General features: G+C 33.1%; 2 long non-coding RNA genes and 1 other non-coding gene across 8 annotated transcripts; 2 read left to right on the top strand and 1 right to left on the bottom strand.

Moving 5' to 3' along the window:
* Window positions 1–14,931: 14,931 nt before the first annotated feature.
* On the bottom strand, window positions 14,932–25,168 carry LOC113001951 (golgin candidate 6). The gene is made up of 15 exons (XR_005891890.1): window positions 25,073–25,168; window positions 24,828–24,965; window positions 20,283–20,358; window positions 20,065–20,087; window positions 19,770–19,832; window positions 19,427–19,480; window positions 19,232–19,323; window positions 18,629–18,695; window positions 18,479–18,564; window positions 18,279–18,392; window positions 18,122–18,193; window positions 17,441–17,626; window positions 17,163–17,266; window positions 15,829–16,126; window positions 14,932–15,405 (listed from the first exon to the last, which is right to left on the bottom strand). It is a non-coding gene; the product is annotated as a golgin candidate 6 (long non-coding RNA).
* Window positions 25,169–26,746: 1,578 nt separating this feature from the next.
* On the top strand, window positions 26,747–27,180 carry LOC102662185 (uncharacterized). The gene is made up of 3 exons (XR_005891819.1): window positions 26,747–26,881; window positions 26,960–27,020; window positions 27,101–27,180. It is a non-coding gene; the product is annotated as an uncharacterized protein (transcript).
* A 1,054-nt stretch (window positions 27,181–28,234) lies between these two features.
* Window positions 28,235–52,866, top strand: LOC102668517 (uncharacterized). 6 transcript variants are annotated; one of them, XR_005891818.1, is made up of 8 exons: window positions 28,235–29,177; window positions 29,265–29,314; window positions 29,427–29,485; window positions 29,924–29,981; window positions 30,334–30,394; window positions 30,686–30,902; window positions 51,446–51,613; window positions 52,396–52,866. It is a non-coding gene; the product is annotated as an uncharacterized lncRNA (long non-coding RNA). The 6 variants fall into 6 exon arrangements; XR_005891816.1 differs by having other exon boundaries at window positions 28,235–29,314; window positions 30,699–30,741; window positions 30,828–30,902; XR_005891815.1 differs by having other exon boundaries at window positions 28,235–29,314; window positions 30,686–30,741; window positions 30,828–30,902.
* Window positions 52,867–72,089: the final 19,223 nt, after the last annotated feature.

The following is a 72,089-nucleotide window of genomic DNA, read 5'->3' as shown; positions in this document are numbered from 1 at the left end:
AAATATAATAAATAAATCAATAGTGATTTCAAATATAAAATATAATATTTGTGATTTTTGTACTTCATAATTACTTTTTTTATTTAATTTTTATCATTATAAATAATTGTTATAACTATAAACAAATATAATTTATTATCACTATGCTAATAATTTATATATAATATAACACTTAATTAAAAACTCAAAAGTATCTTTAAGATAAAAAAGTTAGTAAATGCTTAAGTTTGGAAACTAAAATGCCAACAAATTTTTAAGTTCAGATACCAAATTGAAAAGTCATTTTTTTTTACACATGACAATTGTCGGTTGCACTACTACAAAAAGGCACATAAAACAACAATTGTATAAGGAATGCTCCTGCATCCTTTTCATTAGAAAAGAAAATCAGTTTTTCCCTTGATATTGAAAGTAATTAAGGTGTTAATTATAAGGAAAGATGATAGTAATAAATAAGTAAAAGATGTACTATGGATAGATATAGATACACTACTTAGTGCACCGCCAAAGTTGGTTAGCTAAGTATTTTAATGAACAAAGAATCAATTCAAATCATGTAACTTTCATTAAACAATAGAAGAAATTGGGAAAACAGCGTAGGAACAAGTAGCTAGCCATTTTTCTGTAAACAATTTGTCCCAAAAGAAGCTCCTTTGGAAGCTAAAAAAATAGATATTATTCCCATAAGATAAGTTTTTTAATAAGATGAATATGAATAACGGTAAAAGATAAAAAAATAATAAATTGATATTAATTTCACCTACTTATCCTTTTAAATTTTACTATTTTTAATTTTTTATTATCATTTTTAATAAAGCTTATATAATTTTTGGTTAGAGAAAATATCAGACTATTTTTTGTCCCAAAAAAAAAAAAATATTTGAATCCTCCTCCACTTGTGTCAAACCAAAGAATCTCCTACTAATAACAAGTTTTAATCAGCTAAAATAGTTTGTTTGTGTTATAAGAAAACTACCAACACCTAAAACTAACTATTAAAATCACGCAAAATATAGCTAACATTACAATACTCTTAGAATACATGGCAACTTTCTATATGCCTTTGGATTTCAACTTAACAAGAACATAAGCAAACAATCAGTATGAAGTTTTGGATTTCAACTTAACAAGAACATAAGCAAACAATCAGTATGAAGTATAAAGGAAAATCCAAGAGAGAGAATGAGAGGATAGTAAAACCTAAGGCTTCACAGGAAGTCCATCAATAATCAAATAATTAAAAAAAATAAGGATAATTTTTAAGTGAAAAATGAAGGATAAATTTTTAAAAAAATTATAAATTATTAATAAATATAATATTATTAATTAAATAAACTATTTTTTCATATAAATTAATAAAAAAGATCTTATAAATTATAAAAAGATACAAAGGAAGGGAGCATATATTTAGATACTATTATAGAATTAGCACGTACAAGATTTGAGACTTAATTAACCCTACTCACCATAGACTTTTTATAGTGGTTGAGTAAGTGATTTCTGTAAAAGCTGGCAGCGTAGGTTTGGTGTCTTGGTTTTATTCAAGAGATTGACATAAGTAGTTAATTATCAAAACAAAGTGATTTAGTTTGTTTATGTATCTGCATAGTCTCAAACTTTCTCACAGAAGAAAAGAAAATCTAACAGTGATGTAGCTTCATTGGTCGATCTTCCGTTCCGACGATCTTAATTGTAAATTTAATAGTGATCCCAAAGTAAAGTAATTTGTAATTTTATAAAAAATATAAGAATTCTCTTTATGAACTTACCATTTCATCATGGTTAAGGATGTTTAGCTTCTATGATAAGGATATATATTTATTAATAATCCCTAGATTATTTAATTTTCAATTTTTCCTATCATTTTTAGGAGATTTTGAGGTAGTCGTTATAAAAGTTAACTAATTAATTTTGCCCTCAAATAAATGAATTTTACAATTTTTAGAGTGGAAGATGTTTTTTTTTTAATTTTCTAAACTTTAATTAGGATTATTATCTATTATTTTTATTTTCTTTGTAATTTTAGGAAATAAAAAGAAAACTAAAAAGAGCCAATGAATCATTTTCTGCAGTTTCAGGATTTTCTGGATTTCTTTTGTAATTTGTAATTAATTTGACTAGTTTTATCATACCTTATGTTAAAACTGGTATTCTTCTCTTTTTCAATAAAATGGTTTTTTGTTTTGCCTTTCAAAAATAAGATTATGTTTCGAAACTTGTGAATCACCTTTGATCATGCAGAACGATGCTAGGCTCTTACTTTTTAATTTATTACTTGTGAATCACCTAAAATCACAAAAAGCATGATGTAAGTGCATCAAGAGCATAAAAGCCAATTTTTAAGTGTCTTTGATTTTATCAACTTCCTCATAGATGCTAATTTTCTAGCACAGATCTTTGAGGCACTAAACTTTTACCAATTATCATTTCTTCTAACAAGTATCTCTATAAGAATTGCGATGGTGCAACTTCAGAGAATTGTCACTACTAGAAAAATGGTCTTTTACGACGGTTAATAAGTGCTTTTAACGACTGTTATCAAGTGTCGTTAAAATCAGATTGCCTTTTACGATGGTTCTTTAAATAACTGTCTTTGAAAGTTAGAACCATTCAAAGACGGTTACTTGTAATAATCGTCTTTGATTACTGTGTCTGCATCGACATTCAAAGACGGTTATTAGTTAATAATCGTCTTTGATTGCTGTGTCAGAATCGACATTCAAAGACGGTTATTAGCTAATAATCGTCTTTGTTTGCTTTGTCTGCTTCAACATTGATTGCTGTGTCAGAATCAACATTCAAAGATGTTTATTTTCTATTAACCGTCTTTGAAAGCAATTACAGAATTGAACCATTTTCACACCAAATATTTTATATCTTTTTTTACTCTCTTTCCAGGCATTATTAACTAACATTTTGTCCACAAATATTTGCAAGAACCCAAAGTCAATGTTCAAAAAAAAAAAAACCTCTATAATTTCAGAATTGAAGCAATGAGGCATGAACTAGCTTTTTGGCTAACGAAACAAATCTTAATCTGGCCATAAGTAAAACCTGTATAATCTCTTGCATATCAAAAGCTTCAATAAGATCTATATACATCATGTGCACACGGTCAAATTCAATAGCACACCATCACCGAAATGTATAATACACTTGACTATGGATATTTAGGAGTGCAATCAAGCTTTACACAAAGAACATATACATAAATACAGCTGCAGATTCAAATCACATAGAAAACACCTTTCCAGTAGACATAGTTAATTCTCCCAATTGCTGCTCGCTCCGCAATTCTATTGCAATACTCTGCATGGAAAAAGGAGGTATATTATTTGTGATATAAAATGACAAAGGAAACTGATTAAGAGAAATGAAGAAAATTAGATACCCAAGTTAACAACTTTCACAAATTAAACAATATCTCCTTGTAGACATATTACATGAGCATACCTTTGCAACATCTACTTTTCCAAGGTGTATTGCTAGATCAAATCTGTAGTCAGGGTCAGTAGCTACTTCAAGACCATCTTCTATCATACCTCATGATTCCAGAAGAACAACCACACTACCATAAAATCAAGTATTTTGTTTAGGATGCAGGTAATAAAAAGTCCTGTAATTACAAAACTTCAGATCTGAAGACTGAACTCTGAAATTTGAATAAACAAATATGGCTTATAGAACAAAATTTTAAATCAAGTATCAAGCAAATGAGCATGTAGTAGTTATTTGCGCAACATTAAGGCAGGACAAACTAGAATTTGAAAACAAAAAACTTTGAACCCATTGTAAGCTACAATAACAAGCTTGAGCAATTTCTTTTCTTGATGATAATGGTTACTTGACTTACTCTAAGGCTCTAGCTGCCCCAAGTGAGATTCGAATACGAGAATTCCATGAGAGTCTTGTTTTGAAGTCATCATCTGAGTGGAGTGCATCATACAATGATTACTGTAGTACTCATAGATTAGAAGCCTTTTGATCATGCTCTGAACAATATCCAACAAGCTCAACAACATTTGCATGCCGTATTCTGTCAATATTATTTATCAATTCAATAAATTCATCATCCTTCTGGTGTGCAGAGGCTCTCTTGCCCAACTTGTCTGCATAACAAATACCATCTTCAATAACTAAAGCTACAAAATAACTATATATTCTTCAAAATCAAATTTCTGATGTGATCAAAATCAGTAAATAACAACAATAGAAGAAACTTCAAACTAGGAATAAACACTTCAATTTTCTCAATAGTCACAGAAAAAAAGATAGCCATATAAGATAACCAAAAACTCAACCTGAACTCAGTCACATAAAATAATCCAAAACTCCACCTTAAGTCCTGCTATTGTGAACAGGATGATAGTATGATGACCACTTTTTTAAATGTACCTTGGCATTATCATTGTCCTATTGCTAACTGCTAAGTATTATTATCCTTTTTTAGTACAATTTAAACTACAAAGTTCACACCTTATGTCATTTAATAGGGCCAGAATCACTATTTTAAAGCACAATATACATCACACAAGCTAATATCCTCATCTCCAGTCGGGGTGCAAAAGAAGTGTGTCTTATCTAAATTGGAAATTGTGAGAAATGTTGACTCTTGAAACTTTTCATAAATAATGTGTTTCTTTTTCCAGGAAAATTAATTGAAGGCAACATGTAATTGGTTATTTAATAGAGTTGCCATGCTTCTGAAATTCTGCCAAATGCCCTACATCAAAGTATTATTTATTATTTATTCTCTTTTAGCCTTATATGTTCCTATTTTTGCTTAATTGCAACATTGGAGAGCTATGAAATTAACAAGGATCAGATAAAATTTCAAGCTTTGATTTTCCATATCCATTTTCACATTTTCTAATTCAAGATATTGTCCCATTTAAGCATAAAGAAGAAAAAGACATAAAGTCCTTGATTTTGTAAGACTTTCACCTGAAGGCAGGGATGCTTAGCAACTTTGGAGGTATTGGGCCAGCAAACTGGTTGTTCTCAACATTCCTGCTTAAACAGGACATAATAATCACAAATTTAAAAGAGAATCAAGAAACACTAGCATTTAAATAGACAACATCTAATCCTATACGCATTCTAAAAGCTATCCAATCCATAACGAAAACAACTTCATAAACTAATACATAATGAAATATGGTTTAAGAGAATTACAAATATTTCAGAGGAAGGTCTTGCAAAATATCAAGTGTCCCAAAAAGTTGATTGTTCTATAAGCGTTTGCCAACAAGGAAATAATGAGTTTGCTTGATACAGAAAATAGGTCATAATTTCATCTTGCCAAGAAAAAATACTAACAGGGTGGTCAGAGGCGACAAGTTATCCATAGAAGGAGGCAATTCCCCACTCAAATTATTATGAGATAAATGTCTGCACAACAGTTAATGCCTCCATCAAATGTTATAATGTATAATGAAGCAAAGAATCTTCATTCAAATTGTCTAAATTAAAATGAGGCCATACAGATTGATCAATTATGTAAGTGACTGAAAAGCATCTGGTATTTCTCCAGTTAAAAAGTTCTCATTAAAAGACCTAAAAGGAGATAATTCAATATAATTTGGATGAACTTGCATAATGTTTAACATCATTCAAATTTTAATATAAAACAGAAGAAGAAACAAACTCACATGTCTGTCAGTCCAATCAAAGTGGATAAAGAGGTCGGAATACTTCTAGTGAACTGGTTAGCTGCAAGAAAACTGCAAATAGAATCCATCATGTATTTTTGCACAAATTGTTGGAAATAGCTAATATCACAGAGTTAGGTTATTACGTACAAGTTTTCTCAAGGCAACTGGCAAACTGGATGGAATATTTCCTCCAATGTTGTTGTTGCTTAGATCACTAACTCCAAAATACATAGCAAATAGTAAAGAGGTTGCAAAAGCAATTTATGTTTACTATGAGAAGAATGACCACTGACATTCATGAACTGAGGAAAATGCTATAAATACACAAACATACACATGTTCATGCATATGCACACGGATAAATGCAGAGAGAGAGAGAATTCTATTTACATTACTGAGATTGAAACAAAAGTTGACAGTTTATCTCCCAGTTCTCCTCCCAAATTTGCACCGTTTAGAACTTTGTCATAAATAAGATGATAAGAAAATTCATCATCATCTATATGAGATATGTCAATAAATAAATCAACATGAAGAGTTAAGTCAAAGGGATAAAAATATAACATACATTTTTTGTATGAATGATCCATTGCACAGAATGCCTTGCCACCCTTCTCCACATGGATCTCCGCCACTAGCAACCCATCTAGGAAGAACAGGGGATCGTAGTGCAATATATAAGCTATTAATTGCAGCAACTGATACAATTAGAAAATTTTAGAACTCCTAGACTTCAGATATATGACAAAACAAATCAAGAATATGTTAAAAACAGTAATTCATAAATTTTCTGTTCTAGTTCACAACCACACAATTTAGTTACCCTCCACACATCAATCAAGACAAGGCAGAACATTCTAACATAGCACAATCAGCATTCAATATCAGACCAATTGAACAAACAAAACAAACAACAAAAGTCTTTTCCCACCAAGTGAGGTTGGTTACATGGATCACATGTTGCCATTCAGACCAGTTAAATAGCAACAAACCAAATTGACATTAAAGCAAAAGGAAAATAGTAAAATTATAATACCAAATATTAAATCAAGGACATTTCAACATAACCATTAACTAAAGACTGAATAGGCACAAGAACACAAATTGTAACAGTTCAGTTTAAAAGGGGAAGTACGTTATCGACCCAAAAACATCATCATAGAACACATGAAATCATATTTGATTGCCGGTAGATATGAGAGAAGAAGACAAACTTCAACCACCATTGAAAAACAGTGAAATGCACACACACAAAAACTATAATATTAAAAAAAAAAGACCCAGAAGAATGCACTATCAGCTAACCACTACACCTGTGTGGCCACAAAATCTTGTATCATTCACTATGGAGACCACACAAAATGCCAAAGGCCAAAAGAGTAAGAATCCTTACCATCAGTGGAATCAGTGACTGCACTTGAAGTCTGAATTGTGCAGATATACATAAATCCCAATAGAACTTGTCCATAGATATTCACTCTCTCCCACTCGAAACCAGATCTCTTCCAACCCATTGATCTTCACCTCAAGCTTAATCTTCAACACACAACTCTCAGTGAACCCAATCACAAAAGCATCCTTCAAACAGAAGAAGAACTAGGTCAACTCCCTTGAAGCTATTTTCCACCACCTCAATAAATCCAAACTACCAAATAAAAAACACCCCATGATTCCATTCACAGCATAAATATGCAAAACACACCCCCAAGATCAAAAACAATAAAATAAAATGCACACTTTTATTTCAAGCATTAACCATGACCATAAAAAGATAAAATTTGAAAAATTAAATAAAATAATGAAACGAACTTACTTGTAGAAAAATTAAGTGAAGAGCAAAACAAGGTTGGCAAATGTTGAGAATTTGTTCTGAGATTCTACTAAGAAGAAGTAGTTACAATTGCTGGAGGAGTACTTTCATGACAACTAGGACTTGCAACAAGAGCAGTTGCAGAGGATAAAATAGAATCAAATGGTAATAAATTAAATAAAGAGAATGAAGAAGAATGAGATAATAGCTAAGACAACTTTGCCACTCATACTAATCCTACTCCGATAGAGTAAGAGTAGGCTTGCCTGTCGTAGAAGATACCTATGACCTCGTACTAAAAAATAATAGGTAAGGCAAGTATCTTAGATAAGAGTGAGAAATTGAGAATGAATAATGACCTTCAAGCGCATCACTAGAATTATCCTCCAGGTCTTGCAAAACTGATGAATTAGCTGGCAAAGATTTGCCATCTAAAATTGTACTATTATGATTGGAGGCATTGTGAGGGAACATTCCAGCCAAGGCATAGAGAGTCTCCGCAACCTCTTCCTCATCTTTTGTGATGAATGTTTATTAGCATTTTGTATTAGAAATAGTAAAAAATATATCATAATATGCAAGCAAAAAATTATCAAAATATTTTGACCAAGTTTGAAACCTCTGTTGTCTATTGTAGCAGCCGCTTCCATTCCCCATTTGAGTTGACTTTCCTAAACAACAAACACAAAATGGTTATAAAAGGTGAGAACAACATTTGTCCATCTAACATAAATATCAACTTACATGGGTCTCATTAGGCATGAAGCTTCACATCTTTTTCCATGTAACTTCAAATTTCCTGCAAAACCTTTTCAGGATTGGTCTCACAAAAAACAGTTTTACTGATAATGGAACTTTGTACACTGACAATACTATGGAATTTCTTAACACATTTAGGGTAGAGACAACGAAACACAAAATTTCATAAATATATTTCCAAAAAAATACAAGCCATTGTTTTTACATTTGTCTCTGTAATGTTCACAATAACCAAAAAATTTCCTATGTCAACTACGACTTTGTACATTGATTGCTTTGAACTTTAAGAAAATATGATGCCCATTTCTGGTGAATCGTTGTAATTGTTTCCTTGTCTAACGTCGTTCCATCAAGAAACCACTACAAAATATGAACAATACAAATGATGTATTTAATGAATATGTAAAATCAATCAAAATACTACTGAAATAGTAATTTCAAGTTGTTAAACCGAACATACCATGGTCCAATCATTCTTTAAACCCCCACTGATGATGTTCCACATCCAATGCATCACGTAATAGCCACACTCATACCCTCCGCTTTGAACATGACTCTACATTCAATATAAATAATAATTCGATCAAACAATTGTATTGAGGTTATCATTTGAAGATCAATACTGGAAAATAAGCATCAATTGCATCACTAACCTTGACTTCAATCCACTTAGGAGTTCCTTGATTATTTGTACCATTCGCAGTTGTGTTTGCTGTCTTCATTGCACTGCTTATAATAATAACATGATCAACGTCTATACGACGATAAAAATTGTTCACAAAAAATATTACACTGCATGATATGAGGGACAATTCAAAACTTTACTTGTTAATTGCAGTTTTGATATGAGTATCAGGCTTCTTACGTAACGAACAAAACCATGCAACAACATTGGTCACAGGACACACTACTAGCAGTTGCCAATGGCTCATTTGCAGCCTAGTAGCTGTTGTTCAGCAACAACTAATTTGTCACCTGTGTCTTCCCTACAACCAATATCAGGAAACATCAGACCAACATTAGGAACAAACATCAGCAGCAAAAGAACTTCCCTCACACTTAGTTATTTTCAACGCCATTCTTAAAGTTTTCCCATTTATTTATAATTTTGACGGCACTTATATGATTGATTTGTTTTCTATATTTTTATCTTTATCTTAAAACTCAAATGTTGGATGTTACTGGGTCTTTTTCCCAAACCTACAACTAAAGAAAGTAACTATGGAATTGTTAAAAGTGTGAACTTTATATAAATTACTGAAATTAGTGTATAGAATAACCACGAATGTTATTGACTGGGTTTGTTTGAAGCTTAACCTAATAAAAGCTTAAAAGATGGTTAACCTAACTAACTACAACCCTCACTAACCTGATTTCGGCAAAGAAACGGTGTTGTAAAAGGCCCTTTTTTTTAGTAGTGAATAACTTTTAGGTCGAATTCAAAGAATGAAAAACTAGCAAAGTGTGGGTGGCTTGACCTACAACCCTTTGACACCGTCAATTCCTTCTATGAAGGAGGCTCTGACGTGTGGAACACCAATTTTTATTCATTTTTTTTTCTTGTGATTGTGAGATATTTTGTGAGTTTCATAAAAGAAGGCATATGGCAGTTAAAACAAGACAAATGGTTTTAAACTTGGACATGCTGATATTAATTAATAGGAGTATATATAGTAAGAAAATAATTTTTATATGATATATATAGGTAAATTCAAGTCATTTCAGTTACTTATAACTATTATTAATAAAGATAATTATTCTTATTTAATGTATATATTTTCTTAAATTATTTTGTCCTCTAACTAATTTTGAAAAAAAACCTTTGAATCAATCAATTATTAAAAAAAAAAAACTCTGCCAATGTGTATATTTACACCTTCTAAATAAAACTAAAAAAAATAAAACAAATTGATAGTTGAGACAAGTAGTGCTTGTTTTCAACTACTATATAAATAATAAAGATTTAAGGTAGCATGCTTATTTAAAAAATTCATTTAATTACTTGTAAAAGACACACATATATAATTTGTATTTTCATCATTATGATGAAATTTAATATAATTATTTTAAAAGAATGGATTTAGTGTTATGTTTAGGAATTGTGAAAGCCCACTGGACTTGATCTCCTTGGGACCTTTGGCTATATAATGGTGTGGTTTCTGGAAATTTAAAAGCCAATTTCCTCTATAAATTCTCCAATCCAAATGGGAGAGAAGTTTCCATATTTATACCTTTTCTTGTTGGAGGGGTGACCCTCCGTTGAACTACCAAAGAAAAATGGGTAAACCAATGTGATGATGACATAGGTTTGGGTGGTAGTCTTCCCTTTTTTTTATCCATATCTTTCATATTCTTATCATGTTAGCTCATATTTAAATTAATTCTTATATTGTAATGGTATATGAAATATTTAGAAACTGAAATAGTTTTTATTAATTAAATCAAATTTATATTTATATTTTTAATTAATAAAATTTTGTTCTATTTATCAAAACTTGTGTAGTTTCTGAATGCATCAGAAAGTCTATGAGTACGACTTATCCTACTTTTTCTTAGTTTTTTTTATGTAAGTAACTTGTTGTAATTTATAACAGTAACCTTTTCATGAATGTCACAATTTATTTGTGTAAGATATAGACTTATATATATATATATATATATATATATATATATATATATATATATATACTTGTATTGATAATTTTACAAAAAATAAGTTTGATAATTTAAAAGAGAATAACTAAAAATGCCATCAGGAACATAATAAAGCAACAAACAAAGGAATTCACAGCAATGAAGACTTTATCTCGATTAACATAGCTCACAAGAAATAGAAAGCAGTCATGGGGTGCTGCTTCTGTGACTCCACAGCTATACCACCACCACCCATGGAAATGTTGTTTTTTAATTGCAGGACTAATTTTTTTAAATGTTGTTTCTTTAATTGGAGGACTAATTTTTCAGGTTTATTTAAAATTGAAATTTCTAATGTGATTTTACATTTGGATTCAAATATTCTAACTGTAGGAGGCAATGTTAAAGGATGACCTTCGCAATATGGAAAGATCAAAGAAAAGGGAAGGTGTTGATATGACATATTTCAAAAATGTTATCTTCAACCTGCTTGAGACTGGTATCAATTTCAATCTCCTAACATTTATTAACATTCATACAATATATAATATGAAAATCTCGATATTTTGTTTTTTTTATAATATCATCATTTCATTTTTAGATATAAAGCATTCAAATTGCAAGTGAAGACTATTAAACAAAACCTGAATCTAGTAAGGTAAAATAGAAATCATTAGCAATCACATCTTTTGCCAAATTCTGAATATACAACACAGGAGCAGGATTTCCAGTTGTATAGTTCTGCGCAACACAATCCATCAGTTCAAGAAAGCCTCAAAAGGATAAATTTCTGCACTATAGAAGCTCTAATAAATTATTTCTTGATAGACCTTTCATAAGTCATAACTAAGGTATACTGTAGGAGAAATAAGGTGAGAAGCAGAGAATCAAGCCTCAAAGGTTATGAGGAAATCACGAAGAATACAAACAATAGGAATGTGCAGCTTAATGAAATGAACAGATGGTAGAAAGAGAATGAGTCAGAGGAGAATTCTGTTGGAAGGGTAGTACAAGGGGTAGTGGAGTGTGAGAAAGGGGAAGAGAAAAAGCAAGGTTAGTTTTTGGGTGGGAGGAAGGAGGGCCCTCAAAGAGCCTGCAGTATTGTTTTTCTATCTTTGCCATATATATTTATTTTTCATGAATCTGTACATTGTCTCTGGACTTAAATTAGTTCCGGAGCTTATATACAGACAGTTATAAGAAAACAGGAACCATTAGACAACACAATGCATCAACGGCATTTAGAGAATAGTAGTAGCAAAGTTCCATTAGTTACATAACTTCATCATCCAAAACTCAGTAATCAATACCCATTGATGACAAATTTTTTTTATGAAAGGCCATGTATTGTGATGAGACTTATGGTTACATAAAAGGCTAACTTGCTACTTGCTAGCAGTAAGAGTTCCTCACTTGAAAGATGAAACTAATTCAAGTTTACTGCACAAAAAAACTTGTTAAGGGAGCTTCTAAAAGATCAATACAGGGAAATCCAAGCTACTCCTAAATTTATCTGTGCAAGCTCACAAAAATGGTATTCATGATAGAGACATGATGGTTTTCAAAGGTAAACAAAATCTAAATCTTGTTTCCCTTGCTCAACCATGCTAGTGCAAAAACTGGTTCAAAATTCATCCTCTTTACCTTTGCTTTCAGGTAATCATCTAATGGAAAATAATCCAATAAGATATTTTAGGACTTGTTCCATTTGGAGAAAACTTTTTCTATTTGTATTTCTTGTTTTCACATATAATAACAAAAATGTCACCTTATTATCATTTTGTTTCTTGTTTCCGAATATTTGTACTGGAAATGGTGGAAACAAAGAAAAAAAATGAAAATAAGATGGCTTTTTTTTTTTTTTATAACTGTTAGTGAAAACAGGAAAGTGGAAATGCAAGCAAAACATTTTTCCAATCCAAAGAAGCCGTACATTTAGCTTATAAGTTATAGAAATGACTACATCTAGCCTTCTATTAGACTAAATAACAGAAAGTTCTTGTGAAAATTTTGACTAATATTACTGCTCACCAAAGTTAAAGAAATACAACCTGTGTGCAGGATATGACATTGTGAATTTGTGATATAAATTACATCCAACAAAAGAACATTAATATCAATATCATATACAAAATAAAAACAATAGGCAAACTCCTTAAGCCAAGCGTATTGTGTTTTCTTATACCGTATTGAAGCAAATTGTTCTTATTTATAAACCAATGCAGAACAAGATAGTTACAACAGTGAAATGCCACAATTAGTCCTCAGCCACATATAATAAACCATGAATTTTTATGACATTGACAAAAAGTGTCTTTGAATCAACTAGTAGAGACTAAAACAAGTTTATATCGTACCCGCCACATCTCTTCAACACTACACGAAGATTATTTCGCCTAAAAAAAGCTTAACCTAACTAAGTAAGTAAGTGACTAACCTAGCTGTAAGGACCGTGGAGAAAGCCTTGCTCTTCACGAACTCCTTGATTCAGAGGAACTTCGAGCCGTAAGAAGAGTCGTCCACGTGCATCGTCGGGTTGATCGAATGGAAGAACAGCGAAGAGGATTATGTTGCTTCAATGTCAAAGTGTTCACTCACAGAACAAGCAAGAGGGGCTAGGATTCAGTTGTAACGAAGAGGGGCTAGATAAAAAAGAGAGTTGTCAAAGTGTTCACTCACAGAACAAGCAAGAGGGGCCAAGGTTCACGAAGAGGGGCTAGGAAAAAAAGAGAGGTAATGTGAAAGGTTTTCTGCGCGCTTTGTTTTTTTTTAACCCAATTATGACGGTTTTTTTTTACTAAAACCCGTCGTAAAGTTTATAACATATAACATTCTAAGGTGGTTTTTAATAACTGCCTTAGAATGTGTCGTAAAATGTATTTTTTTACAATAATTACAAAAATGCCACCGCACCACTTTCTAAATCGGTTTCCTATATGATCGTCGTAGCATAGGCGTCGTAAAAAGCAATATTTGTAGTAGTGTGTCTACATTGCAATTTTAGTCTTGAGGGTGTCTACAAGGAAAATGATAGCTTCAAATTCCAAAAAGCCATTCCAGGGGATGTGTGAGATCTAGGTAAAGAATATCATCAGTCAATTTACGTTTCCACATTGCATAATGGACACAATTTTTTTTTTTTACTTAAGTGAGGAATATGTAGAAAACCAAACTTACAAAAGCAATCAACATGTGTCACTCACACAATGCCTTCACTTAAAACCTATTATGGCACTTCAACCTCGTGTAAAATGAAAGTCCTAGTGACTTAGAAACATATTGGCATAATTAAACCTGATTCTAGGAATCTGTTTTGTTTTTAAAAAAGAATGCAAGGTCATCAAATAACAGGCACTAAGAATATGTTTCCTAAAAAAATGTAAATTATAAGCAGATAAATCACTTTCGTTTTGATCTAAAAATCAGGATTTCAGTATGAAATAAGCACCATCAACATTTATGGAATTCAATTCATATGGGCTATGTTTATTTCCATTACTTTTATTATAGAAAGAATATACTATATTTAATCTATTTAACAGAAAATCAAATTACAACAATATATTCACTACTACAAAAGGCACATACAACAACGGTTATATAAGACATTCAAAGATGGTTTTGAATCATCTTTGTAGCCAACATTGTTGAAAGTCAAGACTTTCGACGACGGTTTCAATGAAAATAGTCTTAGAAAAGAATACCCTTTTAAGATGATTTTTAGCTAAAAACCATCTTAGAAGACTATCTTTCTAGGACGGTTTCCTAAAAAATCATCTTAGAAAAATGTCATTCTAAGACGATTGTTATATGAGAACCGTCTTGAAAGGGTACCATTCTAAGACGATTCTTAGCTAAAAGCTGTCTTAGAATTATACCCTTCTAAGATGGTTTTACAAAGAACCGTCTTAGAAGGATATCATTCTAAGACGACTCTTAGCTAAGAACCATCTTAGAATGATACCTTTCTAAGACGGTTTGTAAAAGAATTTAAAAATCGTCTTAGAATATGTTTTAAAAAAATTAAAATAATGAAAATAATATCTTAGAGCTTTGTCAATATGCATTGTTTTTTATAATGCATATGCATTTACATATTTAAACTTGCTCAAATATGTAAACGGATTTACAACAATATCATGATTGTATTCAATTTCGTATTCAATTTATCTATGAATATCATATTCAATTTCCTTTCAAATCAAAACAATAAAAGAAAAAAAAGAACCTAGGAAGTAAAAAATTAAATAATTCCCAACACAAAAAAGAATTCAGCAAGCTACAATATAGGGTCAAGCAAATTTATGTTAAATTATAGAGCAAATAATTTATAAGGTTTATAATTTTCTCTACAATAAAAATTTAAAAGCAGAACAAATGCACAAGCAAACATACCATATTCAATCTTTGAGATGCTTCTTGGAGATCTCTACGGAGTGTGTCAATTGGGACTCTATCTAAGCCTCCACTCACTCTTTGCTCAGGCTGCAAAGTACTACTTGTCTTAGCCAGGTCCTCGGCCATAGAAGCATTTCGAAGAACAAGATCCTGAAATGATGACAAGAAAAATCACCAAATTAGATAGATATATCATGACAAGTGCACAACCACCTGCCTCCTACATACTTCCTATTGTAATGAAATCTTACTCACATTCATGGGATGAGCACACCAAAGTAATAATTATTAACATATTAAGGTACTATTAGTCCATAATGGATTAATGTGAAATCCATCAGAAACGAGCCTTACTTACCGAACAAATTGAAGATGTAAGTAAACAATAGTATATACTAGTAAACACATAACAAGAATATTTATGGTAATATTGTCATGTGCATACGATTTAAAACTAATTCCAGAATCTCACTTTAAGAAAATGGAATTTGAAGGTTTATTTTAGTACATTCAACAACACCTTCCTAGTTACAGTCAGTCAGAGTACCTAAAAGGAACAAATTCAAGACTCACCTGTATCTCAGAGCATTGTTTCTCAACAAAAACCTTCAGCTACTTTATATACTTAGCATCACTTTCACCACTCCTTTGCTCTAATTTTGCCGGCACTACTGCCACCTTCATTTTTGGACGACTATAAACATCCACAATTTGTTCTCTAATATCTGCCTCTAGACTTTTGACAAGGTTCATGAAGTTAGAATCCAAGATTGAAGATAGAATTGGATGGTCTAGATTTTTCTTTTCTGACAAATCATTCCCATGTACATCTTTTATATCTGCCATGCTAGCTGCTGAAGATCTAGTGATTTATTTACTATAAAAAAATTATGCAATGTATAAAGAAATGGATAAAGTCATTGTTTTTGCAATAAAGTATTAAAGAAAATGTGAATGTAATATTTTTCTCAAGAATACTGGAAAGGTACATCAGACAAGTCTTAATTTTTTAATTCCACAAGTCTCACCTGGTTTAACTTTTTAATAGACTGCATTTCTTGGCCTACTTTGTTTTTAATTGGTACATTTGGTAAGAGATAATCTTAATAGACAAGTAGAGCGAAAATAATAAAAATTAATAAAGAGAAAATAATAAATTTTATAATTGATATGATAGAAAAAAATCAAAAAATAAATTAAAAATAGAAATATTAATATAATCACTCACAATTAAGAATAAATAGCCTGTGAACATTACTTCTAAATGAATTATAATTTATCACTTTATTGTAAATTAGTTTCTACTTAGATTCCATTGTATCATTCCATTTGCCCAGTTTTGATAATATTAAAATCACAAAACATTATTATCTTTTTTCCCAATCATCACATGGATTATGGAACACAAAATTGTTTCCCCATTTGGGCCTCAAATGTTCATGGTACGGTTATATGCTATATGGCAAAGAATAAAAACGGTTAAATTCTCAATTTTTAATAAGATTGAATGTCAAATAGATCATCAAATTTGAATGCATATTATTTAGTTTATCTGTACATAATTCTTTTTATCTTTTTAGTCATTCTATCTTGTAGTATATAATGATCATTTTTCTCTTTAAATTTAATCCTAAATATAAAATAATTTATCAACAACAATATTTAAAATAATTAAAAAAAATGTTCCTTAGAACTAGGAAGTGGAGGCAAGAGCAGAGTCTTTGTGGTTTAGATAATTTCCCCTCCTCTCTTTTCACTTTAGAGTAAAAGCAATAATTTGGGGGTTTCAGGGAAGAAGAAATTGGATACCAAATACCCATGTGGTAATTTGCCTTTCTAAGTTATATACTTATAGTATATTATCAAAAGACAAGGACAGTCATTAAAGCACCACCAACAAAACAAACCTGCCAAAAGGCATATTGACATCCTCCTTGAGGAATACATGATTCATGGAATATGGTTGTGGAATTAGCGTAGACGCCAGTATTGATTGGCCATCATCATTTTTCTATTTTAGACAAGTTTAATCAAGAGGGGGAGCATAAATTAAATGTGTGTAATAAAAACTGAAGACCATAAACAAATACCAATCAAAATTTATTAACTCTTAAATTATGTTAATATATATGGTGACAAGGAATTATTTAAGCAATAAATCAAGAAAGAAGTATGCATAACCAACCTTACAAAAGCTTTTGAAAATATAATCAGCAACAATGAACTCTTGCATGCTAGAAGTTCTCAAAAGGATTCTAAGTATAGAGTTCAGAGTAGGTTCAACGTGTGGCTCCTCTCTTAGAACTTTGCTAGCAAGAAGATCACGATTCTTTGAATCTCCAACAATCAAATCACCAATGCATTGCATTGCCTAACAAAGATTGAATTTAATAGTATAAAACTGAGCACCCTTTTGTGCTTCTTCGCAACAGGAAATTTTCTCACAAACTAAGCATTTCAGAACAAAAAATAAAAATCAATGCTACAAGAGAAATGAAAATCGAACTACTACTATAATAAAAAAGAAAATGCTTTTTGAAATGTATGAGAATCAAAAGTGAGGTGGATGCATGGACCGTTTCATAACTGATGCATCAACTACATGACTAGTTTTTACTTAATTTTACCACAAAAAAGCATCTTGAACAACAATTACTATCGCCCAAATACAAGCATATCACTTTCTCATTACTTATAATAGAGCAACAATACACAACCATATCTATATGCACAAGTAATCTATGAAAGATAATGCCAGCAAGAAAATACTAGTTTGTGTTTGTGTGTGTGTGTAATTTTATTACATATTTTTATGTTGGAGATAATACATCAAAGCATGGTATGTGAGACAAGGAAGTTATCTTACCGCACAACAAATGGGAACAGGTACCCATTGGCTTTCAACACCTAATATTAACAAATGGTCCAACACCTTTTTCTACAACCAAATCCAAAAAATAGAAGGATAAGATCACCAAATTGTTGTTTTATGCAAGCATCATAAGAATAAGTTCACAACAAACCTAAACCAGAGTAGTCTTATTTTTCTGTTTATTCATATCTTTCCCAGGATCAGACTCAGAACCTCCCTTTAGTTACAATTTAATGGTTTCTAATGCATTGAGTAGATTGATTGTCTATTGGCATGGATAAAAAAGAGTTAGCTATAAGGGTTCACTTCACTAATAGCATAAAATAAAGTGAAAAATTGAATGAATCTAACCTTTTGTTGATTAAAAGTGAAACTACTTCCTCTCAACTTCAAAATCAATATCAATGAGTCAAGTCCTACAGTCTCTCTTAATAGTACTTGAACCATAAAGAGTTGAAATCAGCACCAGGTTTAGAACTGAATAAACCCAACAGAATCAACAAACCTGGTTGAATGCATTGCTACTAAGAAAATTGTTCAATAGTTCAAGGCAGTCCTGCACAGCAACCTAAGAATTAGTATCTAGACTAAAAGCTATACAAAGCTTAATCATGCTCAAAATATAATTACATGAATAAGATTTACATGCAAAATCTTTGGTCAACAATAAAAAAGCAATTTTCAATGCTTGTACCAACAACAAAGGATGACAAATAATACATATTTGATTACTCTTGATTTCTGTATCTTTTGTTTTTGTTTTTTCTGTTTTGATTTATCATCATACCTAAATTAGAAGATGTGATCAAGTAATGAAACCAAAAAAAAAAGTCCATAAACATGTTTTGGACATAGTGGTTTTCAAACACTATTAGCCCATAATTATTAGAAACAGGAGCATGTATCCTTTTTATAGGTATTTAAAAAAACATTTTATCAAAAGAAAAAAAATAAAAATATATAATTATAAAAATAGGTAGGTTTAAATTTGTAGGCTTCAAGTAGACCATAATCATGCATTAATATCATAAATCATGTAGCTCATAAAGCAAGTTATATAAAGTACTGTCATAGAGTAACCATTTATCACCTGTACCACAACACACCGCCATCTGAATTTCCCTCCTCTTTTATGATCTTATGTTTATGAAGATCTTCTCAAATGCACCTTCAAAGATGACAATTTTTTGAATCTCCTATAATCATTAAATTTATTTAGATAACAAACATTTACTACTAAAGAAAAATTTAAAAGGAAAAAAAATGTCAAGTGCTGTACTATTAGAGCAAAAAAGTTACTTCAGCCTCACGGGTTAGATGAGTAAGAAGCAATAATGCCTTATTCCTTATTACCTGGAAGGTAAACCTTGATCATTTTCTCAATATAAACAATAGTCAAGCATCAATATTCTAAAAAAGAAGTAGCATATTTAGGGTTTATTTTAAAAAAGAGGATTAATGAACAAAACTTACCAGAAGATTTCCAACAGTAAATATTGAGAATTTAAGGGATCAGATTGCACCCCCAAATTATTATAAGTGAATATTTTAAAAAGCTATATCTTGTTTAGACATGTCAAAAAACCAACAATAAAGTTTGGAAAGGTTATTGAAATGATAACAAAGCATTGATGTCTTGTACCTCACGATCCATAAGGATGTCCATTAGTCGAGTTATACCACGAGGGATAGTCAATATTGCTTCCTGTAACTTGAAGAGGAAGACAGAGACAGACCATTTTTGGATATAGCAGTTGGAACATCAAATTGAAGTCCTCCCAATTTAGGCAAAACCCATTTGTCATCCTTGCAAACCTAAAGAGAATACCCATCCTTGCGTTTGAAATCAAGGTGCTTTGGTTTAAATTGGGTCTTTTAATTTATTAAATTTCTATTAAAATAAATAAATGACAATAATATAGAAAGGTAAAACTTACCTTGCTGCATCCATGAAACCAACCTGCTCAAACTTCATACAATTGTGTCATCAGAAGAATTGAAGGTGACAATGTATTGTCTAGGTTGCTCTCATCTATTGTGGGAATTAAGGGTTTTCAATAGGCAAATTCAATTGGGGAAAACCCTAATATCTATGAGAGAGAGAGAGAATGAACCCCATGTCGATATCCTCATAGTCAATCCAATTTACACTTACCTTCATGGTTCAAGCCACCACTCTCGGCAATCTGAAGCATGTCGAGAAACATGTCGTTGATGTACGGCTTCAGAATCTACGACTCATGAGAAACTAGATTTATCAACTCCGTAAATGTGCTTCTGAAGTACCTTCATTTGAAGCCAGACAGGAGTGTCAAGATGCCAATCACGATTGCACGGAGGAGCTCGTGAAACATTGAGGGCTTGAAGAACAAGCGGATGATGTCGACGACAGTGTGGAACACCGTGATCTAGACTTCGGGGCTAGATGATGACGTCAACACGAGACAACCCAGAAACGATGTGTGGAGAACCAAAATGGTTTAGGGAAAGACCGAGGCACATGGGGCAAGCTTCGAGCAGCGGAGAAAGCGAGAGAGATGCACGAGACCAATAAAGAGCACGAGTGAATAATTAAGCTTTTTTTTATATATATTAGACTGAATGGATTTCAAGGACAATTTTTGTGGAAAAACCGTCTTTGAACATTTGCATTTAATGACAGTCATGTAAAAACCTTCTTTGAACACTTACTTTCAAAGACGTTTTTTATACCACCGTCATCATTTTTTTCTTTTATTTACAAATTTGTCACTGTATTCTATTCTAAGATGGTTTCAAGCCAACCGTCTTAGAATAGACGTCGTAAAATATTAATTTTATAGTAGTGATTATACTTGCTAGCAAGTACTAGGCATAAGCCTTATACGGTAGCTCTTGGAAAGATTCAACAAATATCAGTAGTATTTTATCCACTCTAAAAGCTATTCCCCATATAGTCAAAACTGAAATTGCTTCTTAGAGTAAATATGATTTCACATCACTCAATAGGAACCTTTTGTAATTTACAATAAAATGCATACCTATCATAGTATTATCAATTGCTGATGCTTATTCATTCATTTTAGAACCAATGAGAGATGACATGAACTAATCATGGAAGAGTAATAAATAGCAAGTAGAAAGATGTAGCTCACTAGCAAGCAACAACAAAGTTGTGAAATACAACATGGAGTTGCAGAGGCATATATTGGTAATTCACCCAACCAACTATAGACCAAACTGCAAGTAAAAAACAATATAACTTCAAAAAACCAACTTTTCAAACTGCTCCTTGAGGTAAACTGCAGACGATTGTTCTCATTGCCCTACCTTCCAAAATAAGATTTTTTTATCCCTGATACCAAGTTTCAATAAATGGTAAGTTGAGAAAAAAATATTTTTAATTAAAATTGATGTAATTGAATGTGATTAATTAATTTTTTTAGGGTGACAACATATGTTTGTGATCCTTCAGAATTGTGCTGCTATTTTAAAATGCTCGTATTCTTTAATTTTCTCTACTTAAGCATGTTATACAAATGAAAGTATATAGGTTATGTATATTGTTTAGCTCATCAACAAAAAAGGCCATTGTGTGTAAATTAAAAAGGGCGTGAAGGTTGAAAACACAACATGTGTTCTGTGTATTTATAGACATGAGTATGAGCAAGTCATGAATTTTTAAAGTTCATGCAGGCTGAATTGTTAATAGTGCCCCCATCATCAATTAAAATTGGGGTTCATATCCTGATCCAAAGAAACTAGGTGGAGATACTAGGGATCTGTGCTATAAGGATGATTCTAAGTAGGGTGCCACTACCATAGAGAATGCTATTGATACTAGATAAAAAAAAGCTTTTACTGGCTAGTTAATAAGTGAACACGGTAAAAACTCAAGATTCCCATATTAGCTATGAATTAGCAAACATAGGCTTGGATCTCCACATGTCATGTTTCATACAAATGCTTGAAAGATGATAGAGGTTTTGAAGAATCCAAACACTTGGGACATTACAATGGTCCACATGCCAAACACCTAGTCAGAAGAATAATGAGATGAGACTATGATGCTCAAATGGTGGTTTCCATTTCCAGGTTAATAATTAGGAAGATTCTTGGGATTTTACCTTCCAGATAAGTATATTGATATCGAACTAGGAGTTTTGGTATGTAGAAACTTGGGAAATGGTTGCACCCATTGCTATTTCACTACCGACTTGAATAAATCAAGAGCAAAGAAAATTGTAGCAGCTAGTAGCTTGATATGCATCACTTTGCAAAATATCATGAAATGAGTTTGATAAAAGAAAATAATGATAAAAAATTGGACTAACACAAACATTAAAACAAAAAATCTAAGCCATGCATAAAAAAATATCATCAAAGCTTACCGTCCAATAGGTGAATAGCTATGTGTTGTTATCAACATATAGTGGCTTGCCTTAAGAGTGAAGCTGAGACAAAATTGCCATTTCCAAGGCCAAGAACCCTTGCTGTTGAAGGTGGTGGATTATGACCAACATGTGTTTGATCATATCCAGACCATACGAATAATAAAAAAATGGTTTTTATTTCTAAGAGATTAAAAAGAACATTGTCTTGCAGGAACAAAAACATATTTGAAGCAAGGAAGAATCACCTTTTCTAATTTCGTCTGATACACCATTTATAGAGAGAGAGTGAGAGCTTGGAAGAATCGAAACAAGGAAGCTCTTTCATGGCAATGGCTGGAGGTACATTTTGATTTTTATTTTTCTGCATTTTGTTAACCAACTGGGTCTGCATATGGGTCGGGGTTAACCCACTAGAGGTTGAAGATGTTGAATAGTGTTTTTGGTTTTGAACCCATGACTTACAGGATACCAGTATACGCACAAGCCACTGGATCGTTGAAGGGTTTTTGATATATATTTATTTTTCATATATTATATCCTTATTCTGTTTACTTTTGCAATTTATGGAATTTTGATTTACTTTGTGCATGAATATATTTTGGAAAAAATTTATTCTATGCATATATATATGAAATCAAATGCATAATATTATGTTTCAATTATGAAATTATATATGAGAATTTTATTCACCATTATATTAGATTTTGATCTTGAAATACATAATATGATTTATTCTCATATGAATAAGTTTTATGCCTAAATGATCTTTATAATTTTGATTAATTATGGATTGACCACAACATCTATAATTTGATTAAAATTATATATTAAGATGTTTAAAGATCATATCACCACTGCAAAAAAGACATTTAACGACGGTTAATAGAAACATTCAACGACGGTTACAAACCGTCTTTATATCGAACGTCATTAAAAGTTGAGACCTTTCACGACGATTATAAAACAACCGTCTTAGAAAATATCATTTATAAGATTCTTAGAAAGTACCACTATTCTTAAAAAATTGCCAATGGAATATGTATATTGGAAATCCAAATAAATAATAAAATAATGTTTTACAAAGGCATGAAATTATTGGAAATCTAAATAAATAAATGAAATGAATGATAAGAAATTACAAAATTCAGGCATAAAGACACTTCATTACCTTTGGACTATACAATAGTAGAAGCCTACTTGCAGCATCATCAACAGAAAGAGTATGGGGTTAGTGGAGTGGGGACGTGCGTGCAACCGAAACAATTTAAACATGCTATCTATAGGAAAAAAATAGTGATTATTTAATAAATAATATTTGAAAGCATGCTATATACTCCCTCCCATTATAATTGTAAGTTTTAGATTATTTTACTCACATAAAAAACTAATAAATGAATAAAAGAGATTAATAGTTTTATAAAATTAATCTTATCATCATTAATTTATTTTTAATTTTTTTTGACTTATATCATTGATATTATAAAAGATATAAGTGGAAAAAATAATTAATGTTACACTAAAAAGTTAAAATGATAATTAGTTTGAGACATTTTTTTTTCCTTCTTATACCATAATTATTATGAGACTGACGAAATATATTACTATATATATATATATATATATATATATATATATATATATATATATATATATATTGCTAGTATTATTACTCGACATAAATTTCTCTCAAGACCTCCTCATGTGACTGCTGCCCGTTGCTAACATAAGTCATAAGTGTAGATTGAAGAATGAAGTCTCACATCAGCTGGTGAGGTAACCAATGATGATAGGAACCCGAACCCCAAGCCCTTCAAGATTCCTACACCTTTACAGGTTTACACCTTCAAGATTCCTACACCTTTACAGGTTTCCTAGAGTTCCAAGCTATTTCTACATAAAATTGTTTGTTCCTACCAGAAAAGATCTTCCTTTTTTGATGCAACATTTTTCCTTCAGCACTTCCATTTTCCATGAGCAATGTAATATCACTATTGAGAAGAAGAGAGCAGCTTATAATCGATAACTATTGCTCTGCACGTTCTTATTTTTCGTTATTATTATTTTTTAATCTCCTAGAATGCAAATTATGCTAAATTTCCAAACAAATTTCTATCATGCAAGCTTCTGCAAATGGTAGTTTGTTATGTTATAGTGTTTAACAAATAGTAGCATTGGAAATTAGATAATTCCAACAAGAAAAGTAAACCCTAACTAATTAAAAGTATATCCAAACACCTATTTTAAAAAAAATAATACAAATGCAAGTAGATAACAATTTACGTTGAAAAGCGAAATAGAAGATAAAAATGAGCAATATGATATGATACCATGAGCTTGTCATAAAAGGGGAAACCTTGCATTTGCCTCACAACATTGGAAGCAGAAGAGGCATCTTCAAAGAACACCCAAGCTTGACCTTTGTGCTTTAGGGTTTTGAAAGCTAACACCTCAAGTATCTCCCTAAACTGAGTGAAAACAGTGTTCAAAGACTTCTTCAACCTTGCATCCAAGAACATAAGACAACTCAGAAAACGTATAATCCATTGAAATTGAAGTCGCGAAAACATGAAACAAGTAGCATGCCATCAATCTTAATCTTTTCGTTGAGGTTGTTGATGTAGATGGCTTTGTTTTGAGGGATTTCAGGGGTTGCATTCACTTCAGACATTTTGTGGTCTCAAAGTAGAAGAGAAGAGTAAGGTAAAGTAAAACCTTAAGCCACAGCGGGGGAAGCTGCTCCTGATTTTCTAGACCGTTGGACTTTGGTCCCTCTTCTGCTAGCTGGCCGAATATGTGTTAATAAATCAAGAACCCAAAAATAATAACAGAATTGCTAAATACACTCTCATAGTTGTTATATGTGTCCTCTTTTACATTTTTCGTATTTTTAAAATTACCTTTTTGGAAACTATTTTTTATACATATTTATATCAAGTTGATTTTTTTTAAACATATAATATAGCAATTTGAATTTTATCTACAATGAATAATTAAATTAATAATGAAAAACATATGTTATGCAATTTATAGAATATTTTATATATCAGATAAATTAAAACACGTTATTTTTTTGTAAAATTTAAAAATATGTAACACTGAAAAATATAATAAGTATAAAAATCAAATGCAATTTTATTAAAATTAACATTTTCATTAGAAAGGAGAAATATTAAAATAAATCCAAAAAGTAATTTTGTGACACAATTATTTTATTAGTTAATATTTAAGGATAATAGTTTACCAAGAAATATTTTAAAGAAGGAAAATTCTAATACATAGTAGTATAATAAATATAAAATGATGTGTATATATATATATATATATATATATATATATATATATATATATATATATATATATATATATATATATATATAAAGAATAATAATTTATCTCAAATACGAAAATTGATTTTGATGATATCAAATCAGATTAATATCATGAATAACAATATAGTCAAAGAGAACCTCGAGTAATTACATTATGAATGCAATGAATGACTATATGTTTGTTGAAATGCTTCACGTTTAGTTTATTGGATGTTCTGAACAGAAAAAAAAGAGTAATTTCATTATGAATGCAAACAATGACCATAGGCTAGTTTATTGGGAGTTCTTAATAGAAAAAGGGCAATACTGCACCTATTGATTCCTAGGCCATGCACATAAAATGGGCAAATGAGCACTGAATCTAATATGTTCAAGTATGTAGGAATGCCCAAAGGATTCAACATGAAAAATATAAGATCTAAACCTTTCAACGTTAAGTTGCCTATTAAACTTAAATATTACTCTTGAACGCCAAATATTTAGAGAAAGTTGATCTATTTCTTATGCTATACGATTAGAAATTACAATAGCATACTGCACCTATTGATTCATAGGCCATGTACATAAAATAGTGTTGGAATGATTATTAGATGATTCCAGAAAGCTTGTCAATGGACTTTTCAGATAAACTAAATACAAGAATTATGAGATAATAAATTATAATGGCACTACTAAAAAGATGTGATTCAACATCGTTGAATCTAAGTTGGTTATAAAAAACCGATGTAATAAAGCTTACGGTGACATTTTTGAAATTAATATCAACCTTTTATAAAGCTTAACCACGGTTCTCATAAAACCGCCTTTGTTACAAATGTTAAGAAGAAACTGCCTTTGTTTGTAAGCCTATTACTACGGTTATTTTTAAAAACCGCCTTTGTCTCATTTATAATTATTTTATTTCATGCTTTTCAGAACTCATATTGTCTTTCCATCTCCCTTCTCCCTTCACGCTGTTGCCGTGACCTCCGCAAGCTCGTCCTTGAAAGGGGAAGGAAGGAAGGCAAGGAAGGAGAGTGGATCTCCAGAAGGATCCTCCTACCTCTTGCAGCGTCGGTATTTTTTTTAGCCGTTCATGTTATAGTTCTGTGTAGGTTAACAATGATCTAAGCTTCCACTCTCTTCTTCAGCGATTCCATTTCCATGGCTTCCTCCCTCGACGACAACTTCAACCTTCTCTCTCCTGAACAGGTTCTCTCTCTCTCTCTCTTTGGAATTTCAACCAACGCTTCGGGATTCTGATTTTGATTTTGATTCGGTGACTCTCTCAGCAAGAGCTGGTGAAGGTGCTACTGGATAACGGCCAAGAGCACCTGTTTCGCGATTGGCCAGCTCCCGGCGTCGATGATAACCACAAGAAAGCGTTCTTTGACCAGGTTTTGTTTTATTCATTCAATTCACTCAATTAAAATACATAGATCCGTTCCTTCCTTCCTTATATTCCTAAACGACGTTGCGTTTTTCATTAGTTGACTCAACTCGATTCGAGTTACCCTGGTGGTCTGGAATCATACATCAAAAACGCTAAACGGCTCTTGGCCGATTCTAAGGCTGGCATAAACCCTTTCGACGGCTTTACACCTTCCGTAAGTCTTGACAAACGTGTTTTTTATATGCTTATATTTTCGACATTGCACATCTAATGTATAACTTTATGACATTGTAATAAAATTCGAATTCTCGATTTAGCCGTTGAGCAATGCATAAGACCGTGTGGTAATCATTTTCCAGGTTCCAACGGGTGAGACTTTGGCATTTGGTGATGAGAGCTACATCAAATTTGAGGAAGCAGGTGTACTTGAAGCTCGACTGCTTTTGTTCTTGTTGCCGGTGGTCTTGGCAAGCGTTTAGGATACAGTGGGATTAAGGTATGGCTTGTCGATCTGTGTCATCTTGTCATTTTGTTGCTCTGCTATTGTATGTAATCTAGATATATACTCAGGTTAGAGGAATGCTCTAACCTTGAAATGAAAAAAACTCCATTTAAAATCCAGTTGAATGCCAATCCATGACTTTGGTTTAGTCATGTTGAGGTGCATTGGAAAGCAGGATAATGCAGAAATAGGCACACTCTATAAAGATGTAATATTACGTGTAGAGTTGTAAGAAATTAGAGTTTAATAAAAAAAAAATGAAATTCCTTGACACAGCTTATGTGGTATAAGAGCTATGTGATGTAGGTAGTTATTTTCTTCCTAAACTCAAATAGATAATATTGAGTTTGCCTTCAAAATTATAACACTTGGTCTCTGGTGCAAATCTTACTTTTTTATGAATTCTTTTATTCAAGATATGGAGAGGGCGATCACCACACACCAGAGACTTGTTTTCACATATATTGTTGTTCCAAACCCATTTGATAAAGGTGGCAACTTTTGTAGTTGAACTGGATTGGTAAGATAAAATTTGTCATTATAATAACTAGTGCTTGCTCAGACATTTTTTTTTATCATTGATAATTTTATTTCAGCTTTTTGTTAATGGCATTGGCACGGCAGAACAATTATGTCAGGCCTTCGTTGACTAAAGAAAATTTGCTTGATATAAAAAATGGAAGGTTCAAACCATTTACTTTATAAGAACCTCTTGGAATTGGAGAATGGTTGACATGGTTAATGATAAAAACTGGTTTTTTTGTAGGCATGTTTTGCAGGAAATGACTATAGACACGTTTATTCCTAATGACACTAAGATTCTTCATGATGGTAAATAGATGTAGACATACATAAATGACATTAGCTAACTTATATCATTGAAATCCATTTTGATAACATTATATTGTTATTAATCCTTGTTTCGTTATTCTTTACAACATTAGGGAGAATTAATATCAGTACTGGTCCTAATTTTTCTAGAAAAAATATCTATCTAAAGCAAGTCAGTTATTAGTTCTTTATCCAATTTAAAAACAATTTAATTACCATGTATTTTTGGGATCAACTTGAAAACATATTGACCATGAGTGAGTCAATGAGCTTGAAAACATATTGACCAAAAAATTTCTAAGATTTCTGTTAATGAGAGTCGAGGCTTTCCAAGTACTGAGGAGAAAGCCTGTTCAGGTTTAGCATTAATTTATATACTTCCATTTTTTATTGGTAACTTGTCAGTGATCATTGATGTCAGCTTGTTGTTTCTGTTGGCAGGGATATGACATTAGCTTCCTTATAACAATTTCCATGTGCTAGTGGCACATATATTATAAGTAGTTGAATTATCAAATTAAAATGTCTAATCATGAAATTAACATGCTCTCTTTGGATTTTCCACACTACTAGTGACTATCTTTTGGATAATTTAGTCTCATTTTTTCTTCAAGGGCAGAGGCCAAATGTGTTCTCTGAGGAGGTATAAACAGAAATAGCCAAATAAATAAATAAATTATTTAGCTGGTAATTAATTATTTGTTATTGTTAACAAATCAATATTTGCAAGATGGGCTGCTTCACTCTGCATGTGGTGCGCTTGATTATAGAGCCCCGGAGGTATATATATTACTAGCTTTTATTTATTCCTTAAACTTCAATACAAATTCAGTTTCTCTGTAATAAGATTACTGCTTAATTAATTTCTCTTGCTTCACTCTGTTTCATTTAGTTACTGGTGAAGTGCCCTTCAGAAATGAATATGACCACCGCAATACTAAAATTATGCAGGTGATTCTTAATAAATGTTTTTGATGCTACTGTTGATTGCCACAACACATATATATGTTTTGGAACCTATGATATCTAAGTAATATATTCTCAATATATATGCTCTGGAACATATGATATCTAAGTAATATATTCTGGAAAAAATCAATATAGATGTTTTGGGTATTGAAAATTGTTCATTCTCCAGGCTGACTTTGTTTATAATTGAATCCGTTTGATCGAAGGAGGCTAGTAATGTTGATGATTTCGATCAATTTTTTCATTTTGATTTCTTTTAATCCAACCTTAGAAATACTCCAACGTGATTCACAGGCTGTCCACAATATCAGAATAAACAATTTATTGCATCATGGAATTTTTTTTTATTGGAACGTATGAAATTATATTTTTCATAATTTTTTTATGTTCTCATATATTTTACACAATAAGAGTTTGCAGATAAAACAAACATGCACTATTCATCACTGAAAGTCAAGCCATTACAATTCATAAAAAGGTATATCTTTTCTTCCTAATATTTGTGGCATGGGATTCAAGTTACATGTTTACGTGTCTCCTTTATTTCTTAAGTAATGAGTACACTTTCTTATATTATTTGTTTTCTTTCTTGACTTGATGTTTTAATTTTTTATTCAAAATTTTAAATTATAAATTTTTAAATTATTTAAAATTGATTTATAAAAATATGTTAAATTATTTAAAATTGTATTTAAGTTACATGTATTTACGTGTCTCCTTTTTTAAAATTATTTAAAATTGAGTACACTTTTTTGTTTAAATTAAATTAATCATATTTAAAAATATGTTTCATAGTTTATTTGCTGTAATGCTTTCTCTGTTGGTTTCAGCCACTAGAAAATTCAAGTCTTTTCAGCTCAAGGATGGATTCTAGGAATCAATTAAATATAGGTACCTTCAATTTCCATTCTCCATTTTGTGCCTCCAATTAAATCTGGGTACCTTCAAGTTTAAGAATTATGATTTATTCCTTCAACTTGCTTAGGTTGTTCTTATATGTTTCATATGACTTTGTGGGTATATGTTTCGTCTTATTTTGTGGGTATATGTTAAACGCGCTTTTGAATTAGTTTTGCTAAAGTGAATTACAAATGATAATTGCAAAATTAATAAAAATATAATAAAATGCATACATTATTTGATTTAGTTGATTTCTAACTAAATCAAATGATTATATTTGAGGTTACTGTTATAGTGGAAGTGGCTGATGCTCTTGACATAGCTGTGAAATCTGTGAGGTACACTCGTGGAAGCTTCATTTTCCCTGGGGCACAGTCTTTTCCTCATTGTAGTTTTTCACAGAGGAGGTTTCTGTTCTTGACAGCTATTTCAGCAACCTTGCCTTTATATTTGAGTCCACAATCAATGGTGGCTATAAAGGCCTGGCCTAAGTTTTCAGGTATAATCATAAGCCCATACTCTACCATTGATAGATATATGACCAAACACACACACACATAATTAATAAGTTACCAACCTTGCTAGCTAGATTTGTTTCTGTTTAAAATTAAGCGTTATGATGTAGAAAATCTCCTCATTCTACATCGGTTGAGTGATAAACGATGTAAAAACCCTTCCAATTCTACATCGGTTGACTTATAACCGATGTAGAAACCTTCCCATTCTACATCGGTTGACTGATAACCGATGTAGAAACCTACCTATTCAACATCGGTTTCATCCTTAGAATCGATGTAAAAAACTCACATTCTACATCGATTATAGCTACACAACCGATGTAGAAAAGTCTCCCTTCAAAGACGGTCCTTAAACCGATGTCGTTATTCAACGACATTGGGTTACCACCACGCGTTATAATCGATGTAGAAAGGCTATTAGAACCGATGTAGAAGGCCTTTTTTTAGTAGTGTGGTTGGCCAGTTCTGGAATCTATCAATCTAAGAAGTGTGTGATACCTAGATAAGAATATAAATGATAAGGACCACATAAAGAAGAACCAAAAGTATATGTTCTTGACAAGAATAAACCTACTTACTTGGACAACCAATTGATTACACCATAAAATAGCCTGATGTTCCATAGACAACCACACATTTTTCATGGCTGTACTACTGATCATGAAGCCATGGGTTGGGGGCACAATATTATCAGGTGATGTTAATTTTGACCGTACCTGAAGAAAAAAAAAGAAGAAAAACTAAACCATTATGCCAAGGTGAAAACACATTAACAACACCCGATAATCATTGAATAAAACTAGAATTCCATAATAAGAAATGTGATTCTGTGACTGTGTACAACTAGAACTTCCATAGTCTGATGACAAAAGATCAATTTCCATAACAACCAACATTTACTCAAAATTTAACATTGTTCCTTTCTAGATAGATGTTGCATAAGATGACAATTTATAAAATACTTTTGCAGTAACTCAAAAAGGAGATACAACTTAAGAATTTCCCTAAATGGATACAATAAGAGGGCTGGTATGCAAAATCAAGAAAAATATTCTAATTTAACAAAGCATAAGGCAAAATAATCTTCTGAAGCACAGACAAACAAAACATTTTTTTCTATCAAATATCATTGCTGATAAATCTACTGCATATAGGGGGAAGGTGAAAACACGTTAACAATACCTGATAATCATTGTATGCACTAGAAATAGATACAACTACAACATGAGAGAGTACTGGATCAGACACATAATGTCCCGTGTTAGTGGTTTGAACCTTATATCCTTTTATCCATTCTGAATTTGCACGTGCAAAGTAATGACCCAATGAAGCCTGCAATGCCACAGGAGGTGATCTGGATAAAATACATGTATCCCATCAAACATTTAAGCAGTACATAGAAATACAACAAGAATAAAAACAATTGGAAATAAACATATTGATGTGGGGTTGAAAGTGTAAGAACAGTTTCAACAGCTGATTTCCTAAGACGAGGGTGGATAATAGCAGCCTTAGCAACAAAACCTCCCATTGAATGACCAACTAATATCACACTTTTTGGCAAACTCCCAGAAACTGCAACACTTTCTCTTGTTCCAGCGTCATAAGAAACTTTATATTGGTCCCAAATCTGAAAGGCCACATCATAAGCATTGAACAGAGAGAGAAATTTCAAGAATTACCAAACTCGAGCAAAGTAAAGCCAGATAGTAAGAGCAAACATTAGAGATAGCACCAACTGAAAAAAAGAGTGCATAACCTAGAACTGTAAAGTCTAAGGTGAACAACTTGAAAACAGAGAGGAGTGTTATACAGAGCGTCAATAAAGCCAAGGGGTTTATTTCCTACCATAGGATGGTCTAAAATTAGGATCAATAAAAAAAATTTACTGGCACTAAGACATAGAAAGACTAAAGGAACATTTGTAGAGCTAAGGGTTTGACTATGTCATCCTAACAAGTCACATAATTCTTTGGATTTTGATGATGTTGATAATCAATAATAAGAAACAACATTCTCGGTTCATTGAGATTATTTATACCATTAGTGTGAATAGGCTGACTGCATGACAAGGATAACAAGTTCAATTCAAAATAAATCTGTCATCTACAAACTACAAATAAACTATCTCAATATTTAAGATTACAAACTAGTTATGTTTATCCAATATTCACTTTCTTCTCTTGGATATAAGCTATAAATGTTGGAGTATATGTTTGTATAACTGTGAAAATAGTTTTGTAATATGTTTGTACAACTGTGAAAACAATTTGTAAGGGCTGTTAGCTTTTGCTAACAACACCCCATTAGTGTTAGGCAGTTAGTTTCTATTAACAGATATTTCTGTGTGCTTAGTTCAGAGGTCCAAAGGTCTATATATACCTATTTTGTAGCTAACTCTGTAACTAACTTCTCAAAATCAAATAATATTAGCTTTCTTTGTAAAGTTTCTCTCTCACTTTATCAAAGAATAAATGATAAAAATGATACCTTGTGTATAGCATATACAACATATTCAGTGTGCTCTTCCAGAATCGCACCATCCATGGCAGAATGTTCACCTTCAAGATTGAAAGCAAACCAGTCCAACCTGCTGGTGTACTGGCTGGGCAATTGGAAACTAGATAAATTTATATCTACATCTTCTTCTTCAGGTCTTAGGGAAGCTTCTTGGTAAAATGTACGCTCAAGGGGGCCATTCTGATATGCCCGATCAGATTCTGCTGCCAATGATCGCACCTATTAGTGGATAAAAGTAACAGAAAATGTTAATAGAAATATAAATTTTGGGTGACAATAGTATAAAAAGTGATCAAATTAATAAAATTGCAATGATAGAAATAACTGAACTGAAAATCATTATCAATATTATAGTGAATTTCCTAAATCATATAGGATCTATGCCATATTTCTCCATTTTTTTCATTCTTTTCCTGGTTTTTCAATTCCACAAATGAAAAGGAAGCCACATTCCCTTACCCAAAGGAATTTCACAAAATCCAACTATAAAACCTTTCAAGAATGAACTGAGAGTCAAGTAACCCTAGAATCTAAGATTCAAATCAGCAACCTTGGCCAGCAAGTGAGCATACCTCAAACTTTGAAAAAAGCAAACTAGATATGCATATTTATGTTTACATGTCATCATACTATATAATATAACTACACTAGCCACTCAAAAATCAATCTATAACAACTAACCAACATACTCCCAATGAAATTAATACCTCAAATGTTCAAGAACATCCCCAAAACATTAAAACAACTCAAACCACGCAATAACATTTTTCCAGTTTTCAGCTTTAGACCACAATAATCCAATATTTCTTTAACATGCTGAAATAGTTTAACCCAAAACTAAAAAACTAACCATAAAAGCAAACCAACTTTGACTAAATCTGAACAAGAAGAAAGAGGACCTTGCCTATTTGAAGCTACCACCATTGCCTAGGATGAAAAGCACGGGCACACCACTAAGCTTCTTAAGATGCTTCTTATAATCTATCTTTTTCCACCCCTCATGGTACAAGTACAAACCTCAGAGGGTGATGGCGCGAGGGAGGGCTTCACAGAATCATAAGCGCTTCGACGAGTGACGCACGCCAGAGCAAACCTTTTCACTACACGAGGGAAGGCATAGTTCGAGAAACGTTTTCACTGCGCGGAGGCCAACCAGGAAAGTTCGAGAGATGTCGAGGTAGAGTACGACTACTTCTCGCAGCGTGCAACAAAGTTCTAGGTGGTTATAGGGCTTTTAATTTTTTTCAGCGGAATTAAGACGGTCTTTTACCAAAACCTGTCGTAAATTTTATTAGACATAACATTCTAAGATAGTTTTCAATAATCATCTTAGAATGTGCATCGTAAAAGGCATTTTTCATTACAATAATTATAAAAATGCCACCGTCTTATTTTCTAAGGCAGTTTCGCAAAGAACTGTCGTAGAATATGTGTTGTAAAAAATTATATTTCTAGTAGTGTATAAGGAATTAGACATAATGTTGTGATTAATTGTACTTTATATAAAGAATTTTATCCCACAAGAATTTTTATTATATTTATATAATTAATTGGGATAAAATGACATTGGTTGACCCATAGGAATCATGAGATATGTATAATTTGTCAATTTTATCGTAAAGTAAATATTTGTGATAGAAAATTAAATTATTTTCTTGTACCCGTAAAGCATGAATTTGAGTATGTAATTTGATTATTCTATCATAAAGTTTAATTGTTTCTTATTCAATTAAAAATTTAGCCCACAGGCAATTTTTATGTCACAAGATTCAATTTTCTGGTATGTTTACATTGGTAAAACATACAATTAAGATTAATGTGCCTCAAATTTTGACATAAGCCTTTGGATTTTGCAGCTTCTCAAATTTTTAGTTTTTTTGATATTTAATGTAATGTTCCCGAACTCAAGAGATAACTATAAGATATGGAAGGAGAAAATTCTTCTGCAATTGAGATGGATGAACATAGACTATGCTATAAGGAAAGACGAACCACTTGTAATCACTGGTGAAAGTAGCCCAGCTGCAGTTGCACTATGAGTGGTGGGAGCGATCCAATCGGCTCAGCGTGATGTTCATTAAGACCAAAATCTCGGTCAGGATATGTGGTTCTGTCAACCAGCATGAAAAGGCCGAGACTTGCTTAAGGCCATTGATGACCAGTTCATCACTTCAGATAAGGCTTTAGCAAGCACCCTGATCATGAAGTTCTCCTTTCTCCGACTCACCAGTGTGAATGGTGTGCGTGAGTACATAATGCAAATGTGAGATATTTCAGCTTAACTTAAGAAATTGGAGGTTGATATGTTTGAGTCCTTTCTGGTGCACTTCATTTTGAACACCCTTCCACAAGAATATGGGCCGTTTAAGATTTCCTACAACACACATAAGGATAAATGATCTATCAATGAATTAATGATCATGTGTGTTTAGGAAGAAGAAAGACTTGTAATGGAGATGGTGAGAGTGCATTGTTGACAATTACTTGTGGGAAGAACAAAGCGGCTAAGTCTCAAGCTAGCCAGAAGGGGAATGGTAAAATACCACCTCAAGCTGATATTAAGAAGGTGGCAAAGTGTTTCTTTTGTAAGAAGAAGGGATACATGAAGAAGAATTGCCCCAGATTCCAGAAATGGCTTGAGAAGAAAGGTAAATCAATCTCATTAGCATGTTATGAATCTAATATGGCTAGTATTAATATTAACACCTGGTGGATTGATTCTGGATCTACTATCCATATTGCAAATTCATTACAGGGTATGCAAAACCTAAGGAAACCAGTGGGAAGTGAGCAAAGCATTTTATCAGGCAATAAGCTAGGCTCACATGTAGACTCTATTGGAACTTGCATTTTAACTTTAAGTAGTGGCTTTATTTTGAAATTAGAAAGGACCTTTTATTTATCAAGTTTGTCTTGAAACTTGATTTCTGTTTCCAGACTCATATCTTTTGGATATTCCTTTAATTTTAAAGACACACCGTTTGAGTTATTTTATAATTCTGAATGTGTTGGGAATGGTATCTTGTCTGATGGTCTTTATCTTCTTGGTTTACAAAATTATGCCACTTATAGTTCAATATGCATGTTCAAACTAGTATTAAAAGATGTAATATTAATGAGAATTTCTCTATGTTATGGCATTGAAGATTATGACATATCTTCATTCAGAGGATTAAAAGGTTAGTGAAAGATAAGGTTCTCAATAATCTAGATTTTGCTGACTTAAGACTTGTGTGGGCTGCATTAAGGATTAGCAGACCAATATGTCTAAGAAAGGTGCTAATAGGAGTTCAAGCATATTAGAAATAATTCATACTGATATTTGTTGTCCAGATATGGATGCACGTGGTCAGAAATATTTAATCACCTTTATAGATGATTATTCACGATATATGAATGTTTATTTGCTTCATAACAAAAATGAAGCATTGGATGCCTTCAATGACCATGTCAGTGCTTCCTAATTTAGTAGCTTCCTCCAGTTTTTTCTTTGTCTTCTCATCCATTAGCTTCTTTTCTAAATATTCATAACCCCCACGAGACAACACTTGAGGGACAGTGTTTTGCTTCTGGATGAAACTAATGACCATGTCAGTGTTTTGTTTCTGCATATCCTGCAAAAATTAAACATTAATGAAACTAATGATTACAATGTATTATAATAAGTTAATTTAAAGTTGAAAACAATGAAAATGACAAAGTAGATACCTCCCACGAAGGGTCTCTGCGACTGTGACAAAATTGGGCCCATTTCTCCTTGCTAATGCTGTATTTTTCGCATACAGTGTCATCGACACTGTCCTTGTTGGCTGCAAGTGCCCATTTCGACGTCAAATTAGACTTAAACTGTCTCCAACACTCCCCCACAATCTGAAGTATTTTCTTTTTTGTCTTAACATCAGATGTTTCAGGGATATCAAATTCAGTCTGACAAACAAAAAATTAGGTTTCACTATTACTAAATTAAAAATTTTGGCTGATAAACAATATGCAACATGAAAACTAAAATAACTGAATATCCTTCCATATCAAATACTTCTGAGCAGCAGGGACTTGCTTCCAATTCTCGTATATCACATTGACCTTATCACGAGCGACGATCCCCAAATATGTTCTTAACTTCTTTTTGTAGGGACCGTCGACCTTCCTAGTCGCAGGATCGACATGGACCACGAGTCTCTCTGCCCCAGCTGGTCTATCGCCAATGATCTTAGCCGTGTGGCTTTTTTTGTCCGCTTCAAGCTAGACGGTGATTGTGATGCTGCATCAGTAGGAGAAGGAGGAGGAGGAGAAGGAGGAGAGCTGGGTGGAGTAGCCATTTCCCTGTAAAGACAAAAGCATTAGTTAAGTAACATTATGACAAAATTGAGTAAGTTATTCAACACATAAATGGACTGAAATCAAATACATAATAAGAAAATTACATTAGACGATGTTAATTAATTATCCTTCATCATGATCATTATGATTAGCATGAACATCGTCAGCTTCTTCTTATTCGACGATGTTAGGTGACATTTGTGTGGACAAAGGACTAACATTAGTATCAATGCTATGAATCATCATCTTCAACATTAACACCAATTGTTTTCCCGTGTAGAACCACTGACCTCCTTTCATCACAAGGGTCTTGAACATAAAATACCTGTTTAGCTTGTTTTTCCATGATGAAAGGGTCATTCTGGTAAGCGAGTTTGTTTAGATCTGGCAACGTAAATCCTACATCATCAGTTCGCACACCGGTGTTGCTGTCAACCCATTTACATTTGAAAACACAAACAATAAATTTGACATAGTTAAGCTCCCAAATTTCTTCAATGAACCCAAAGTAAGGGATGGAAGCTACACAGGGATTGTCATCATGTACACTAACGAAGTGTTGAGATTTAGCCCTTAGGGTGACCCCACTATTTTGCATTGTACTTTTCTCATCTTGTGCTTTTGTATAAAAGGAATACTTGTTTATATCATATCCTTGCTAAGTTATAACATTTCTTTTAGGCCCATCTGCTAGCTTTCTTAACGTTTCAGAATCATTATCATCAGCAAAGATTGTTTCTTTAAACCAATCTAGGAAAGTCTTGTTATGCTTTTTCAAGACCCAATTCTTTGACATTTGTGGATTACTTTCTTTCACTAAACCTTCATACTGAAGTATGTATGACAAAACTTCATTACTGTTATTTAATACATACATGTGAGCTTGCAAATATTCTACACTTGGAGTGATAACATGCAGTCCTCTTGAATCCTTACCGCCCACTCTTTCGTCATGTCAACACTCGGGAAGGCCAATAGGTTTAGCCTTTTCAATGTACTCTGAACAAAATTCAATGGTGTCTTCTGCAATGTACCTTTCAACAATAAATGCTTTCGAATGATGTAGATTCTTGGTATACCCTTTTAAGATCTTCATGTATCGCTCAACCGGGTATCCACCGCAAATAAACAGGACCACAACATTTGATTTCTCTGACTAGATGAACAATTAAGTGAACCATGATGTCAAAGAAAGCAGGAGGAAAATACATCTCCAACTGACACAATATAATAGCAGCCTCATTTTCTAACTCATCTAAGTTCATAGGATTAAGGACTTTGCTACATATGGCATTGAAGAAAAAGCATAGCCTAGTTATGGCTAACCTGACTTTGTTAGGCAAAATGTCTCGTATGGCCACGGCTAACAATTGTTGCATCAAGACGTGACAATCATGAGACTTTAACCCTATCAACTTAAGATCCTTTAACTGCACAAGGCTCTTAATATTTGGAGAGTATCTTTGTGGGACTTTGACTCGGCGCAGACACTGACAAAAACTTATCTTCTCCTTTCTGGACAAAGTATGACAAGCTGGAGGGAAGTACATTTTTTTACCATCAGACCTTGGATGCAACTGCGATCGTATCCCCATCTCAGCTAGATCTTGATGAGTATTCAAACCATATTTCGTCTTGCCTTGAATGTTAAGGAGCGTCCCAATGACACTATCACATGCATTTTTCTCCACATTCATAATATCAATACAATGTCTAACATCTAGATCAGACCAGTACGAAAGATCAAACAAAATCGACCTCTTCTTCCATATGCAAGTTTTACTTTTTTCCTTCTTTTGGGTTTTTCCAAATATAGTATTCAGGTGTTGAACCCGCTGGAAGACCTGGTCACCAGTTAACGGTATCGGCACAGTTTCATGCTCTTGACTTCCATTAAATTCTTTTTTCAATCACCTATAAGGGTGATGAGGTTTTAGAAAACATCAATGCCTAGTGTACACTGTTTTTCTACCATGTTTCAGTTGTATGTAGCTTGTGCCTTGTTCACAAATGGGGCATGCACGATGACCCTTAACACTGTAACCGCTTAAATTTCCATATGCTGGAAAGTCATTAATGGTACAAAAAAGCATTGCCCACATTTGAAAAGTCTCATTCTGAAACCCATCAAACACCAAAACCCCCTCGTCCCACAACTTTGTCAGGTCTTCAATCAACAGACTTAGATAAACATCAATGTCATTTCCTGGCTGTCTTGGGCCTGATATCATTAGAGACAACATCATGTATTTTCGTTTCATGCACAACCAAGGAGGCAAATTGTAAATTACTAGCAAAACTGGACATAAACTGTGTTGAGTGCTTAAATTGCCATATGGATTCATTCCATCACTAGCTAATCCAAGCCTAAGATTTCTTGCTTCTTTGCCAAAATCCGGATACAAACAATCAATCTTCTTCCACTGCTACAAATCAACCGGATGATGAAGCATTACATCACACTTTCTCCCATTTGCATGCTATGTAAGGTCTTTTGCGTCGTCTACATTAGCAAACAGACGCTTAAACCTTGGAATGATAGGAAGATACCATAACACCTTCGCGGGGGAGCCCTTCTTTGAGTTTTTGTCAATACTACAGTCCTCATCATCCTTCACTTTGTACCATGATACCCCACACCTAGGGCATTTGGACATTTCTTCAAATTCATGTCTGTAGAGTATGCAATCATTTGGCCAAGCATGAATCTTCTGATACTTCATACCCATCGGACACAGTATCTTCTTGGCCTGATAGTAACTTTTAGGCAAAATGTTTTCCTCTGGAAGCATATTGTGCACAACTTGAAGCAGTGAACTAAAGCTTTTGTCACTCCACCCATATTTGGCCTTAACATTAACCAGACTTAACACCGTCGACAATAGTGTTAAGGAATTCTTGCACCCCAGATACAAAGGCTTCTTTGAATCAGTTTGCAATGTATCATACATAGGGGCATGTGCTTGTTGAAAAGACTCTTGTCCAAGATCACGAATCATATCCTCTAAGCGATCTCCCATTTCTACATCAAATGGTTTAGATTGAGACCTACTCTGCATGTTTGTCAATTCACCATGCCATATCCACGTGGTGTAATTCTTCTTAATCCCATCACACAACAGATGGTCCTGTATATCGTCCAACATTTGTCGTCTCCCATTCAAACAATTGATGCAAGGACAAAAATATTTTTCGTCCTCATCCGGTTGACTTCTTTCGGAAGCAAATAGCAAGAACTAATCAACGCCTTCCTCATATGCAGGGCTAAGGCGATTGTCGTTCATCCAACTTCAATCCATCTAAATAATGACTCCGTCATACTCACAAAATCATTCAATGCATGAAAATCTCACTTTTTGATTATGGGTGTGGCCCTATCCCATTTAGGATGACATTTTTTATGGTAGCTTCATACATCAAGGTTAAGTCTCTTATGCTAAATTTGACAAAATTTCGGCAGCATTTCGCATTGGTCTCCAAGTACACGACATGAAATCGGTCAGATTAATTCCTCGATAATCAAGTATGCACTCAGAGAACAGCTAGAAATGCATTGTACCGAACTTTCATCAAATTTAACAAAGAAATCTTAACCTTAACACATGAATCTACTAAAAATAAATAACTATTCTCAAATTGTCCAAACAGACAATTCAAGATTCAAAACAACGATTAATGCAAGTTGTCTGCAAGAATCATTGTATTGAATCTCAAACGGGAATCTAAGGTTCACTCATGATAAACATTAACTATATGCATAACAATAGTCATTAATCACATAAAACAACATATCTATCCCCCAGAGTCAATATAACAATGCCTATAGATGGCAAGACTGGATACAACAGATCGAAGTCATGAAAAATACCAAACATACTAAATGATGAACCATACAACAAAACACATATATGGTCTTGCAGAAAAGGAGGGAATACAGAAATGGACAAGATAAAAACAAAATAATGACAAAAAACTGAATAATAGATTGAAGGGAAAACCAAACAAGCATACAAATGAAGGTCTAACCACTAGGGTCTAACCACTAGGTTACTGAAATTGAGCCACAGTCAAATTTATGGTGTTCTCTTTTCATTATATTTTCTTAATATGTGGTCACGTGATACTTAATGCTTATTAGCCAACATCAATTTGTGAATATAACTTCTTTTTTGGAGTGCACAATTGATCAGTCTATTTGTTGCAGCTATATATTGAATTTTATTCATACTTACAATTAATCATGTGTGATTGAGTTGTACTCTTCAATATGTTATTTATATAGGTTGGAGTGTCAAAGCAATTGTCAGCAGGATATTGTTGAGTGTTTAGAGAATGAAAATGTCTCAATTGTAACTAAAAAAGAGGTTCAGACACTATCCAGTATTAATGCATTTGAACTATTGGAAGCTATGATTAAAACTGTGAATGAATGTGTAGCTGAAGTGCCTCGATTTGGATTTGAAATCTGTTGTTGGAACTTTAGAGGTATACAACTTACAAAATATAGTTTACCCATTTGCAACCTTTGCAGTGCTTGTCATCAGGCAAAGGAACTAAAAACCAAGTGTTACTATCCTCTAATCTACTAAATATAGTGTTTCAGGTGTACAACTTACAAACTTGATGGATGTTGGATTATTCCACTTTAAGCTTTACTTATCCTAACTAATAATTGATGGACACCTATCACCAACTATTAATCCTATCAATGGAACATAAACTGATGAATTTCTAGCTACTGCTTTTTACCATCATGCCACTCAAGGCCAGGATTGATTAAGGGGACAGTAAACACTTGTGAAAAATCAAATCATTCTAAAAGTTGACATTTATCTCTGCTTAAAATGATGTGAGTGCAGATTTCAAGTGAGCACAAAACAGCACAACATACATAAACTACAGCCACTACTAGCTAGGAATTATGATTCAAAACAACGTAAGAATGTGCTTTACACATATACATGTATATATAAGTATGGTATTGTATATGTGTATATAAATACTTGGAAAAAAGTCAAAACAGTAATGTGTGATAATATATATATATATATACTCACACATACATACATACTAGTCCGTATGTACGTACCTGGAGTTGCTATAATCAAAGAGCTACCACAACAAGGCCAATTAGCAATAGTAAATGATAACCTAAAAATAAAAAGCATAGGGCAATTAGCCATGGCCCATATTGCCACAGCAAGGATATGTATCACATTTTGTAGAAAATAAACCTTTGAGAGCTAATGAGTAATGGCATTAGAAGAACTCAGAGCCTAACCTAGTTCAACTACAGCAAAGTAATTTGGCTTATGCTCAACCAAACTATGTAACATTACTAATGCTCATATGACCAGACTGCATGGACTAACAACCATGTAATAACTTAGCCTATAGAATTGTGGAGTTCATATAAACTTCTCAGTGTGCAATTCTTAAAATCTTAATGGTTCATTTAATATAAAGATAAACTATAAAGGGTACAATGACAAACGTGATACATAACCATTTTTCTTTTTTTGCGTTGTAGAAGAGGTTCTTAGTAGGGGAATTTCTACTTTAGTGGAGAAAGGGTTGCTAACTCCTATGGCTAGTCCTAAAAATTTCACCACTCATTCTCATGTAATGTTATGCACATCATGCAACTTCTAGACAATTATGATTAAGCTTCGGGACAATCCATGAACAATGCTAATTACACTTTCCACACAAGTTGTATGTCTCAAAATAGGATTCAACATGTTGCTTCCTTACTGAGATTCAACCATGGCTTTCTACCTTTCATCTATCTAGGGGTACTTATTTTTCAAGTCAAGCCACAAAGGATGCACTTGCAGAAACTAAAAAGTAGGTGTTAAAGTTTAAAGACATCATTTAACAACCAAGTCCTCACATTGGTAAATTTCATTTGAACTCTCTGAATATAAACCAATAACAACACTTGTTAAGGGAATTAACAAATAGCAAAAACTTTATTCAATAAATACAGACAACAAGTACAGAACAAACCCATGCTATACTACCATATGTTTAGTGAAATGTTACAGAAGAAAAGAATGATTTTACCTGCAATGTTCCTTCTGTGGATGAAAGAAATAGCCACTACAACTCCTAAAGCTGCAACAACAAAGCTTCATCAACAACAACACAAATAATAATCACTAAGAATAAAGGGGTAATTGCCAATAGGCTCACTCACCTCTGATATAGTGCAAATCAAAGGGCCTGAGCCTAGTCTTAGGGTATCTGAAGCTTCAAATAGTCAAACTACAGCTTTCCTAAATAGATCAAATGTAGGTTGCGACCAACTAAGGGAAGTTAAAAGCTCAGTTTAAGGGAAGTTATAACTAAGGGAAGTTAATAGAATGGGAAGCACAACAAAAACTTACCTTGTGATTGCGAGTACAAAGACAAGCAAAGACTGCTTTCGTGCCAATGGAATGGCTACAAGGAAACCAACGAAGCTCATTCAAAGACAATGGCAGTGACCTGAGGGTGGGGTGAGCAACGAAGGTCGTTCAAGGAAAGCAAGAAAACTTACCAAGACACGAGGGTGGGGTGAGCATCACAACGACGACGACGGCCTGAGGGTGGCTATACGAGACTCAACGTCGTGGGTCAGGGACAATGGCAGTGATGACGGCGGCCTGAGGGTGCCTTTGCGAGACTGAGCATGGGAGATCAGGGACAATGGTAGTCACGAGGGTGCTTTTGCGAGAGACTGATGAGCACAAGAAGAGAGAAGGCTTTTAGTTTGTAAGTTTAAGTAAAAACACAACATCAGTTTTTTAAAAAAACCAATGTTAACATAGGCTCATTAACATCAATTTTTTTAAAAAAGATGTTAACATAGAATCATAAACATCGGTTTTGACAAAACCAATGTTACCTACGTCATGTTAACATCGGTTTTTTTAAAAACCGATGTTAATAAACTTGTCTTAATTACAAGTATGCCACCGTGTTTGTGTTAACATCGGTTTTGTCAAAAATCGATGTTAACCTAGCGATGTTAAATGTATAATTTTTAGTATCGAACCAATGCCCAAAGAATGAATTTGAGTGGGTACAAATGAAAAATATTTCTTATGCTTCAGTTGATGGAAGCCTCATGTATGCTTAAGAGTGCACAAGGCCTGACATTGCTCTTGTAGTTGGAATGTTAAGAAGATATCAGAGTAATCTAGGTATTGACCACTGGAGAGCTACAAAGAAAGTGATGAGGTACCTTTAGGGGACCAAAGATTACATGTTTATGTATAGACAGACAGACAATCTAGATGTGATTGGTTATTCAGACTTGGACTTTGCTGGCTGTGTTGATTCTCGCAAATCAATATCTGGATACATTTTCATGATGGCTAGTGAAGCTATTTCATGGATGAGTATTAAGCAGACCTTGACTGCTACTTCTACAATGGAAGTGGAGTTTGTCCCTTGTTTTGAGGCTACATCACATGATGCATGGCTTAAGAGTTTCATTTATGGGTTGAAGATAGTTGATACTATTTCAAGGCCTTTGAGAATTTTCTGCGATAACTCAACTACTGTCTTTATGGCTAAGAATAACAAAAGTGGAAGTCAAAGTAAGCACATTGACATTAAGTACTTAGCCATTAGAGAAATAGTAAAAGACAACAAAGTGGTCATTGAGCATATAAGCACTAAGTTGATGATCGCTGATCCTTTAACTAAGGGCATGCCACCGTTTAAATTCAAGCATCATGTAGAAAGAATGAGACTTGGTTCCACATTATGATTGTATACATACAGGTTAAAGTTGAAACTTTTATATTGTGATATTTTCTCATATTCAGGTGCACATTGATTTATTTGAGAAAAATTATGTTTTGGACCAAGAATAAACATTGGGTTTATTCATAAAGTTTTATTACCACTTTGAGTATACTGCTTAGGAAATTGAGCATATTGTAATACATGGATGATATTACTCGTTATAAGAGGAACTATCACTATGATTTGTATATTCATTTCTTAAGAAGATTAAGCATTGACTTGTTTTAATCATTGAGTCAAAACGTTTGGACCAAGTGGAAGAATGTAATAATCATTGAGTCATCAGTTTTGGAATTGAGAAGCCAAATATTAAATGGCTACTAATGGGTGGTAATTGTTGGATCAAGTGACCTCGGAATAATTAACAAGGGGGGGTTGAATTAATTATTAACGAACCTTTACTAATTAAAAATCTACCCTTCTTAGGCTTTTACTATGTTGTTAACAAAGTAAAGAATAGAAATATAAACTTAACCAAAAGTAAAAGCGGTAATTAAAGTGCACAGCGGAAATTAAATAGTGTAGGGAAGAAGAAGACAAACACAAGAGTTTTATACTAATTCGGCAACAACCCGTGCCTACATCTAGTCCCCAAGCGACCTATGGTCCTTGAGATTTCTTTTCAACCTTGTAAAAATCCTTTTACAAGCAAAGATCCACAAGGGATGTACCCTCCCTTGTTCTCTTTGAACAACCTAGTGGATGTACCCTCCACTAGAACTGATCCACAAGAGATGTACCCTCTCTTGTTCTTAGTCACAACAACCCAAGTAGATGTACCTTCTACTTGTACCACAAAGGATGTACCCTCCAATGTGTTAAAACAAAGTTCTCAGGCGGTTAGTCCTTTAAAACTTTGTGAATGGGGAAACAAAAGAATTCTCAAGCGGTTAGTCCTTTGAAATCTTTTGTTTATGGGAAAGGGAAGAATCAAAAGAATTCTTAGACTGTGTCATTTTGAATTCTTTGACAAGGGAGAAGGGAGACACAAAAGAATTCAGGCGGTTAGTCCTTTGTTCTTTTGGAAAAGGGAGAAGGGAGACACAAAAAGAATTCAGGCGGTTAGTCCTTGGCGAATTCTTTTTGGCAAAGAAAGAAGAGAGACATAAAAGAATTCAGGCTGTTAGTCCTTTGTTCTTTTGGAAAAGGGAGAAGAGAGACACAAAAAGAATTTAGGCGGTTAGTCCTTGACGAATTCTTTTTGGCAAAGGGAGAAGAGAGACACAAAAAGAATTCAGGCGGTTAGTCCTTGGCGAATTCTTTTTGGAAAATGGATAAGAGAATGAAAAAGATGAATAGCACAAGTTTTTGAACAAAGAACTTTTCTTGGAAGGGAAAGTTTTGAACAAAAACTTTTAGAAAGATGAAGAGAAAATGAATCAGAAAAATTCTGTAGAAAGAAATGAAAGAAGATGTTGAAAGATAGATTGAAAGATAGAATGATTGAAAGAGATGATGGATCAATGAATAATGTTTCATGCCAAGGTCACATATTTATAATTTCTTGATGACTCAAGTTAAAACTTGTAACTCTTAGCAATTCCTTTAAAACTAATTACTTAAAAAGTTATGACTTTTGAAAGAATCTTCTGAAACAAGTCACTTGAAGAATTGTAACTTTTGGAAATGAATTTTTTGAAAACAGTCACTGGTAATCAATTACCATTAAGGTGTAATCGATTACACATCAACAAATGTGACTCTTCATTTTGAATTTTGAAAATCTTAACGTTTTAAAAACACTGATAATCGATTACCAGAGAGTAAAACTCTTTGGTAATGATTTTGTGAAAACTTCTTGTTCTACTCAATGTTTTGAAATTTTTTTTAATACTTATCTTGATTGATTCTTCTCTTGATTCTTGAATCTTGAATCTTGATCTTGATTATTCTTGAATCTTGATTCTTGAAACTTCATTTTTGAAAACTTCATTCTTGAATCTTTGGAATTTGCTTGACTCTTGATTCTTTGGCATCATTGGCATCATCAAAATAACCATGGAAGACATTGCTTCCACAGTAATGACCACTAATGAGTGGTAATGACTACTAAATGCATTGTTGATGGTAGAATTCCTAAATATAGCACATGTATTTGGTCCCTGAGCTCACGTCTTTTAATTTTTTGTGATACACCATTTATAGAGAAAGAGTGACAACTTGGAAGAACCAAAACAAGGAAGTTCTTTCATGGCAATGGCTGGAGGTACATTTTGATTTTTGTTTTTCTGCATTTTGAAAATACTCATCTGAAGGCAAGCATGAAACATGCTAAATTTATGTTAGTGAGTTTAAGTGGGATAATATCATAGACTAAGACACCAAGAGAAGATCCTTGGTCAGCATACTGAACCTGATAGTCACATTGCACATTTGTGGTAACATGGGGAAGGCTTAGTGCTGATTGGATTGCACCACACAAGGGATCCACACATTTCACAAGGTTGCCATGTGGTTTGTATTGTCGATTACAAGGCTAGAAAAACCACCCTAATTAAAGAAATGAACATCATCAATCATCATTCATAATAATTAAAATAAGTAAAAGTAGTTGAGAATGTTTGTAAAGGAAAACTTACTAGGGTGCAACCTTTGCATGATGCATCACACTGAGTCCAAGTGAGATAACTACCTGTGTCAATGTCAAGTTCATAAACCTTGGGGGGATTCCCAATGGCGCGGTTCACCGTGCAATACCTGCACTCAAAGGACATTAGAATGAATTAGCACAACTCAAACCATGACATAACCAACACTATATATCTAAAAAAAATCCAAACTGACTAAGATGATCCTTGAAAAAAAAAGCTAATGTTTGTGACTCACTATGATACCTTTGCCTTCCAAAATTTTCATCAAGCAATCTATCAGAAACTCTCCTCAAATAGGAGAAGCTATCACAGCCTATTGTAGACATAAATAAAGACATAAGCAGAAATTTGAATAATCCTTAATCACAAAATACAAGGCTACAAGTACAATATAATAAAAGTTCTTCTAAATATTGATATGGAGTCATCCATGAAGTGATGAAATGAAACTATTGAACTTGCATACCAATGTTTCAAAGTCACCAATTTACATTAGTGCTTTCCACAAATTTTATATTTACTACTTAGTCTTTATTTTACAATTTAATTATGTTATATTTTTTTACAAAGAAAGATCAGATAATTTATCATAGGTCATGTTAAATATCTTTAAGGAATATATCATTGACTTACTTGAAACCATAACCCACTAGTGATAATTTTGAATAAAGAAGCATGTTTTGGAACAGTAATGCAAGCAAAGTAATAAAATTTGTTTTAAAATAACAAACTAAATATAATAAGCATGCTTAAAAAATGGACAAGGTCCTCTAATATATGATTTCCCTTTGACAGGACAACAAGTTGTTGAAGGATTGGTAAATACACCAATTCGTCCCAAGTAGTAAAGTTAAAATAGAAGTTCGAGTATCGTATTCATAGAGACTTTGTTTGTACTATGTAGATGAATATTTGATTAAGAAAAAGATTAGGAAATGTTGTAGAAAAACAATAATTTAAATTGACATAAAATTAAATCAAACAAGAATTTAAATTAAAAAACAGAAAGATTAGAGAACCCAATAATATTGTAGAGGTAAATTCAGAAGATGAGAATATTGAAAACTTAGCCTACCAGAGCTAGTATTTGATGTAATGTTAATGATTTTTCTCTATTTATAATTATTCCAATTTACACCTGTATCTACTAGTATACTCTAACTTTGGTCCCCTGCATGAGAGAACCTAATTTATCTATTTTCTCTCCCAAATCCCTTTGCAGTGCTAAAATAGTAAATTGCATTAAGAATAGAGATGTATAATAAGCTAAACAAAAATCAACCTAACCCTGGTGATGACTTTATTTAGATACCGTTTCCTAGTTCTATTAGAAAATAATGTTTCCCAACGTTACTCCTAAAATTTACCATGCAAACGGGTGATTAAGCCACAAGCAATAATATTAAGCACAAGAAAGGATAATGCAAAGGTAATATTATTAAATAGATAAGAAGAGAAATTACATAAGAGTAGTTGGCTGCTAAGTTCCCAACAAAGGGGGTTTAGCCTCTCATTGTCATGGAGGCTTTATAATCGCAAGAGGGGAATATTTAGTAAAGGGGGAAAAGATAAAAAGGGAATGGAGGGAAGGAATGACTCTCAATGCTTGCTTTTCTCTATTCTAGCCTTTGTCTTCTATAAGGAATTGTATTCTCTTGGAATTTCTGTGTGTCTTTTCCTTATTCTCTTTTCTTCTTTTATAGTTGCAGATTAACGGGCTTCTTGCACTAAGCCTGCCTTTATTTTCCTGAATTAGCTTGTTTTCCTTAATTAGTCATGATTTCTTTAATTAGTATGTTTTCCTTAATTATTCTGCTTTCCTTAATTAGCTCGCTTTCCTTAATTGTTATTGTCTTCCTGAATTATCTTGCTTTTTTGGGCTTTATTTTACTCACTAAGCATCATAAATTCGTTACTTTTAATATTTTTTGCACAAAAACTTAAATGATGTTAATTTAAAAATTATTTGTTCAAAAAGGAAAAATTAGGAGAGAAAAATTTCAAATTCCTATATAATTTAACCCCTAAATATACTCACAATTAGCAGTTATCACAAGCAATACCTTTTGAAGAACATAATTTAGTCACTTAATTTAACCACTTATGTCTTATGCTACACCCCAGGTGAGTAGAAGATGGAACCTCTAACATCGTCAACAAATGCCCCAGTCTTACAGATGGGGCCAGTGCCAATGAAGCTACAAGTTCATTGACATTTATTTTTACTCTCAATTTAGGGGTAAAAGAACTCAATGCTTGAAGTCATTTCTGTTTTCATCTAGATATAGCTTTTATAATATTAATAATAATGATAATATTTTGACATAGAAAATGAAGGAAAAAAAAGATTGAGGTTCATTAAGCACACATCTAACCTCTAAGCCTCCAGGGAAGCAGAAAGAAAGAATATCCTTGCATTTAAGAGGCAACTATTTTTCTAGGAAATAAACAAATAAGACCTGAAAAATTGAATATTGTTGTTGGTCCATATATATATATATATTTCAAGACAACTAATACTAAAGACATTAGTCAATGAACTTCTAGTAGTCATTGTAGTAAAACTTGAATGGTAATACAATTAACATTAGTACTAGTACCATTTGGCAATAAGAATATTAATTATAAAACTCCAATATCTGCTACCAAAGATCACAACCTAAGGTTCAATATTGTGAGGGCTCCTTCCAAGACCTATGCTTTAAAAATTAGATTATCAAGAATAGATGTGTGAATTCCTCAATTACCTTGATCTGAAGCTGCTCTAATTGCATTCATGTTAGCAGTCCCATTAATTTTTTTACATGTAAGCGTTAGAGCCAAAACCACCAACACATGAGGTCTTAGAAAAGAAACACAAGTTAGCACAACAGGCCTATCATCACAAGGGGATAAATATTAACATAAAATTATGTATCCTAAGCAACAAAGTTCAGACACATTAGGTCAGCTAGTGCCATGCATGCAGCGTGCTTACTATGATTCTTTCAACCTAAATTATTTTGCAGACAATCACAAGCACTCCCTTTTTTCCCTTCCAACCTATTAGCATCACGACTTTCAACCAAACTGTAAAATCATTCTCATCAACATTATCTAAACTCATGATACACTTAGAATTTGCACCAACTATGCTCCATAATATATCATGCGCAACATTGTTACTTTAAGAAGAGAAAAATGGGAAAAAAAAAGAGAGATATCATTAGTATGATGTTTAAAATAATTAGGTGTTTTAGTATTTAGATTTTTATATTATATATTTTCAACTTTAGTTTTGATATGACTATATGCAGGCCCCGTTTACCGATACAAATACCTTTAGGACTTGCAGCAGCAGCTATTGGTTCATACTCAAAATGATCAAAGACGCTAGCTAAAGGACTTCCAAATTCTTCTTCAACAATAGCTATAGGAGTCTCTGATGGAAATGGAGGAACTTGATCTTGAACCCAAAAAATCAGGTAACTTCGGCTTTGAACAAATGAAACCTTAATATGTTTTACACTTCTTAATTATACCCATCTTGGACTAGTAGTCATCCTCCCACTGTTCCCCATTGATTGGGTGGAAGGAAATCTTTTGATCCAATGAAATCATAAGGTCGTCTTCTCACTTCATTGGATAACTGATTTTCCAAAGAACAATAATATATTGTGTCATAACATACTCACTTAACTCAAATAATGTATACTAAATTATCACTAGTTAGTGTAGTTAAGGGTAAGAATAAGTTATATATATATATATATATATATATATATATATATATATATATATATATACCTGCTCTACATCATCTGACTAGAGAGATCGAAACTGGGATTTGTTTGGAACAGAGTTAAGGTAGACAAAAACTGAGCCAAAAACCTTTTTATATGTCCTTCACCAAATGCCATGGTTACCTCCTTGGCAGCATAATGAAGCTTGAAGCTCGAAGCTAGCCTCTTCTTCTGTGATAAACAAATAGGTTGTATTAAATACATATATATATATCTGATATATTGAAATTGAAATTGGCAAGCATTGAAGTTGGAAATTTGGGGAATTAAATAGGTTGTATCAAATACATATTATCTGATAAATAAATAGGTTGCATATTAAACTTTAGTGTTTTTGAATTAGAGTACATCCTTGTTCAAGGCCAAGGTAAAATTTGGGGAAATTACCACCACTATTCATTTCCAAAATGCAAATCAAGCAAGGAACCGAAAAAAAACTTACTCGTAGAGCTGCTTTTTGCTAGGGGATGAGGAACGCATGGATGACGCAAATGGTGGCGGCATCAGAGCTTTCCTCGGTGGCTTCTTGCAACAAGCTGATCGACAACGCACTACACCGTTTCCTTAGATTGCGCACTCCCTCTCCGCCTTGATCTGTGTGATGGTACTCGTTGAAGAAGAGCATCGACGCTTTGTTGCACTAGTATTTCACAATGTCTTCGCTGAGCTCTTCTAGGATTTCGGCATTGGCCGGGTCGAGATCGAAGTCACTGAGGTCGAGGTCTTCATCGATGTCCATCGGCGACGGTGGAATTTAAGGCTTTTAGTTTAGGCTTCTCTCTCTAATCTCTATACACTAATGTGAGTGTGTGAGGGTGAGTGAGTAACTAAGTGAGAGTCTGACTGTAAATGGAATGACGACAGGTTGAACAAAAAACCATCTTTGTATGCAACTTTTTAAAGCATTTTCTATAAAATCGTCTTTGTTGGCATCATTAATATTACAAAATTGTCATCGCAATTGAATCTAAAACAATTTTTGGGGAACCGTCATCGTTTGGCTGTCATAGAATGCAACTTTTTTAGTAGTGTTGCCACATCATCATGGAAAGTGTCACATTGCTATAATCGTTTGAGTTAACAGAAAAAAATTGACAGTAAGACTAATTTGTTATACTTTTTATAAATTTGAGGATAAAATTTTAATTTTTCATCTTTTAGGGAATGCCTAATAAATTTAAAAGACGAAAGTGAATATTTTTCCTTTATATTTTATACACACATTTCTTGACATTTATAATTTTTTTTAAAAAATCTATCTTTTTTCCTTTTCACATCTATATTTTGATTAAGCAATCGTAAAACATTTAATTAAATATATAGACATGCAGTCAAAAAATTGATTTCCATAGACATGTTGAATTCTTTTTATCATGACATTGGTATGATGTAGGCCTCATCAAAAGTGATGACTAATCTTTTGTTGGGACTGTGAGCACACACAAAATATAAATATTCCCCATCTAACATTATTTATTTGATATCCAAAGATCAACTAGAATTCAAAATTTAAATCACTTGGTTATATATAAAAAAAAAAGTTGTCTCCACTTTTGTGAACCTTTTCTTAAATATATATGATGATTTAGGAAATGAGAATCACTCTGATTGATTTTTAATGTGAAGTAAAAGAAGGCATCAATAAATAGATAGTACCTCTATTTCGTTTTATTTATCGTTCAAGATTACAATATACAAGTTAAAAAATTATATACAATTAATTCCAATTCATGCTTCAATTATTTAAATTTTATTCATATGTCATTTATTTTTCTTATTTATTATTTTCTCCTTACCTAGTATCTACATTGTTGTTCTGATTTCTTTTTAAGTAAATAAAAAGATAATATTTAAAAATAACAACTTATGTTACTTTGAATTTACAAAAATGACAGAAGTACATTAATAAATAAAAAACTTCAAAAACAACAATGGAAATTAAACAGAGGTAATAACGTGTAAAAATCATTATTCTTGGAGTATGTCAAATGTCACTTGCTGCATATAACACTATGATTTATCCCTATTATTTATATTTGAATTATTACAGTTGTATTTTATTAGTTTTTCTTTTCAAAATTTATTATAAATACAATTTAGAAAAGAAGAGTGATTTAACTTGGTAAATATGAATGGGTTTAACTCAATTAGTTGAAAAGTATGTAAGTGTTATAAACTCTTAGTACCCTGTTTAATTCTTGTAGATAAAAAAAAAAAAACTAGTTAAATTATACTTTCTCATCCAAAAACATTCAAAAAGAAGAAAAAAAAGGTTAAGCCGTAGTGTACTTATGGGAAACTAAATTTAATTTTAAGAAAAATTTAAAATTTATTACAATATTGACTCTTTTTTTTACCTACTGCACAACGTTAGAAAAAGCAAATAATGCATAGAGAAACATGCATGGTATCTAAAATGGCCACATAACCAACCAATGTGTGGAGATTGTGGAGCCAAATTTTGTTCTTATCTTCTAAATAGTGTGGAACAATGTTTTTTGATTTTACGTTTGCGCCAGATTTGAAGAGAAGGGATCAATGAGGATTTTTGGATAAAAAGTACGAAATGAAGAGTGAAAATGAATAAATTTCTCTTTAGAAGAAAATGAGAGAATCATATAGTGAGAAAGATTTTAAATTTCCTAACATGCAACCTTATATTTAAAGGTTGTTGATTAGAAGTTGATGGGATTTTTATCTCTATCGTGTTAGCATAAAAAGACTTTTAACATTTTTTTTTTCATTATAGACGTACTGATTATACAATTAATATGGAAAGTCATTTTTTATATAATTATATCGAGAATCCATGTAGAAATTATTTTACATCCGTTTTTTTTTAAATTGTCATTTCCTACACAAGTTAAGGGAGTTGCTAGGTGCACCCAGCAATTTATTGAAACTACCATTTTGCCTTTTAAAATAAAATTATAAAAAGCGCGAATGTAATTTCCGGAAGGCACTGTTTCGAACAGCTTCTTCTCCTCTCCCAGAACTGCTTCTTCTTCTCTTCTTCGTGAAGCTTCTTCTCCGTGAGACGCGCCAAGGCTTTCTTCTTCTTCTCCGCGAACAGGTTAGTTCCCCTTACCCTTTGCTTGTAATGTGCAGCACTAGTAACCTTAGGGTAGAAGACGAGAGGGGAGAAGACGAGAGTATGCCGGAAAAAGTGGGGGAAAAGGCTGACGGCGGAGTCTTCCGAAAGACCCGTTCCGGAAGAACCTCTTCCGGAAAGTTTCCGGAAGAAGTGTTCTTCCGGAAGTAACCAAACGTCTTCCGGAAGACTCCCGGAACACCTCTTCCGGAAGAATTCCGGAAGACGCGCTCTCCCGAAAGAACTTTCAAATTTCCGGAAGAACCACTTCTTCCGGAATTGTTCCGGAAGAACCACTTCTTCCGGAAAGTGTTTTTTTTTTGTTTTTTGTTTTTTAAAAAAATTTAAACATAAATTGTTTTATTTTTTTTAAAATGAATTATTGTATTTATTTTCGTTATTTTGTTTTTGAGATTTTATGAAAAATGAGGTTTGGGTTTTTGATGTCATGTTTTATTTATAATTTAAATTGTGTATTTTTACTAAATATGAATTTGTAAATTATTTATTTTTTTGTTTATAAAAGTAGTTGTGTTTGTTTTTGTTTATTGTTTATTTTTTAAAATTAGTGTTTTTTCTTTATAAATGAAGTTGTTTATTTTTATAATTAAAGTTGTGTGTTTTGGAAGTTTTATAAAAATACTAATTTTTTATAATTAATTAGTTTTTTTTATTATAAATGAAGTATTTTTTTTTAAAAAAAAATTGTGGATGTTTACTAAATAATTTTTTTTACATTAGTTGTGTTTTTTTTTACTAATGAAGTTTTTTAAATTGTTATTTAAATTAAGTTGTGGATGTTTACTAATGAATTTGTTTTTACATTAGTTGTGGTTTTTTATAAATGAAGTTTTTTTTTTTAAATTAAGTTGTGGATGTTTAGTAATGAATTTTTTTTATATTAGTTGTGTTTTTTTTTTATAAATGAAGTTGTTTATTTTTTTTAAAATTAGGCTGTGTGTGTTTTCAAATAATTTGATTTAAATTAGTTTTATTTGTTTATAAATAAACTTGTTTTATTTTTATAAAGAAAGTTGTGTATATTTTGACTGAAAAAAATATGTGTTCGACATGATTTGCAAATCATGGCTAGAACACGAGGTATAGGTCGTGCCATAGGTAGACTTGTATGCAGAGATAGACCTGATGACCAGGATGCAGCTGATGTTCCCGAGAGGCGTAGGCCTACTGCCTCAGCCCGTAGGCAACGGGTTCATCAGATGACTGCGAATGCACATGACATGACTGACGATGTACCTGATGTGGCTGCGGAGGCACCTGAGATGCGTGCGGACGTAGAGGGTCTTGATCATGCTGAGGGATCAGATGCTGATGATGCTGCTGAGGGATTCCCTGGTGGGCCACGTGACCCGTCAGTGCTGACATCATTTGCGGACCACGTTGCATATGCTGACATGTATTTTAATTTGTTAATTTTTTTTATCATTGTTAATTTATTTGTTTGTCATTAATTTTTTTTAATAATTGTATAATTTGTACTTCAAATCAGGAACGTCCTGATTTGAAGTTAGTGTCACATGGGAGGAAGGTGACACTAATTGGGAGGCCAGTGCCTGAGATTGAAGGCCTGGTGGGTGCCACAAGATTAAGTCTATTGATCGATTGTTCAGTTACTACTGGCGATCCTGGACTGATATCCACATTCGTGGAGAGGTGGCACGGTGAGACTAGCACCTTCCACCTTCCGGTAGGAGAGCTGACGATCACATTGGATGATGTGTCGTCACTCCTTCATTTGCCCATCTTTGGCGCCTTGCACAGTTTCCATGCTCTTTCTACGGAGGAGGCCAGATTTATGCTGATAGAGTTGCTGGAGATGTCTGCCGAGGAGGCTAGAGCGGAGACAACACTCACACGTGGGGCATATGTACGACTAGGATGGGTTTGAGACATTTATGAGACGAGATGTCAGGCCCGGCGGTGGATTATCGCAGCTCGCGCTTATCTACTGCACCTTGTCGGTTGCACTCTTTTTGCTAATAAGAGTGCAACATACGTGCATGTGGTTCACCTTGACGCTTTCCGGGACCTCCCTCAGAGTGGTGGTTATGCTTGGGGAGTTGCCGCACTGGTTCATATGTATGACCAGTTAGATGAGGCTTGTAGGACCCCCACCCGACAGCTTGCGGGGTACTTGACACTACTTCAGGTAAATTTTGTGTTTTTTAATATGTTATGTTCGATTATGATTTAAACATGTTTTTATGTTATGTTAACCTCAATTATTGTGTAGTGCTGGATCTATGAGCACTTCCCTAGTGTGCACCAGTGCGTGACTGACGATACATACCAGGAGACGTCGCCACGTGCTTCCCGGTTGTTGACATCGAAGGCGCACATGAAGGGAATCACAGGAGCACCCTACAGGGCACGTTGTGATGGTTTGACCGTCACAGATGTGTCCTGGTTGTCGTACACGGAGCATCGGGGGGTTAGGGCGTTTCAGGAGATTTCATCTTTCCAGGGTCAGCTCAGATGGGGTCCTATGGTCGTCACAGTTCGACCGGAGAGGGTGGTACGCCAGTTCGGTTACATCCAGAGCATCCCTCCGCCGCCTGTTAGTGCACGATTGTCACACGATCAGATAGATGACAGGTGGATGGAGTTTGCGGATCACTTACTACCTGCGGGTCAGCTTTGTCTAGTGCCTGGGCAGGTATCTGCGGATTACATGGAGTGGTTTTTCCGCATATCTCACCCATTCATGACACCGACCCAGGCAGGTGACCAACAGAGGGATGCACCAGCTGCAGACCCTAAGGACTACATACAGCCGCCCAGCCCCCAGGTTCCAGTGGCATTTGACCCCCCTCCATATGTGGTAAGATTATTTGCGCGTTCAATGTTTTATGAGTTGTTATTTATTTTAAATTTTATAATAAATGTTTTTAATGACTTTGACAGGATGATTACGAGGGATATGAGGCGATTGCACAGAGGTTGGAGCGTGTGCTCAACCTTAGGATAGTCACTGCAGGCACAAAGTTATATGACATTATGCAGGACTGCCTGACGATCGCGAGAGGGGGACCCAGTGCTGATGGGACTGTCAGGGCTCGTCAGAGACGCCGCACGGACCATTGATCATTGTATCTATTTTTTGTGTTGTAGTTGACATGAATATTTGTAATTATTAATGTTTTTTGTTTAATATAGTTGACGTGTTTGGCACAGTTTATTATTTTATGATATAGTTTATTATTCCGATTGTGGTCCTTAAGCGTAGTTTACGAGTGTTTTAAATTTATTTTTTAAAAAAGTGAACCTAAAATCATGAGTTTTATTTGTAAGAATTACATAAAAAATAAATGTTTTTAAAATCATTCATAATTCATAATTCATAATTATGTATTAAAAAAATTACATGACAATGAAATCACCATATAAGATACTACAAATATGACTTTAAAAAAAATTCATGTTTAAGTATCCATGTTTTGGGTTTTTTTGCATTGGTGTGCCAGTGCCATGAGACAATGGAGGGCGACCATTTGTCATGTTTGGACATCAAAGAACCCAAAAAAAATAGTCTCGTTCCCCGGTTCTGTCAACTAACACCTAAAAACAAAGTCTGAAAATAAAAAAAAATAGGAAATCGACCCTTTTTCATGTTCAAGTACCCATGTTTGGGATTTTTTTGCGTGGGTGTACCAGTGCCCTGAGACAATGGAGGGCGGCCATTTGTCATGTTTGGACGTCAAAGAACCAAAAAAAAATAGTCCGGTTCCCCGGTTCCATCAACTAACACCTAAAAACAAAGCCTAAAAATCCAAAAAAATAGGAAATCGACCCTTTTTCATGTTCAAGTACCCATGTTTGGGATATTTTTGCGTGGGTGTGCCAGTGCCCTGAGACAATGGAGGGTGGCCATTTGTCATGTTTGGACGTCAAAGAACCCAAAAACAATAGTCCCGTTCCCCAGTTCCGTCAACTAACACCTAAACACAAAGCCTGAAAATCCAAAAAAATAGGAAATCGACCCTTTTTCATGTTCAAGTACCCATGTTTGGGATTTTTTTGCATAAGTGTGTCAGTGCCCTGAGACAATGGAGGGCAGCCATTTGTCATGTTTGGACGTCAAAGAACCCGAAAAAAATAGTCTCGTTCCCCGTTTCCGTCAACTAACACGTCAAAGCAAAGCCTGAAAATCCAAAAAAATAGGAAATAGGCCCTTTTTTCATGTTCAACTACCCATGTTTGGGATTTTTTTGCGTGGGTGTGCCAGTGCCCTGAGACAATGGAGGGTGGCCATTTGTCATGTTTGGACGTCAAAGAACCCAAAAAAAATAGTCCCGTTCCCCAGTTTCGTCAACTAACACCTAAACACAAAGCCTGAAAATCCAAAAAAATAGGAAATCGACCCTTTTTCATGTTCAAGTACCCATGTTTGGGATTTTTTTGCCTAAGTGTGCCAGTGCCCTGAGACAATGGAGGGCAGCCATTTGTCATGTTTGGACGTCAAAGAACCCGAAAAAAATAGTCTCGTTCCCCGTTTCCATCAACTAGCACGTCAAAGCAAAGCCTGAAAATCCAAAAAAAATAGGAAATAGGCCCTTTTTTCATGTTCAACTACCCATGTTTGGGATTTTTTTGCGTGGGTGTGCCAGTGCCCTGAGACAATGGAGGGCGGCCATTTGTCATGTTTGGACGTCAAGCAACCCAAAAAAAATAGTCCCGTACCCCGGTTCCGTCAACTAACACCTAAAAACAAAGCCTGAAAATCCAAAAAAATAGGAAATGGACCCTTTTTTCATGTTCAAGTACCCATGTTTGGGATTTTTTTGCGTGGGTGGGCCAGTGCCCTGAGACAATGAAGGGCGGCCATTTGTCATGTTTGGACGTCAAAGAACCTGAAAAAAATAGTCCCGTTCCCCGGTTCCGTCAACTAACACCTAAAAACAAAGCCTGAAAATCCAAAAAAATAGGAAATGGACCCTTTTTTCATATTCAAGTACCCATGTTTGGAATTTTTTTGCGTGGGTGTGCCAGTGCCTTGAGACAATGGAGGGCGGCCATTTCTCATGTTTGGACGTCAAAGAACCCAAAAAAAATAGTCCCATTCTCCGGTTGCGTCAAATAACACGTCAAAACAAAGCCTGAAAATAAAAAAAAAATAGGAAATCGACCCTTTTAACAATTAATTTTTTGGACCACTGAAACAACACATTCAACTTTATTATGGGAATTAAACACGCCGTAAATAGATAAAGGTTACATCAACGAAAAAACAAAAATTAAACATCACATTCAGTTGTTTAGCGACGTCCCAGTGACATCGTCTTCGATTTTCACAACATATTTAGTAAAGACAGCTAAAATTTCTATTGGTCCATATTTTTTCCAGTAGTTAGATTGTACTAACACCTTCAACAGTTCTTCGTTGGTGATCAGCTCATTTATTTCATATTTTATAACCGTATCTGAATACTCAAAGCGAGTTGGTTGGCGGAAAAACAATCATCTCACCGTTTGTGATTCATGAATTCCAAGAGGGGGAATCCCTTTAGGTGCAACTTGCTTGATTAAATTCTTCAGTTCATCGATGGTACATGTTGAAGGAATTTGAAATTTCTTAGGATTTTTTCCTGTGAACGCGCATCCAACAAATTTGTTCTGTGGTGGCATGTTTGATTTCCCGTTGTAATACAGGATCGCGTCATGAGTACGAGACATAGTGCGTTCAAGTAAGTTTATTATTCCATCTGGTGTTCTTCCAACGGTGCATAATAACTCAATCGGACCAACACAAGAAAATTGATCATTACACATTAACATTGTGTTGACATCGTCATCATTTATCAATTTCATACACTCAAAGCGAATTTGGTTACCTGTATCGGTGAATGGCTTCCGGTAGTGAATTTCATCCAAAAATTGTTTGTCGGATAGCTGAAGGGTATTGTGTATTCTGGTTTTTAGGCTTGCAAAATCACACCTATTTGGTACTCGAATGGGCACCGGAGTTGAAGTTTGGAAGTGAACCCCAGTATCATTGTGAATAATCGATCCTTTTGGATAAATGAAAGCCAACCTTGAGTTGACAATCGTCTGACTGCTAGTTTCTCCTAAAAATGCCATAGTTTGTGTATCAGTTGGGAGACTATTTGAAAGCAAGATAATGTGTGATTTAGTAGCCTAGTCTGCCATATATATACATGGTTGTGACCGAGCCATTGTTTAACTTTGTTTACAAAAAAATAGACACGTGATCGACAATGTGTACTCAAGTCAGCCAATGTGTTGTCGTCAATGTGTACTCAAGTCAGCCAATGTGTTGTCGCGCTCAAACTGTAATACGCATGCATGTCATTATGTGTTGTCAATTATGACAATGATGTATGCTACACGCGTAAATGATTTTTGTTGGACCAACAATTTCCTTGCTTAACCAAACGAGTACTTGATAATATTAATTGGTTAGTAACGGGTTACAACAAATTATATCGCATAATGAATACAATTACATAAACAATGCATGTTTAGTCTTCATTTAGGTCTACATAGTGTGTTTTGAATGACATCAAGCTTGTGTATTGCTGCATTCTACTAATATATGGAATTGCCCACTGCTTTGCCTGAGAATAACAATTGCTTGACCACAACAGCGCTGGAGGCGGCAAAGGACAATGGTCTTTCAAATAAACCTGTTGTACATGAACAAACATTATATCATGCGCTGACCGTGCCAAACGAACCAGCGAAGTCATTGCATAATTGTTATGCTAACTATATTCAATGTACCTGAACAAAATGATTTCCAAACACGTGACCGACACATATGATGCGATGGCCAGAAGAGTCAGGTGGTGGTTGACTTCTAAGAGGGAAAAATGTCATGCTTTGTTGTTGGGATAACGATACAAGGATTACGTCATACCGTGAAGCAATCACATATCCCATGTCCGTTATATCCATCCACTTGTCCACACTACCCTGAATGAACCAAACATACACATGTAAGTAATTTAAACATTGTTATTAAAAAAAATTAACCTAAAAACATACCTTTGAAAAGCCATCAACAAGTAGGGACAACTTTAATTGTTCAAATCTCTCTGTGCCACCAAAGAGGTTCATGTACTCATGCGACCACCTGCCAAGTTCTTTAATCAATTCATTACGGCCACGAATCTTCCCCCACACCTAATAAAGCGGCAATGGACCGATATCCACAGTTACCGTCCGCTTTCACATCCACAACGTCACGAATGAAACCTTGAAAGAATGACGCAAATTGATCCAACATCAGGATGATCCTTGTTGGCTGAGGCGGTTGAGAACATGATGCACTTCGTTTCACTGGAGAGTTGCTGCTTTGAACAGAATGAAAAGCATCAACATACTCCCAGTAAGACGGATCACGCTTTGTGGATGTTTGACTTCTTTTCATCGGTTTCTTCGGTGCACCTTTATTGTTGACCTTTGACGGAGGAGGGCACATAGAGTTATGATCAGGGTATGCAATTTCTCGAAGTTTACTCTTCAGAGTTACTTTGCCAGTCACATCAAGTTCATCAAACCTTTTAGATATGACCTCTATCTCTTCCTTGATGGTGACTTCCGTCTCACATAACCCTTGGTCTGAAAAGCAAAGTATCCTCCAAAAAAGATGGGCTGGCTCCAATGGGATGCTGCCAGCAGTATACCTAGAAAGCTCACATGCACAAGGAAGACCGTGCGTGCTTCTCATCACACAACCACAAGAAAAGAGATTCTTGCCGAGATAACGTAGACGGTCAACCTCAAAAGCAATCTGATTTAAAGCATCCCTTGAAACCATCCCAAGAAGCCTCTTGTATAAGGTTTTTTTATATACATGGCCAACCACATGCGTACTGGTTTCAAAGGATGCTTTAATTTCGACGTGTTGCAGCGTGATCATGTTGTTCATGGCATCCCAAACACTACATAGGTCTCCAACGCTATTTTGTAGTACTCTTTTGAGAGCCCAATGAGCTGATTCAACCCTACATTTAAAATACACAACAAACATGAAAATATACAACAATTAAATACCATTTAATACTAATCGTTACTAACAAATAAAATCAGTTCTTAATACTTATTTGTTGTTGTGTTACCTAGGTGCATGACCTTATTCGTCCATGTTGTAATAAATTTTTCCTTGTGGGGGATAATCCATGTGTCGTTAACATAGTCAATGAACATCGGCCAAGGCGAACAAGCAACTTGAAACTTCTAATGTGACTCATGGAACTCGTGTTCGGACGGACAATCAACCAAAGTACCCCAGCTATCCATTACATAGTCCCACGCATTTTTTCCCCAATTAAAGATTTGCACTTCGCCTTCACATTCTTATCGATATGAAACCTGCACAACAAATTAGTAGACTCGGGAAACACAGTTTTCACTGCATTCATCAGTGCTAGGTCTCTGTCAGTGACAATAACAAGAGGGAGGCGATCGTGTCTTAAAAATAGGCCTCGAAATCGTTCCAAAGCCCATACAATATTATTAACACGCTCAGCCTCCAGATATGCAAACCCAGCAGAGAATGTCATCGCCGTTGGTGTCACTCCAACAAAGTCAAGTAGTGGGAGTCTGTACCTGTTTGTTTTGTAGGTACTGTCTATAAAAAACACCAGATGACATACATTGCATAACTTTACTGCATCTGGGTGACACCAAAATAGATCACGCAGCACAACTTCATCCTTCAATCTATGCCAATGAATGTATTGATCACGTTCGAGAAGCTTCATCAGATGCTGCATTTCGGTATCAGCTCCTCTTATTGAAGAACGATATGCACTTCTTGCATTGTAAATTTGCTTTATCGTGGTGCAACTGTCGACATTGGGTTCCTTCAACGTTAGCAAGATGTTTTTCGGTTTCACCATCGACTTTGTCATATCAGCAATAATTTTCTTTTCTTCCTTAGTCAATCGCCCGGCGTATGGATGTCCAACTAAGGACTTCGCCAATTCATGATTGTGAATCCCACAGATCAACTTCACCATCCAACCTTCCCCTCCATGCACTGGTTTCCCACGAAGCCTGAAGGGACAACCACATTTCCTACTCCCGGTATCTTTTCTAACGAATTCTTTATTTCTACACTTGTACGTACCACTCCTTTCACACTCAATTAAGACAAATGAACTTCTTCCTCTGCTACCAGTCTCTGTGTCAGACCTCATAATCACTGCAACAAATCCGTTTTCATGGGCAACTTCGAGCCCATTGCAAAACATCATCTCGAGTAGCGAATACCTACAACGCAACCCTAACATATTAATTTTCATACAAACCATCAATTCAACCAAATGACTGAAATTATCTATGATTACCTGAGACGTATTAAAAGCATTTGAACAATCTACATGTGGTTCATTCACCCCACATTCTTCTTGATTATCATAATCATAATCCATATGAACTTCTTGTGACATCGCAAAGTCATACCTCCATTGATCTTCATCCATCTTAAGGACATATGCATCATACACAAATGCATCATACACAAGTACATTCAAATTATCATATAACCACATCCAAAAATTTACTACACCTTAAATAACAAACATATTAACAGCACATATGCATCATACACAACTATATTCAAATTATCATATAACCACATCCATAAATTGACTACTTATTAACTAACAACTAATACAAATATATTCTAAATTTATAACTACATTATTTACTTAAACTAAACTTATTACTATAATAAACAACTAATAAAACATTTTTGTACCATTATACATTTAAGTTACCTAAATCATTTAATATTATACCATTATACCTAATTAAACCAATAATCCACAACATATATAAAACAGAAATATATATATATATATATATATATATATATATATATATATATATATATATATATTTTTTGTTAATAATGTCACATTCCGGAAGAAGTTCTTCCGGAAGTTACTAACATGTTCATTCCGGAACTTCTTCCTGCTGTGCCTAAAATTTCTTTCAGATACAGCTTTTTACTGTTTTTCTTCTCTAAAAACTAGCCGGAAAACGAAAAAAAATACAAATGCGTACCACCGACGAAATAGGACGAAATAGGAAGAACAACCACTAACAAAACTTCAAATACGGAACACGGGACCACCAAATCTTCAAATACTTCACGGGACCACCAATGGAAACTGCCAAAGGGACCACCACCGAAACAACAACAAGCAACCAAAATGGAAGAAACAAAGCAGAGAAGAAAGTGCAGTAAAAAGAAGCATGAACGCGTTAATTTAAAGAAAATTACACAAGGGCAAAATCGTCATTACATACGCATTAAATATTATTTTATTTTTACTTATTATTATAAAATGAAAATTCTTTTTTCTTCATTTTGTTATAAAATAATAATCATTTTTTATTATATATTAACTTTTGTAATAGAAATTAAATGTTATCATAATAAATAATTTATATTTTTAATAAAATTTAAGAATTAATTAATTTTTATGGTTTAAATTATACTAAATTGTCACACAAATTAATATTTGACATGCGCGTAAAAAATAAATTATAAATATTAGTCATAATTACGTTCACTAATTATTTAATTATTTATGTATAATAATATTAATTATTTTATAATTTAGTTTATCCATTAAAAGTAAATTATTACAAAATAAAATATTTTTTTAAAAAAAACTAACTTCCGGAAGAACCTTCTTCCGAAAGAAAATGAAAATCTTCCGGAAGAAGCTTCTTCCGGAAACATTCCGGATGACGTTCTTCCGGAAGTAGTTTCTGAGTACTTCTGGAAGTCACAAATTCTTCTTCCGGAAGAAGGTTCTTCCGGAAAAGTTCCGGAAAGAGGTTTTCCGAAAAGTTTTCGGAAAAAATCTTCTTTCGGAAGATGAATTGCTGAAAGGCAGTTTCGCCACTTCACTGTTTGCTGGGTGCACGTAGCAACTCCCACAAGTTAACTACAATGAATATAGAAAGCTTATTTTATACATTAATTGCTTTGAAAGTGATTTTCTATGTCGATTATGAAAACAATTAATATAGAAAGTCTATTTTATACTGAGAGATAACAATACAGCTACATTGCAATATTCCTTATCATATATAATATTTCAATTTAAGAATTACACAAATATAGTAATAAAAACGGATTAAAAAAACAGAAATTTTCATTTCATTATACGTGTGTGTGATACATTTTGTATATCAAAATACAAGTGCAATTTTCCTATTACAATGCCTAATGAAAAACATCCCAACAATTTCCCTATTACAAAGTGACCATGACGTTCTCCTTTCTAGTTACATATATAATAGGATAAATAGTTACTTTTGGTCCTGAATGTATAATTTATTGATAAATGTGTCCTTGAAAGATGAAAATATAAAATTTAGTTTCCAAAAGTGTAAAAAGTGCGATAAATATATTCGGTCGTTAACTTCTATCCATCATCGTTAATAAAATAACCTACGTGGCACAGAGAGATCAATTTGTCACTGAAATAGTTGTCAACGTGACCATGCTGACTAGATTGGATGAAAATGTCAGTAAGATATTATTTTTGGACGTAAATGTCAGTAGTCTTTTATTGAAAAAAATGTCAATACTTTTTTTGGACTTTAATGTCAGTCTATTCCATTGGACCAAAATGTCAATAAGTTATCATTATTGGATGAAAATGTCAATAATTTTTATTAAATCTAAATATTAGTATTTTTCTATTGGACTAATTTGTTAGACCCAAAATTTCATTTCATTTAAGGATAAAATATGATTTTAGGATAAATTTTTGTCATTTTTTTATTGTTACAAACATAACATTACAATAATCACTTAAAAAATATATTGACAAACATAATTTAAAACAAATATAATAATAACAATAATATTGATTATCAACCATAATTTTTCTGTCACAATAGAAATTATCCGAAATAAATATTTTACTAATTTGCCAACATAAACATTGCAACAATATATCAATCATTACAAAATTTTCTAAATTATAATAATTAGTCACAATCTGCTGTAAATAAAAGATAAATATATTCCATATTTCACTTATTTGAATCTTGATTATTTTATTAATGGTGACAGACGAAAGTTAACGGCCAGGTATATTTGTCGCACTTATTACACTTTTGGGGATTAAATTTTGTATTTTCATTTTTCAGGGATGCATTTGTTAGCGAATTACACATTTAGAGACAAAAGTCAATAAAATATTATATGACAAATATGTCCCCTCCTTTTTTTTTTCATCCTTTCCTTTTCTTCACCTACAACACACAAGTGGTTTTGAGGGCCAAGTGTGAGAGAGAGACTTGGAGAGAAGTGAGGTTTGAGAGTATGAGAGTTGGAGGAAGATAGTGATGACGACAAGACTGTTGGTGCCAGTGATGGCCAATGGCTGGGTTGGTGGTGATCCTTGAGAAGGGAGAACAAGATGAAACAAAATATGTCTCTATGTTGACAGTTAGAGATGGTCAAATGACAATCATTTCAGTGTCAAATTCGTCCCTTCGTGCCATGTAGGCTATTTTATTAACGATGACGAATGAAAGTTAGCGGCCAGATATATTTGTCTCATTTTTTACACTTTAGGGGACTAAATTTTGTATTTTCATTTTCTAGGGATGCATTTGTCAGCGAATTATACATTCAAGAACAAAAGTGACTATTTAACCTAAATAGTAACATGTTAAATTTTTAAAGGGACTGAAATGGTATAAAAACTTTTGGAAGGATCAATTTTTAATTTCACATAATTTAGAGGGATCAAAAACACACTTTATCTTTTTATTTTTTTAATTTTAACCTTACCTCACAAGTTTATGTCTCCATATCTGGAGATGAGTGAAAAAATATGGAACGAAAGAGAGAAGAGGAGATGACTTGTAGGAAGGAGTTAACATTCCTATTAGATCAAATGAAAACAAAAATATTTAGTACCCAAATTTTTCGAATGTGACCTATGTAATTAGAAAAGATAAGGTTTATGGCTTCTTTGTTGTTGTCTACGGAAAAACAATTCCTTAAGTGAGTGAGTTAGCACCAATGTTTGTTTCCCCTTTGAATACATTATTTTGAGTCTTCAAACACACCGTTTGAACCCTTCAAACATTACTCACACACATCTAACTACAAGAGAAAGTGATAACTAGATTAGGGTGTGGAAACATTTCAAAATGAAAGATAACAAGAGAGTGATAGAGAACTTAACTCAAAGAGGAGCAAATGAAGTGCATTTCACGATGCTAGATTTTGAATGAAATTAACATGAAGGTGATAAAGAATATACACATTATAAAAAATGAGAGATGTATAATGGAAAAACTTAGACTGGAGTCATACTTATATAAAAGGAAGATCGATATTGTCCAAGGATACCTTAACTAAATTGATTATCCTTTCCTTAGTGTATTTTAGAAACAAAGAACAAGGTTTGAAAATTTACATGATTCAAGGGAATCAAAAGTTTAAAAAAATAGGTAAAATTGCTAGAAAATTTTATTTATATATATGTAACACTATTAATATTATTATATTAATATAAAGTTTAAAAATATATAAAATGTTAATTTTTTTAATAATATATTATTCAATATACATTAATTATTCATTAAACTTACATAATTTTATTTAACTTAAAAAATTGTATAAAATTGGGTCAATAGTTTAGAAGTACACTTTGTTATAATTTTTTTTGTTTAACTATGTTTTTTATACCTATAAAATACCTTAGATTATTACCCAAATTAATTTTTTTTTTTGCTTTCGGTACTTGTATTATTATTATTATTATTTTTGTTTTCATACCTATTGTTAATGTTTGTTCTTTAGGTGATGATGTGATACATAAAATATCACATCATATGCTACATCAGTCATGTTAGATTTTAACAAATTTTATTTATTTATTTATTTATCATTGTTTCCAGAGTTAATTAAGCGGATGTAAATTGCTTTTACTTTCTACACCCCCTTATTTGCTCACTGCATCCCAATAAAAAAATATTTACGGCACCACCCGCATCACCTACCGCCTAGAGCCCCCACCATCAGCGCTGATAGTGCTGCATCTTCTGCTTCTAGCTGATCCTCCTCACCTTCACCTTGCTCTTGCGCATGAAAACCCTCTTCGCATAGGCCCACTCATGTAGGCTTCCATGCTGCTACTGTCCCTTGTACCATCAACTTCTCTCTTGGATTCCCCTCTCCCTGTGCCATAAGCACCTCCAGTGGGTTCATAAACATTTTTGTCCATTGGAAGTGCCAGAAGCAAATAAGGAAGTGCAGAAATTGAAATCCATTAGTATCATAGCTGCTGTAATAAAACTAAATAAAATTTGTAAAAAAATAACATGAAAATGATGTAACAGTAATAACATGACATTTTACGACAGACACTAACAGTATCTACGAAAACAAAAAATGTTATAGGTATCAAAAGGAAAACAAAGTTTAAATAGTAATTTAAAAAAGAAGTATTTTACATTTATGAAAAGCATATTTAATCTTAGATTTTTTTATATGAAAGGTTATTGCAGTAGGAGTAGCTACGTTAGAGGAATATCTACCCAACCAGATTCGGTGTAGCTGCTTTTTTCTAAAATGAATTCTCAATTCTCAGTCATATCTATACACGTTTAAAGTCCGATTTATTGAAATAAAATACGAAGCATCTGATCTTTATCCAAAAATTCTGAATTAATAATTAGGTAAATGTATAAAAAGTAACTACAATAAATTCAGATTCAATATCCATACACGCTGATGGACATATGAGTAATGAGTGGGTGTGAAATTTACGAAAGAGTAATTTAATATTTTATAAAAATATTTACAAATGTATTCAATATCTTTAAAATATAAAAGCAACAGTCAATATTTTTTTTTCGTTTAACAAGATGATTAATAAAAAAATATGTTTTACTATGATTAATTTTTTAAGAATTAATTTCAATTATTAAACGAAAGGGAAATGTATAATTCTTTTTTCTTACCTATGGATCTATGGCCTAAAATTTCAAGACAATGATTGAGGAAGTTTTACTATATAGTGATTTATTACACTAGAAGGATTTTTATATCATGTTTCCTTACAATCTTTGAGTGATTCAAGTTCATTCTAAAAAAAAGAGTATTGCGTGGGAGCTTTTGCCACATCAGTAGCATGAAGCCAACGTTGTGTGCGTCTTTGTGTTGTGTTTATGTTGGTGCTAACAAATTAAAATATCTTTATCTTGTGGGGCACATTAAATCTTGCAATATGCATCCGATTTTCAATTTCTCATCACAATTTTTCCTCTCTACAATTCGCTTATCAAACGTTTTACTTTATTTTTAATTATGGTTTCTATGGTCGATGCAAAGCATTGTCGACCTTCTTTGAGAACACTTCAATAAATGAAAAATTTAAGATGAAAACGAAAACACATGGAAAACTAACCAATAAAGGAGGGAAGAAAATGAAGAGAAATTAATGGCAGCCACGCCTATGAAAAGTCAAATTTTTTGGATGCATGTTTAGGTCGTACTACTAACCGACCCAATTTGTGTAGTGAACGAAAGGTTTAGGATAAACAAAACAATAAATTGGTATAAGAACATGCAGGTGCATTTATGCCTACATACATGAAATTGACTGACTAAGACTTGTTACCAATTAAAGAAAAACAACAAACGGTTGAGTTTCAGACTTTGTGGTTCAAATCAAAACATGGAGGCCCTATATATATTGCCATACAAAATCTAAGGTGTACCATTGAGATACAACTTGTTTCAAACAGTGTTACTATCTTGTCCCTCTCTTATCCTTCATTAAATACCATTAACTACAGTATTAAAGTACAGGCTTGGCAAAAATATCGATAAACTCCATCTTGAAATGGATAAAACTCACTGATAGAAGAGTTTTAGCAACACATTTTTTTAACAATTTTTTTATTGTTAAATTCCGTTAAAATTTATTAAATAATATAAAATTATAGGAGGTGTTTATTAAAAAAGTGAGAACAAAATTTTGTAATATTCAATAAAATTTAATCAACAAAAAGATAACGTATTCAAAATAATACTATTTCTCAAACTTTGGATCACATATATTATTGGTATGAAATATTTAATGATTTTTTTAATAGTTAATCTTCATTAAAGAATTAAATTGGCTATCTTTACGACAAAGTTTCTCCTCTTAAGTATATCATATGTAATAAAAAATTGAACCCAATTAATTCCACTCAAACAAATTAATGACATGTTGATCCATTTCTCAAACTTAGTATTCCCTCCGTCCATTATAACTTTAGTATTAGGTTTTTTTAACACAAACAAAAAAATTAATAACTAGACGAGAGAAAATAACAATTTTATAAAATTAACCTTAATAATAATAATAATAATCTTTTTGGCAACCATGCAACACAAAAATAATTATTAAGGGTATAAATGAAAAGAGTAATTAATACTATATTAAAAAACTAAAATGATAATTATTTTAAGATAAATTTTTTCTCCTTACACGATATTATTTTAGAATGGAAAAAATATAATACTTCAATTAGTTTTAATATCGTTTTAATTCAAAATTATAATTTTATCTCAATAATCTATACTACCATTTAGTGTTAACTTTTATTATGCGAGTTATTAAGACAGACTTTAATTTTGATTAAAAACAACATTCAAATATTTAAGACATTATATCTAAATTTCAGTATATAAAAAACGCATTATATCTAAATTTCATTCTTATGAAATAAGTATCAAGTTTTTTTTTTCCCCACAGAAAGTATCAAGTCATTAGAGTAATGCACAAAGATTAAAGAAATTTTTAATTCTAGGAAAAAAATAATTAATCATAATGAAAGTTTAGATCAAGAAAGACAAACATAGGGAAAAAAGTATTAAATATTTTATCGACAATATTAAAAATATATTATTAAAAATATTTGATTAAAACAACACTTATTCAAATTAGAGATGATGGTATATATTTAAAATTAAATTAAATAAGCTACAAAACCATAGGTCAAAACTATGCATGTATATTTGAAAAACCCATATAGACATAC

This window comes from Glycine max, chromosome 6, assembly GCF_000004515.6.
Source record: "Glycine max cultivar Williams 82 chromosome 6, Glycine_max_v4.0, whole genome shotgun sequence".
Taxonomy (NCBI): domain Eukaryota; kingdom Viridiplantae; phylum Streptophyta; class Magnoliopsida; order Fabales; family Fabaceae; genus Glycine; species Glycine max.
This window is presented reverse-complemented; position numbering and strand designations above follow the sequence as displayed.